The following is a 72,089-nucleotide window of genomic DNA, read 5'->3' on the forward strand; positions in this document are numbered from 1 at the left end:
TTGCTCCTCTGACACGTTCTTCTTCCTTACTATCGCGTGATGATGACTTCGAAGGAAGGTCAGTAAGTTCCTGCCGCAGTCCAAACTTTGCAGCAATCCTCTGAAAGTCTCGATCACAATTGTCCGAGCGTGAGAAACTTCCATAGACTGTAATGTTAGTCCCGGTGCTCCCGGGCATTTTCAGCTTGAGGTATGCGTAGTGCGGTACAGCCATGAACTTGGCATAAGCTGGCCTCCCGAGTATAGCGTGATACTGCGACTCCCAGTTCACGACTTCAAACTCGATCTTTTCCTTCCTGAAATTATCGGATTTGCCAAAGACGATGTTCAGGTAAACTTTGCCAAGAGAGTACGCTGGTGAAGTAGGGAGAATCCCATGAAAGCGGGTGTCCGATTCTTCTAGCATTCTCATGGTGATCCCCATACTCTTGATCGTGTCGAGAAATATCAGGTTTAGTCCGCTTCCACCATCCATGAAGACTTTGCTCATCTTGAATCCCCCGACCTGCGCCTCGACTACTAAGGCCGCGTGTCCTGGTTTCGGTATGGTCATCGGGTGGTCTCGCTCGGCTGAATGTAATATTCGAGACGACCACTCGATGTATTCGAGAATATTCGCCATGATGCTTTACGCCGGGTTGATTTCTCGAGTGAGCTTCTTCATTTCTCTTCTTGAAACTCATGTCCTGTGGATCATACTCATCTGCCCACGTGGTGGTGGGAATGCCTCGTTGGGTTGGTGAGGTTGAGCCTGCTGGACCTAATGCTGTGGTGGAGGTGGTGGTGGTGGTAGCGGTTGCTGTCCTCCCTGCTGGATGAGTTTGTGCATGTCAATGAACTGCCGGTAGTCCCTGAGCAAATGGCTTGACTTCGATTTGCCGTCCTTAGAATTGGTATACGAGTGCAAGTAACAGGGAGCGTTGATCTGTTCAGCATAGGGCAGTTCGGGAGTCCTCTGCTGCCGCGGTTTATAATTGCCACGGTTCCCAGAGTTGTTCCGATTGCCGTCCTGTCGATCGTCTCTTCTATCGTCATATCGGTCGTCCTGCCGATCGGAGTATCCTGCAGCCACCAGGTTGTTGTCGTCATAGCTGCGGTTCTTCCTTCTCTTGTGACGATCCCTTCGACCACCCGAATCGTGCTTCGGCTGGTCGTCGTCCTCGTCGTCACTGCGCTGTCGCGGCTTTCGCACGTTGTCCTCGCCATCAGCCTAGCTGTTGGCGATTTCCATTAACTTGGTTATGGTTTTTGGCTTTTTGCGTCCGAGTTCTTCTATGTAGCTTTCACGTCGGATGCCATCGCTGAAGGCGTCGATTGCTCTGTCGACAGATACATCTTCGACAGCGTTTACGAGTTTGGTGAATCTCCCGATGTATGCGCGCATTGATTCCTTCCGCTTTTGCTGGCAATGCCGTAACTCTTCGATCCCGACGGGCCTTTTGTACGTTGCTTGGAAATTGGCAACGAAAGCGTCTACTAGGTCGTCCCATGATTTGATGGAACCCTTCGGCAGACCCCTTAACCAGGCTCGCGCTGAATCCTTTAGGTAGAGCTGCAAGCACCGCATTGTCTGCTATCTCGGTTCCCCTATGCGGAATCACGATCCGCGGATAGTCGTCTATCCGGGACCTTGGCTCCGCTGCCCATCGTATTTGGCAGGCGTCGATAGGGGTGGGTTTGAACTTCCTGGGTGGCATCGCCTCACGGATTTTGTAGCTTAAACAATCGGCTCCCCTGAGCTCGCCGTCGTTCTCCTGACTCCCATCCGAAGAATCACTGTCATACTCTTCCCTGGCGGCGCGTCGTCGCCTTGCTTTGTCGATCCTGCTCTGAGTGATTTCGTCCCGAGCATCTCTCGCATGATGCTTTGAGCCACTAGCCTACAATGTGGCCTTTTCCTTCCGCGGAACTAGATTATCTCCCAATATTGCGAGACTTTATAGGGCACCTCGGTGGGCTTGAGCCATAGAACCTTCAGGGCGCTGATTGATGAGGTATGCAGCGAGGTTGGCGGTTGCTCCTGCGACGGTTTTTGGCCGTGGCATGCCCGCGGTGTTCGTGGTCATAAAGGACGTGGTCAGGTTCGATGTTATTTCTCTAGCATCGTCTTCCGATAGCCTAGATAGTCTTGATCGATGCTTGCCTGCCCCTTGAGTAGGGTTGAAAACGAAAGCGAAATTTCCATCCGTTTCCGAGGAAAAAGGAAATGGAGGACCAAATACGAAAAAGGAAGCGGCATTCTGAGGAAACGAAACGGAAACGGCAAAAGCATAAACGGAAACGGAAAAGAAAACAAGGGAGCCCTTTCCGACGGAAACGGAAACGGCAGAGGAAATTCCGGAAAAATAAATACGGAAAGTTTCCGGAAATATAACCTAGAAAGGCCCGTGCATTTAGCAGACCTACATTTACACATGAAACCAGGCTTGGCCACGTATCAAGTCCACTAAGTACTCTAACCCTAATCACTCTGTATAATTGCGTGTGCATGCAATGTGAGTTACTTTATGTGAATTGCCGCTTGTCGAAGATAAGTGTTATATGTTATTTTATTGTCTTTTTCTTTATGTGTGTCTTTTGGTCTACAGACCAAGGTATCATGCCGCATTGTGTTGTGGCAAATATTCATTTTCGTAACATATCCGCTACGTATCCGTTCGTATTCATATCCGATGATTTCCATTTTCATATTCGTTTCCGGGGATTTCGATTCCATTTTCGATTTCGACAAGATAGAGGGAAACAAAAACGATAAAGCATGTTTCCGTCCGTTTCCGTTTCGTTTTCAACCCTACCCTTGAGTACTTCGAGAGGCGCTTCCTTGAGAGCCTCTTCGTCGTTCGCTGGATCGGTCTGCCGCAGATAGGCGTCTCTCGAGCGTGGTTTGTTCCTAGAATAATCGTTCCCGGTTTTTCTCCAAAATAGAGCGGTAAGCATTGAGGGTGCCAATCGTGGTTCCTGCCGGGAGCGATGTGTTGTTAAGCACGGCTGCTTTGGCTGTTGCCCACTCCTCCTCTGCGATGGTGTGGTCGCTATTGTTGTTGCTGGCGCTGTTCTCAAAACTAGCTCGCCTCGTCGGAACGGGGGTGCGATCTCCGTCTCCCTCGTTAGCAACATAAACTTGATGGTGCGCCGCTCCTCGGGTGACACCTCGGACGATGCTGTCGACGTTGTCCTCTCCCGATGAATACTGGGCATTGCAGATGAACGGTGTGTCGCTCGATCCCAGCCCGTGCCTGGTGTCGCAGTTCAAGCAGTAGTACGAGGTTAATTCCGAAGATGCGGAATTGTCGGATCCAACCGACATGGACGACGTCGAACGGGGAGTCGAGGGCGCGGGCGAACTCGTCGAGCCGGTCAGACCAGCCGAAAGGTCGAGTGATGATGACGCGCTTGGACTCGTTGATCCGGAGATGGGCGACTCCACCAGCCGAAGGATTCCTTCTGAGTTGACGTTGTAGTGGACGCTCCCGAAGGTCATCTCCATGTTGCCTTGTAGATCGGAGAAGGTCGAGCGAGACAAATCGCTGTGCGGGGTGAATTCATAGGAGCCGAAGCGAATCCGGCTCCCCGATTTTGGTGATGATGGTGTTGACGAAGTTGCCGATGACATGACGGGCTCTGCCGATGTCCGATCTTGTGCCGACAGGGTTCCCACAGACGGCGCCAATTGTCGAGGATACTCCTCGGCAATGCCCTCCGATTGGGGCTTAGGGTTGACGGAATCCTGCAAGCTGACACGAGACATCGGTTCACAGACAAGCGGGGAGAGCGATTTACCTAGGTTCGGGGCCCTCGATGAGGTAAAACCCTTACGTCCTGCCTGTCTATTCTTGATTATGATGATATTGGGTTACAATGGGGTGCCGAATAGTTCGGCTGAGATCTCGTGGAGAGGCTAAGTGCTATGATGACCTAGCTCTAGACTTTTTGGTGGCCTAGATTGCTAAGATTGATTGTCCCCCTCGGCAGCCCCTCTCCTGGCCTTTATATAGGAGGCCAGGTCTCAAGAGGTCTAACCGAGTACGACTAGGTTTACAGTAGCTTTAGATCTAATCTTTTCCTTGTTCGGCCGCCTCGTTATCTTGCCCGCCAAGGAATCTTCTGGTGCGCCATCCAAGTGGCCCATCTTGCCTCCAAGTGCCTTCATGGGCCTCCAACTAGACAATACGGGATAGGGCAATGTCGGTTACCCGAAGGGTAATGCCCACGTCAAACGCGGCTTACGATCTAGCAGATGCAAACTCGCCCGAAGAACAAGCAAACCCTTCTCGGCGAGAGGAATTACTTGAACGGTTCTAGATGAACCACGCAACAAGTAGAAGCACGACACCTCTAATCCAACACACGAAAACAACCACGATGGGTCTGAACGGATACACACAAGGATTTTCACCCTCGGCGCGACGGCCGAAACACACACGTGTTTTAACTCATAAAATTCAACCTCCTGAATGTGAGTATCATCTGTAAATATATTAGAAGACAACGTATCACATGGGGTTATCCCTCTCCCACATGGCCCTTGCACGACTCCAACGACACTCCGCGCGCCGCAGGCAGAAACGGCTCGATGTCGGCCATGGCGCACACAGGGAAGGGTCCACTCCCCTATGACGCAACCCTCTGCCCCTTCATCTGCCCAACCAGGTCGTATGTGGTGACGACAGAGGTTGGAGGCACGCGGAAGCAGCGGTGCTCTGCCACATGCCTTATTATTTTATTTTCGGGAGCGTTTGGTTATCAGGCTAGAACAAGTTTAGCCTAGCCTGGTTAGGCCGTGTTCGGAAGCTCCATAAGACTACTCATAATGAGAATTATCATGCACATGATATTAGTTTATGATATCACCCACATAATACATAGTGTGATACAAGAAGTGAGTCTAACTGACTTAGTTAGGAAAATGGATGTACAAACCAGGCAAGCTGACAAGCAGTATCTAACTTTTTCAACAAATAGCAGTGTCTAACTGACTGCCACATAAGTAAATAAGGAATTCTACCGGCTCCGTTGACCTATGATGAAGCACTGGGCCTACTAAGTAACCGTAATTTGCGTATTCGCAAGTACAGAGCGACGGTAATCCATAGCGAGTTACCGAAAGTTATGTGAATGTTGATATATTTTACACCTTAATGTATTTAGTGAATAGTAGTATTTAGCGAATATATTTTACTCCTTAATGTATTTTAGATAAATCCATGACATCCTCTTGGGAATTGTGTGAGCACCACCACCCACCTTCAAAAATCGTTAATGCGTAAGAAATTTCATTTGAATATCGCGTAATCGCTCATCGGTTTGATCACATCTGTTTACGTACCCCGACAAGCCAATAATATGTGTGCGCAACGGCAATGGTGCATTCAGTGCCTACTTGTCCAATTGCGAACCACCCTGCAAAACAAAATACATGCCCGTCCAAAGGATCCGACCTGCATTATTGGTCCGGTACGCGCTGGTGGAACCCATATAAAACCGAGCGGGTCCTGCGCAACGAGAGCGCATGCACCAGGTGAGATGTGACGACGACGCTACGTACCGGACCACCCATGCTCTTCCCCGCGACGTGGCCGGGTGCTTGGAGTGCATGCACGGTGCCACGTACGTCTAAAAATGCAGCGTACGTAGCCAACTCATGCCTCATACAGATGCACGATCGACACTATTTGTGCGGAGTAATAATTTTCCTGATCAATCATTCCTTCATTCACCTCCACGATACAGTGCGACGCTGGCCCGGACCAACAGCGATTTGGTTCTTGGATCTGGTTGCACTAGCTGGTGGACCAAGTTGAAACAGTGATTTTGTCGCTGTGCGTGTCCAACTATCAAATGTCATCTCGGCACATGTTTTCCATTCTCCTGAACCTGAATGTTCTCGACACCCACAACATGGAACAAGTACTGCATATACTATGTCATACACACCGTCAGGCTCCTCACAGCTACTGAGTATGTACCCTTGCCGTCTTGTGACCCAACTAGAGACACGTCGTTCCTCGGCTGCTGTGGGTCGTCGGCTAGCGTTACTGTACTACTACACACTACGTGGCGGGCCAAATTAAAGAAACGTAGGCCACCTATGTTTGTGGGTACGCTGGTGTCCATTTGGATGCATCTGGGTAACAATGAACTTTTTATTTGCTTGAACTATAATATTTCAGCTATGTCGGTTACCAGACATACACACACCATCCGTCAATCTTATATATGCGCCTATGTTTTCTTCAAGTACCAGTATAGGATTTCAATTACTTATGCGGAAAGTGGTTTTGTCTCTTGAGATCCAGTGTCTGATTATTTTTAAAAAAATTGTAAGGTATTTTTAAAAAATTATTAAAAAATCTGGAAATTGTTAGTGAGACATCTCACAATCATGCAAAATCTTAACCTTGAATTCTTTTTCTTTTATGCTAGAAAAAATAACAAAATCTAATATGCTTCGGAGATTTGAAAATGTACAGATCTACACTTTTGTCATTTGTCTAGCTCAGAATGTAAAGTATTTAAAATTGAAATTTTACATGTTTGTGGGATATATTATTGACAATAAGCGGATCTTTTTTCCAGAATTATTCAAACTCAAAAATATAATTTCTTTATTTTTTAAAAACGAGACCATTGATGCCCGTGTGCACCAAATCTCCATTCTTACTTATGACACTATTGTTTCCGTGCTTCTATCTCCATTCATTATTTATAACATGCTTTAGGCTTTTTTCTTTAGAAAATGCATACACGTCCAGACACCTAGTTTTAATTTTAGTGTTACATTTACTCCTCTCGTTCGGAAATACAAGAGTACTTTGTTTTTGAGACAAATTTTAACTAATAACTTAGTCAATTAAATATGAGTTACATGTCATCCTAAAATATATGACTGGATGCACATTTTAAAGATCTTTCGGATGATATACTTTTGAATAACTTACAACTTATATCTGGCAAACAAAATTATTGTTCAATGTTTGACACAAAAAAGTAGTGGTCTTGTATTCACAAACAGATGGAGTACCATATACTAAGAAAATATGGTTAGTTCTTTTAAAATAAAATCACAATGAGTTTAAATTGCTTTGCAATAATGTTGGTCAAAATCCATATAACTCATGGTTTACTCCGAAAACATTTATAGAAACTTATTTAGATTTGCGTACTGATTTCATTTTGCTCCAAAAACATTTATACCATTATTGTTTTAGGTTTTTTTTTTGTTGGATTTGTCTTTCTCGCTTCTATGCGTGTATTTAAATTTGGTTATGCAAATTCTACGAATTGTAAACACACGTTTTGCCAATTTCACAAAGTTATTTCAGTTTTTTTAAATTTAAATTTTAAGAAATGATATCAGGTATCATATAAGGTGCGCTAGATATTTTTCCTATAAAATTAGTTGCATGCATATATATTTCGATGAAAAAAAATATATCTACATCGTACAAAAAACACTAAACTTCTGCAAGTTGCATGCATAGATGGAAGGTGAAATGTATGTATAGCGGCTACCGGACTAGCCACCATGAGACCACATGAGATCTCCGTCACGGTCCTCGCACGCACGCCACTACACACGTCTCCTCCCTCGCCATGCACAACGAGAAGGTGCCCTTGAGATGGCACTACCTTTGGGTGACCTCGCCGTGTTGCTGTCCTGAGGAAAGAAACCATTACCGAACGTAGTACTCCCTCCATCCATATAATTTTTTTGGAGATTTAACTAAAGTCGAATATAAATATCACTCTTTATTGCATAGATATATTAACTTAAATAAATGCGTCGCCCGCTGGAGGCACCCCAGACGCAAACGGGCACGCGAACAAAAACGAATATTTTAGCGTCCACGGCGCGACGCAAACGGACGCTCGTGGATAATAAAATACGTCGCGCCACGGGAGATGCCCTAACGGAGAAAACGCGTAAACATGGCCAAAAATAGGAACGGGCGGCACGTAGAGCATAAGGGCATCTCCAACGGGGCAGACCCAAATGCAAAAAAACGTCCGTTTGGGTCTTTCCGGACAAAACCTGCTCCCAACGGGGCGACCCAACTTAAAAACGGACAGGTGCAGCGTCCGGTCTGACCCAAAACTGGCGCAAATTTTGGATACTTTTGGGGCGAGCCGGACGCACGCGGATGTCCACTGTATCCGCCTATGTCCGCGTCCCGGCCCATCTCACGGTGACCCAAAATACAACCACATGCGCCCCCACCCTTCTCTCTCCTCCGGTTGCTTTTTTCCATGGAAAAGACCATTGCTCCACGCCGGAATCGATGTCGACTAGCCAAGCTCCGCCGCCACCCTCGCTCGGAGGCCGCCGCCGCCGCCTCCTCCTTTTTCCAGCCCTCGCCGGAAGTCGCCGGAGCAAAAACGGGCGCCGTCGGCCTCGACGCCGCCGAGCAAGACGAAGTCGGGGCGGAGCTCGCCGGGCCGGGACGGGGACGGGGACGGAGCTCGCCATGCGTGCTTCGCGAGGGCGCGACGGGGTGGAGCTCGCCGTGGCTAGCTGCAGCTCCTCGGGGCCGCCGCCGGCCGCGCTCGCCACGACGCGAGCGGGCGCCTCGCCGCCGGGCCGAGCCCCGCCCGCGCCGCGCGGCCGACCCGCCATGGCCGAGCTCCGCGCCGCGCCATGGCCGCCCGCGCAGGCCGAGCCCCGCGCCGCCCTCACCCGCCCGCGCCGCGCCGAGCCCCGCGCCGCCCGCGCCATGGCCGCCCGCGTCGCCCCGCGCCGCCCTCACCCGCCCCGCGCCGCGCCGTGCGGGCCGAGCCCCGCGCCGCGCCATGGCCGCCCGCGCCGCGCGGGCCGAGCCCCGCGCCGCGCCGTGCCGAGCCCCGCGCCGCGCCGTGCCGCGCAGGCCGAGCCCGCGCCGCGCCGTGCAGGCCGAGCCCCGCGCCATGGCCGCCCCGCGCCGCCCTCACCCGCCCCGCGCCGCCCTCACCCGCCCCGCGCCGTGCCGCGCAGGCCGAGCCCCGCGCCGCGCCGTGCGAGCCGAGCCCCGCGCCGCGCCATGGCCGCCCGCGCCGCGCGGGCCGAGCCCCGCGCCGCCCTCACCCGCCCCGCGGCGCGCCATGGCCGCCCGCGCGCGCGCCGCGCCGTGCCGCGCGAGCCGAGCTCCGCGCCGCGCCATGGCCGCCCCGCGCCGCCCTCGCCCGCCCCGCGCCGCGCCATGGCCGCCCGCGCCGCGCCGCGCCGTGCCGCGCGAGCCGAGCTCCGCGCCGCGCCATGGCCGCCCGCGCCGCCCTCACCCGCCCCGCGCCGCGCCATGGCCGCCCCGCGCCGCGCAGGCCGAGCCCCCGGCCGCCCTCACCCGCCCCGCGCCGCGCGGGACGAGCCCCCGGCCGCGCCGTGCCGCGCCTCGACGCCGCCCGTGCCGCCTCTCCATGGCCGCGCCTCCGGCTCCCGCCGGCCGCGCCTGCCGCCGCCCCCATCGCCGGAGCAGAGGCTCGCGCGCCGCGCCACATAGTTGCGTAGGTGCAGTTTGCTTGTCCGGTTTGGGTCGTGCGTGCGGTTGGGAAATGAAAATAGGGACGGACGTCTGTGCGCGTCCGCGCGACATCCGCGTGTCCGCGGGACGACCCAAACGGACGAAATGCACTGTCCGTTTGGGTCAGCCGGTTGGAGATGCCCTAACGGGCAACCGGGCCGGGCAGTGTGGTGGCGTGTGAGTATCTCCGTCACGCAACCACACGCGTCTGGTTATTCCTCGGGTGGACGTTGCAGCACGTACGAGATCAGGTGTGCGCGCTTGCGATTGCAGTGCTTTTCGGTGTTGCCGTCCCGAGGAAACAAACCAAGTGGAGTAGCATTCTACTGTAGCTGAAACGCACACGAGTTTCTGCAAAAACCATTTGATCCTCCTCGTCGCTTTTGACTTTGCACTAGCGACACGGAATACGCCCGCTGCTTCTCGCTTTTCCTTTCTTGCTACGCTGCATTCATCATGCCAAAGATGGCTACGTTGTCCCGGCCTATATGTAGAAGTACGTTCCCAAAGATATGCAGTGACACTACAGGAATGGGAGCTTACGTCGAGGGTTAGGCTATACGCCGCCGGCCAAAAGTCGGGGCCGTCGGCGTATGGCCCGACTAGGCCAGCCTTCCCTTTCGACCCTCGGCGTAGCGCGGCCGTCGGCGTAGTGAGGTCTACACCGAGGGCAGCCCTCGGCATATCTTTAGTCCTAGGCGTAGATAGGGCTACGCCGACGGCCACCCTCGGCGTAGGTAATTTTTTAAATTTGTCTAATTTTGTAAAAATCATAACTAATTCATATGATGTCAGAAAAATGCGTATGGGGTATCAAAATATTCAGAAAAATATCCTATATCCGTTTATGTCAAAATCATGCATATTTGAATCATGTACAGTACCATGTTAACATAGAAAACAATTCAATCACTTTCTTATATGTCCTCAGGTTCCCGTTCTAGCCAGATGGCAATTTAAACGAAGTTAAAAAATCTCGTAGAGCCGCATGGCATCATTTTATGTGTCCTAGTAACCACTCCAAAAGATGGAATTGAGATACGGTAATTATTTTGGAAAACCCTTCACAAACAGAGCAATCACGTCCGAAGTTCTATGGCTTTTAGGGAAATGAGTAGGAAACGGCCCTTGACACCGCATAGTTTGTCGAAACAAGGCCATATTTGGCACGTTGTGGTCCCTGGGATGGGAAGCAAGGCCCCGGAAGCGGATTTCCAATCCGACCCGTGGGCGTCGGTTTTTTCGTTTTCGGGGCGCCAAAACGGTTTTTTTTTTGTGAAGCAGCTACATGAGCGCATTTTAGTATTGCGCGCGACCTCCGCGTAGTGGTAGGACACCGCCTTCGCACCACATACACATGCCATATGTGCGTGTGATACGTCTCCAACGTATCGATAATTTCTTGTGTTCCATGCCACATTATTGATGTTATCTACATGTTTTATGCACACTTTATGTCATATTCGTGCATTTTCTGGAACTAACCTATTAACAAGATGCCGAAGTGCCGCTTGTCGTTTTCTGCTGTTTTTGGTTTCAGAAATCCTAGTAAAGAAATATTCTCGGAATTGGACGAAATAAAAGCCCGGAGGCCTATTTTCTCACGAAGCTTCCGGAAGACCGAAGACGAGACGAAGAGGGGCCACGGGGAACCAAACCCTAGGGCGGCGCGGCCCCCCTTGGCCGCGCGGCCCGTGGTGTGGGCCCCCGTGCCGCCTCTTGACTTGCCCTTCCGCCTACAAATAGCCTCCGTGACGAAACCCCCAGCACCGAGAGCCACGATACGGAAAACATTACCGAGACGCCGTCGCCGCCGATCCCATCTCGGGGGATCCCGGAGATCGCCTCCCGCACCCTCGCCGGAGAGGGGAATCATCTCCCGGAGGACTCTACACCGCCATGGTCGCCTCCGGAGTGATGAGTGAGTAGTCTACCCCTGGACTATGGGTCCATAGCAGTAGCTAGATGGTTGTCTTCTCCCCATTGTGCTATCATTGTCGGATCTTGTGAGCTGCCTATCATGATCAAGATCATCTATATGTAATTCTATATGTTGCGTTTGTTGGGATCCGATGAATAGAGAATACTTGTTATGTTGATTATCAAAGTTATACATGTGTTGTTTATGATCTTGCATGCTCTCCGTTTCTAGTAGAGGCTCCGGCCAAGTTTTTACTTTTAACTCCAAGAGGGAGTACTTATGCTCGATAGTGGGTTCATGCCTCGCATTGACACCGGGACAAGTGATGTAAAGTTCTAAGGTTGTGTTGTGCTATTGCCACTAGGGATAAAACATTGATGCTATGTCTAAGGATGTAGTTGTTGATTACATTACGCACCATACTTAATGCAATTGTATGTTGCTTTGCAACTTAATACCGGAGGGGTTCGGATGATAACCTCGAAGGTGGACTTTTTAGGCATAGATGCAGTTGGATGGCGGTCTATGTACTTTGTCGTAATGCCCAATTAAATCTCACTATACTCATCATGATATGTATGTGCATGGTCATGCTCTCTTTATTTGTCAATTGCCCAACTCGTAATTTGTTCACCCAACATGCTGTTCGTCTTATGGGAGAGACACCTCTAGTGAACTGTGGACCCCGGTCCAATTCTCTTTACTCGAAATACAATCTACTCGCAATACTTGTTTTTACTCGTTTTCTCTCGCAAACAATCATGATCCACACAATACGGTTAATCCTTTGTTACAGCAAGCCGGTGAGATTGACAACCTCACTGTTTCGTTGGGGCAAAGTACTTTGGTTGTGTTGTGCAGGTTCCACGTTGGCGCCGGAATCTCTGGTGTTGCGCCGCACTACATCCCGCCGCCATCAACCTTCAACGTGCTTCTTGGCTCCTCCCGGTTCGATAAACCTTGGTTTCTTTCCGAGGGAAAACTTGCTGCCGTGCGCATCATACCTTCCTCTTGGGGTTGCCCAACGAACGTGTGAAATACACGCCATCAAGCTCTTTTCCGGCGCCGTTGTCGGGGAGATCAAGACACGCTGCAAGGGGAGTCTCCACTTCTCAATCTCTTTACTTTGTTTTTGTCTTGCTTTATTTTATTTACTACTTTGTTTGCTGCACTAAATCAAAATACAAAAAAATTAGTTGCTAGTTTTATTTTATTTACGGTCTTGTTTGCTATATCAAAAACACAAAAAAAATTAGTTTACTTGCATTTACTTTATCTAGTTTGCTTTATTTACTATTGCTAAAATGGCCAACCCTGAAAATACTAAGTTGTGTGACTTCACTAGCACAAATAATAATGATTTCTTATGCACACCTATTGCTCCACCTGCTACTACAACAGAATTCTTTGAAATTAAACCTGCTTTATCGAATCTTGTCATGAACCATCAATTTTCTCGGTGTTAGTTCCGATGATGCTGCTGCCCATCTCAATAATTTTGTTGAACTATGTGAAATGCAAAAATATAAAGATGTAGATGGTGATATTATTAAACTAAAATTGTTCCCTTTCTCATTAAGAGGAAGAGCTAAAGATTGGTTGCTATCTCTCGCCTAAGAATAGTATTGATTCATGGACTAAATGCAAGGATGCTTTTATTGGTAGATATTATCCCCTCGCTAAAATTATATCTTTGAGGAGTAGCATAATGAATTTTAAACAATTAGATACTGAACATGTTGCTCAAGCTTGGGAAAGAATGAAATCTCTCGGTTAAAAATTGCCCAACCCATGGACTCGACTACTTGGATGATCATCCAAACCTTCTATGCAGGACTAAATTTTTCTTCGCGGAATTTATTGGATTCAGCTGCTGGAGGTACCTTTATGTCCATCACTCTTGGTGAAGCAACAAAGCTTCTTGATAATATGATGATCAACTACTCTGAATGGCACACGGAAAGAGCTCCACAAGGTAAGAAGGTAAATTCTGTTGAAGAATCCTCTTCCTTGAATGATAAGGTTGATGCTATTATGTCTATGCTTGCGAATGATAGGACTAATGTTGATCCTAATAATGTTCCGTTAGCTTCATTGGTTGCACAAGAAGAACATGTTGATGTAAACTTCATTAAAAATAATAATTTCAACAACAATGCTTATCGGAACAATTCTAGTAATAACTATAGGCCATATCCTTATAATAATGGTAACGGTTATGCTAATTCTTATGGGAATTCTTACAACAATAATAGGAATTCACCCCCTGGACTTGAAGCCATGCTTAAAGAATTTATTAGTACACAAACTGCCTTTAACAAATCTGTTGAGGAAAAGCTCAATAAAATTGATATTCTTGTTTCTAGAGTTGATAGTCTTGTTTCCGATGTTGATCTTTTGAAATCGAAAGTTATGCCTAATGAGAATCATCATAATAAAATTGTTACTACAGCAAATGCCATTCAAGTTAGAATTAATGAGAATATAAGATTAATGGCTGAACTGCGTGCTAGGTGGGATAGAGAAGAAAATGAAAAACTAGCTAAAGAGAAGAATATAGCTAAAGTTTGGACTATTACCACCACTAGTAATGCTAATGCTACACATGTTGCTGCACCTCCTACTCATACTAATAAAAGAATTGGTGTTAGCAATGTTTCCACTTCTAATGCAAAGCGCGAAAACCGCTCGAAACTGCTAAAATCGCTGAAACTCGCCTCGTGATAAAGCTCGCTGAAATTTTTTCCAACATTGGGGATGATGATCCCATTGCTTTAGATTATAATGGTTTGAATTTTGATGATTGCCACATCTCTGAAGTTATAAAGTTCTTGCAAAAACTTGCTAAAAGTCCTAATGCTAGTGCTATAAATTTGGCTTTCACGCATCATATTACAAATGCTCTCATAAAAGCTAGAGAAGAGAAACTAGAGCGCGAAGCCTCTATTCCTAAAAAGCTAGAAGATGGTTGGGAGCCCATCATTAAGATGAAGGTTAAAGATTTTGATTGTAATGCTTTATGTGATCTTGGTGCAAGTATTTCTGTTATGCCGAAGAAAATTTATAATATGCTTGACTTGCCACCGCTGAAAAATTGTTATTTGGATGTTAATCTTGCTGATCATTCTACAAAGAAACCTTTGGGTAAAGTTGATAATGTTCGCATTACCGTTAACAATAATCTTGTTCCCGTTGATTTTGTTGTCTTGGATATTGAATGCAATGCATCTTGTCCAATTATATTGGGAAGACCTTTTCTTCGAACCGTTGGTGCTATTATTGATATGAGGGAAGGTAATATAAAATATCAATTTCCTCTCAAGAAAGGTATGGAACACTTCCCTAGAAAGAGAATGAAGGTACCTTATGATTCTATTATTAGAACAAATTATGATGTTGATGCTTCATCTCTCGATGTTACTTGATACACACTTTCTGCGCCTAGCTGAAAGGCGTTAAAGAAAAGCGCTTATGGGAGACAACCCATGTTTTTACCTACAGTACTTTGTTTTTATTTTGTGTCTTGGAAGTTGTTTACTACTGTAGCAACCTCTCCTTATCTTAGTTTTGAGTTTTGTTGTGCCAAGTTAAGCCGTTGATAGAAAAGTAAGTACTAGATTTGGATTACTGCGCAGTTCCAGATTTCTTTGCTGTCACGAATCTGAGCCCACTGCCCTGCAGGAAGCTCAGAAAATTATGCCAATTTACGTGCATGATCCACAGATATGTACGCAACTTTCATTCAATTTGAGCATTTTCATTTGAGCAAGTCTGGTGCCATTTTAAAATTCGTCAATACGAACTGTTCTGTTTTGACAGATTCTGCCTTTTATTTCGCATTGCCTCTTTCGCTATGTTGGATGAATTTCTTTGATCCACTAATGTCCAGTAGCATTATGCAATGTCCAGAAGTGTTAAGAATGATTGTGTCACCTCTGAATATGTCAATTTATATTGTGCACTAACCCTCTAATGAGTTGTTTCGAGTTTGGTGTGGAGGAAATTTTCAAGGATCAAGAGAGGAGTATGATGCAACATGATCAAGGAGAGTGAAAGCTCTAAGCTTGGGGATGCACCCGGTGGTTCACCCCTGCATATATCAAGAATACTCAAGCGTCTAAGCTTGGGGATGCCCAAGGCATCCCCTTCTTCATCAACAAATTATCAGGTTCCTCCCCCGAAACTACATTTTTATTCGGCCACATCTTATGTGCTTTTTCTTGGAGCGTCGGTTTGTTTTTATTTTTGTTTTGTTTGAATAAAATGGATCCTAGCATTCACTTTATGGGAGAGATACACACTCCGCTGTAGCATATGGACAAATATGTCCTTGGTTTCTACTCATAGTATTCATGGCGAAGTTTCTCCTTCGTTAAATTGTTATATGGTTGGAATTGGAAAATGATACATGTAGTAATTGCTATAAATGTTTTGAGTAATGTGATACTTGGCAATTGTTGTGCTCATGTTTAAGCTCTTGCATCATATACTTTGCACCTATTAATGAAGAAATACATAGAGCATGCTAAAATTTGGTTTGCATATTTGGTTTCTCTAAGGTCTAGATAATTTCTAGTTTTGAGTTTGAACAACAAGGAAGACGGTGTAGAGTCTTATAATGCTTTCAATATGTCTTTTATGTGAGTTTTGCTGCACCGGTTCATCCTTGTGTTTGTTTCAAATAAGCCTTGCTAGCCTAAACCTTGTATCGAGAGGGAATACTTCTCATGCATCCAAAATACTTGAGCCAACCACTATGCCATTTGTGTCCACCATACCTACCTATACTACATGGTATTTTCCCGCCATTCCAAAGTAAATTGCTTGAGTGCTACCTTTAAAATTCCATCATTCACCTTCGCAATATATAGCTCATGGGACAAATAGCTTAAAAACTATTGTGGTATTGAATATGTAATTATGCACTTTATCTCTTATTAAGTTGCTTGTTGTGCGATAACCATGTTTACTCGGGGAACGCCATCAACTCTTTGTTGAATTTCATGTGAGTTGCTATGCATGTTCGTCTTGTCCGAAGTAAGGGCGATCTACACCGAGTTGAATGGTTAGAGCATGCATATTGTGAGAGAAGAACATTGGGCCGCTAACTAAAGCCATGATTCATGGTGGAAGTTTCAGTTTTGGACAAATATCCTCAAATCTCTAATGAGAAAAGAATTAATTGTTGTCAAATGCTTAAAGCATTAAAAGAGGAGTCCATTATCTCGTTGTCTATGTTGTCCCGGTATGGATGTCTAAGTTGAGAATAATCAAAAGCGAGAAATCCAAATGCGAGCTTTCTCCTTAGACCTTTGTACAGAGCGGCATAGAGGTACCCCTTTGTGAAACTTGGTTAAAGCATATGTATTGCGGTGATAATCCAGGTAGTCCAAGCTAATTAGGACAAGGTGCGAGCACTATTAGTACACTATGCATGAGGCTTGCAACTTATAAGATATAATTTACATGATGCATATGCTTTATTACTACCGTTGACAAAATTGTTTCATGTTTTCAAAATCAAAGCTCTAGCACAAATATACCAATCGATGCTTTTCCTCTATGAGGACCATTCTTTTACTTTCAATGTTGAGTCAGTTCACCTATTTCTCTCTACCTCAAGAAGCAAACACTTGTGTGAACTGTGCATTGATTCCTACATACTTGCTTATTGCACTTATTATATTACTCTATGTTGACAATATCCATGAGATATACATGTTACAAGTTGAAAGCAACCGCTGAAACTTAATCTTCTTTTGTGTTGCTTCAATACCTTTACTTTGAATTATTGCTTTATGAGTTAACTCTTATGCAAGACTTATTGATGCTTGTCTTGAAGTGCTATTCATGAAAAGTCTTTGCTTTATGATTCACTTGTTTACTCATGTCATACACATTGTTTTGATCGCTGCATTCACTACATATGCTTTACAAATAATATGATCAAGTTTATGATGGCATGTCACTCCAGAAATTATCTTTGTTATCGTTTTACCTGCTCGGGACGAGCAGAACTAAGCTTGGGGATGCTGATACGTCTCCAACGTGTCGATAATTTCTTGTGTTCCATGCCACATTATTGATGTTATCTACATGTTTTATGCACACTTTATGTCATATTCGTGCATTTTCTGGAACTAACCTATTAACAAGATGCCGAAGTGCCGCTGTCGTTTTCTCGCTGTTTTTGGTTTCAGAAATCCTAGTAAAGAAATATTCTCGGAATTGGACGAAATAAAAGCCCGGAGGCCTATTTTCTCACGAAGCTTCCGAAGACCGAAGACGAGACGAAGAGGGGCCACGGGGGAGCCAAACCCTAGGGCGGCGCGGCCCCCCTTGGCCGCGCGGCCCCGTGGTGTGGGCCCCCGTGCCGCCTCTTGACTTGCCCTTCCGCCTACAAATAGCCTCCGTGACGAAACCCCCAGCACCGAGAGCCACGATACGGAAAACATTACCGAGACGCCGTCGCCGCCGATCCCATCTCGGGGATCCCGGAGATCGCCTCCGGCACCCTCGCCGGAGAGGGGAATCATCTCCCGGAGGACTCTACACCGCCATGGTCGCCTCCGGAGTGATGAGTGAGTAGTCTACCCCTGGACTATGGGTCCATAGCAGTAGCTAGATGGTTGTCTTCTCCCCATTGTGCTATCATTGTCGGATCTTGTGAGCTGCCTATCATGATCAAGATCATCTATATGTAATTCTATATGTTGCGTTTGTTGGGATCCGATGAATAGAGAATACTTGTTATGTTGATTATCAAAGTTATACTATGTGTTGTTTATGATCTTGCATGCTCTCCGTTTCTAGTAGAGGCTCTGGCCAAGTTTTTACTTTTAACTCCAAGAGGGAGTACTTATGCTCGATAGTGGGTTCATGCCTCGCATTGACACCGGGACAGTTGACGTAAAGTTCTAAGGTTGTGTTGTGCTCGTTGCCACTAGGGATAAAACATTGATGCTATGTCTAAGGATGTAGTTGTTGATTACATTACGCACCATACTTAATGCAATTGTCTCGTTGCTTTGCAACTTAATACCGGAGGGGGTTCGGATGATAACCTCGAAGGTGGACTTTTTAGGCATAGATGCAGTTGGATGGCGGTCTATGTACTTTGTCGTAATGCCCAATTAAATCTCACTATACTCATCATGATATGTATGTGCATGGTCATGCTCTCTTTATTTGTCAATTGCCCAACTGTAATTTGTTCACCCAACATGCTGTTCGTCTTATGGGAGAGACACCTCTAGTGAACTCGTGGACCTCGGTCCAATTCTCTTTACTCGAAATACAATCTACCGCAATACTTGTTCTTTACTGTTTTCTCTGCAAACAATCATCATCCACACAATACGGTTAATCCTTTGTTACAGCAAGCCGGTGAGATTGACAACCTCACCGTTTCGTTGGGGCAAAGTACTTTGGTTGTGTTGTGCAGGTTCCACGTTGGCGCCGGAATCCCCGGTGTTGCGCCGCACTACATCCCGCCGCCATCAACCTTCAACGTGCTTCTTGGCTCCTCCTGGTTCGATAAACCTTGGTTTCTTTCTGAGGGAAAACTTGCTGCTGTGCGCATCATACCTTCCTCTTGGGGTTGCCCAACGAACGTGTGAAATACACGCCATCAGCGTGCTAGCTATCTGGGAATCCATGCGGTTTCCTGCGGTGTCCCGCCGAATCCGCTGAAAAATGACCGGATTTGAACTAGGGCTACACTTTTCGTCGCTCAATAAATTCCGGGAAAAATGTTTTTAGGTCTATGACATATCACTTTATGTGCGAATTTTTTTTCCGTTTAGCGCGATGATAAACGGGTGCACCAGCGTGCCCGGTACGGCCATACCGCATCTCCGTGGGGGCCCGTTTTGGCCAAATGGCAATTTAAACGAAGTCAGAAAATCCCGCGGAGCCACATGGCGTCATTTTATGTGTCCTAGTAACCACTCCAAAAGTCGGAATTAGGATACGGCAATTATTTTGGAAAACCCTTCACAAACAGGGCTATCACGTCCGGAGTTCTATGGCTTTTATGGCATATGAGTAGGAAACGGTCCGTGACACCGCATAGTTTGTCAGAACGAGGCCATATTTGGCACATGCGTGGTACCAGGGATAGGAAGCAAGGCCCCGGGAGCGGATTTCCAATCCGACCCATGGGTGATGGTTTTTTCATTTTCGGGGTGCCAAAACGGGTTTTTTTTTTGTGAAGCAGCTACATGGGACGCATTTTAGTATTGCGCAAGACCTCCGCGTAGTGGTAGGACACCGTCTTCGCACCACATATCACATGCCATATGTGCGCGCTAGCTATCTGAGAATCCATGCGGCTTCCTGCGGTGTCCCGCCGAATCCGCTGGAAACTGTCCGGATTTGAACTAGGGGTACACTTTCCACCGCTCAATAAATTCCGCAAAAAATGTTTTTAGGTCTATAACACATCACTTTATGTGCTAATTTTTTCCGTTTAGCGTGTTGGCGAACGGTGCGCCAGCCCGCCCGATACAGCCATGTCGCATCTCCCGAGGGGGCCGTTTTGGCCACATGGCAAATTGGGCGTCATATTTGGATTCCTCTAATTTTTAGGTTCAAATGATGATGTGGATGTTATATTTAGATTCCTCTCATTTTTCTGATCGATTTAGACATATTATTTGTGGAATTTCGATTTTCCGATTTAAAGATATTAATTATTCCATATTAAATGGAAAAAAGACCAAAAAATAAAATCATTTTATTGTTATTTGAATTCAATATTATTATAACTTATATATTCATTGTTGTCTACATAAGTAATTGTTTGGGATTCAAAAATAAAGAGGTGTGCATCACGATTCAAGGGTTAATAGGGTTGATATGCTATTATTATTTGCAAGAGGTGTCAATTCTATAATGGAAGCTCATCCGAATGGAACCAAGAAGTTAAGCGTGCTGAGGCTGGAGTAGTGTGAGGATGGGTGACCGACTAAGTTTAACCATGATTGTAGTTAGAGTTAAAAGTGTTTTTTTTAGACGAGTTAAAAGTGTATTGGGTGAAAAATAAAAAAGTAATAAAAAGAAAAAAATTGTGTAAAAAAATTAAAATTTTAAAAAATTTAAAAGTCTATGCCGAGGGTTTTGCCGTCGGCATATAGAAAAAAATATATTTTTTTATTTTTTTGGGAAAGGGATATTTGAATTTTTTAAAAGTCTATACCGAGGGTTTTACCGTCGGCGTAGCGTGCTACGCCGAGGGCCGGGCTACGCCGATGGCGATAGTGGCTTTGCCGAGGGAGTTATACGCCGAGGAGCTATGCCGAACGTGGCCTTCGGCGTAGCCTACGCCGACGATCAAAGCAGGCCACGCCGAGGGTTCCCGGCCCTCGGCATATAGCCCCATTCCTGTAGTGATATTTTCCCCTGCCGGTCAATGTAAAATGAGCACATATGTCAATCTATTGGCCGAACAATGAGCACATGTGTGAAATGAGTGCAATATGTAAAATGAGTACGTATATACTGGCCAACAAAAACACTACGACCAGACGTCAAACGGAGGACACGAGTAGAGATGCTCCTACAGGAATGTAAATCTCAGAGTCTTTTCCGCCTCTGACGAGTCTGTACGCACGTATTCAGCACCTACACGCACCTTCCATTCCCAGACCAGATAGTAGCAGTAAATCTAAGAGCATCCCAGCCGTTAGGCTCCCCAGACCGAAATCCAGCGCTATTTACCGTTGGGTGGATGTATTTTTTGATCTGGGGGGGCCCATTTTCCCAGTGACGAGCTCATGGTCGCCTTCTGACGCGCACCCACCGCGTGCATAGCGACGGTGTAGTCGCTGGGAAGGGCAACCATCAGAGTGCCCTCGACGCATTTGAACCGCCGTAATGGTCCGCGAAGTGGTCTGGCGAGCCCAATCGCCTCATCGGGAACGGTCGAAGTGGCCTCGACGCGAGAACCGCCGTAATGGAGCACGAACTCCGCGGAAGAGCAACCGCCGCTCTCTTCGTCGGGAGACCTACATATACGGTTTCTGACGGCCGACGGCATTCATCTATTCTCTCCTCACCATCCTCTGTCAACCATGAGCGGTCTCTCTTGTCCATCGGACACCGACAGCGAGGGGAAGCCGCCTGGATGGCGCCATTGGTGGGATCAAGCTGCATCATCCAGCAGCGACGATCCCCCCCCCGGCTGGCGAGGACGAATGGGATGACGAGGAGGAGGAGGATGAAGAGGCCGAGGAGCAGGCCGAGGAAGAGGCCGAGGAAGAGGAGGAGGAGGAGGAGGACGAAGAGCTGAGGACGAGGAGGACTCAACTTCCTCCGACGAGAAGGTGACGAGCCGGAAGCGTCGCCGCCACGACGATGAGGCGGGGCCATCTAGAAAGAAGTAGTTTAAGTTTGTTTTAAAGTTTTTATATGTAATTTTTATGTTTATTTGAATTATATATAATTTGTCTATGTTGCACCACTTGAGAGTTCAAAGCTTTCGTTCGACGAGCGTATTGCCGTATATCGGGAAGACGAGGGTAGTGCTGTAGATCGGGAAGACAAGGGTATTGCCGTAGAAACCCAGGCCATTGTCATCGACAGGTCGGGGCCACCAGACGGTTCCCGCGATTTTCTCTCGTCCGGAGTCCCCGAGCGCTCCCCAGGAAAGCTGGGGATAGCCTATGCTCTCCAGACAGATGAAAAGACCTAATCCGAATGAAAACGAGAAACCGAGGGCGCGATTCCTCTTTCGTTCATACGGATAACAAAACTCCATGCTGGTGGCCTTCGTCGGGGAGACAGAGAAAGGATAGGTATAATTAAACAACGAAGGAAATATCCCGAGTCCATCACGCAAGCACGCTGTCGTGGCCCCAGCCAAACGCCAGCCTCCTCCTCCTATATATAACTGCCCCCCAAACTTTCACCTCCATCGCCATCTCACTCATCACTACTTCTTCCTCCTCCTTCAAACAGCTTGACACAATTTCACAACAGAAACAGCCGCTAGAAGCTCAAATCAGATCGGAGAAAATGGGGCTATGCATGTCTAGCGGCGCGGCAGCTGTGGCCGCGGTGCAGGCCGATGGCCTGGCCGCGTCGACGGCGATGGTTCTGCTTCCGACGGGAGAACTGCGGGAGTACCCACCCACGGCTACAGCCGCGCGGGTTCTCAAGGACTCCGTCGACGCAGGAGCCGGCTGGTTCCTGTGCGACGCCGACGCGATGGGGTTCGACGGCGCCGTGTCCGCCGTGGGCGCAGGGGAGGAGCTCCGCCCGGGCCAGATCTACTTCGTGCTCCCCGCCGAGGCCCGCCGCAACGGGCTCCGGCGGGAGGACATCGCCGCGCTCGCCGTCAGGGCGTCCGCCGCGCTCGCCAGGACGTCCCGCTCGTCGCCGCTCCTGTTCGCCCCGCCGGCGGAGAAGGCCTACCAGGCCGCCGCCTACAAGACCGTGCCGGCGCTGGCGGCCAAGAGGCGGCAGGTGGCGCGCGCCAAGAGCGCCGGGTGGATGCAGACGCGGTTCGCGCCGGATCTGAGCGCCATTTCCGAGTGCGACACGAGTGAGTGAACGGGCACGGATCGAATCAAGAACAGATATTTGGGGAATGATTCCAATCTCCGTCGAACATGGAGGAGTCCGCTCCGACCATTCTGGAGAAAGGACGCGCGGACGGCCGGAATTGATGTCGCCAGGCTGGCGGAGGCAGCATCGGCGGCTGACAAAGCGGAGGGCCGTCAGATCTGTATCGAACGGACGTTTCTGGCTTGGAGCGGATGTGATACCATAACGTCGATTCAGATGGGTCTGTTGAGGGGGATGACATGATGGATTAGTCGCGTGTAATTTGTAGGAACAAAATTTTGATCGTGTTAGATGATTTGGTTCTCTAAAAATGTAGGATGGAGAGATTTTTTTGTGTGAACATAAACTATTGAGCCTAAACATGGTGTTTACATGTACAATGCTCTGTTTTCCTGTTTTTTCTTTGACCCAACGATCGAATGATTTTTTTCCTATTCATAAAATAGAACTTAATTTCATATTTTCCTAAACACAATACATAAGGATATACACATTTCTCAATAAACACGGACTTCGGCATAAGCCTATGCTTTGTGTATCTGTATGAGTTGTGGATGTGCCTCGTCAGAGGGAATTCTGCGGCCTCCCGAGCTTGCCACGTGGCGAATCTAGCAACCCTAGGGTATTAAGGATTAAAAAATGCCCTTTTTCTAAAAACAATTTTTTTTGAGAAAACACAGCACAACGTAGACGCTCATATACACACGCATACACTCACCATATGAACGCACACACGCATACCCTACATCCATGAGCACCTTCGAAATACTAAGCTAGTGGATTGGATCTTGAAATTGATGAATTCACCACAGGCTCTTCGCTGTCGACGGGAACGTCGCCTACCACTGAACTATGGTGGGCTGGGGTGCAACCACCCACCTAACCACCCAACCTTAAGTTGGTTCTCAAAAAATATATTTCTTTTATCCTTTTGCATTGAAATAACAAAACAAATTGTAATCAAAACAATATGATTCAACCTCAGACCCTTTTGATTCTAGCAGATAATAGCGGAGCTCGGAAATTGGTGTGTATTCGAGTAATAGGAGCTGCTAGTAATCAGGGAGATGCTCTTCAAAGGAAACTTTTCTCAAATTACCTATAGGCGGAAGATATCACGTTATCGATATGGAATGGATCCAGAGGGATCCCCTCGACATAATGGTTCATGTATATATTTTACGGAAACATGAAATCAAAGTTGGGGATAAAATAGTTGGAAGACTTGGGTCCGATTGAGGACCAACCCGACATCATGGCGATGTAGCTCGCCCGGATCTATCATTGCCGCTCACGGCACCAGAACAGAGGTGAACGGTGTGGTGTAGCAGGGGAAAAGGATGCGGCAGCAGTGGACTAGAGATTTTGACCTGCATCGATCTCTCCGACCGCAATATATACCAACTGATGCAGTCTCAAGGCAGAGCCCTCTAAAATATTTACGGGCGAGATCATAAGGGTGCTATGGCCCCAAAAAAGAGTAGAAACCGCATGCCGGCTCTTTTTTGTTTTTGCTTTATGACCGATATACGGTGTCTGCTAGAGATCCTCTAAGGGCTCGAGGCCGGCCATGGTGCACATGGTGATAAGGGTTAAAGTGATCTAAAGGGCTTTAGCCCAATCTTTCACAGCGATTAGTAGCAACAACGATAAGTAACGAGGCTTACGATCTAGCAAATGCAAACTCGCGCGAACAACAAGCAAACCCTTCTCGGCGAGAGGAATTACTTGAACGGTTCTAGATGAACCACGCAACAATTAGAAGCATGACACCTCCAATCCAACACACGAAAACAACGACGATGGGTCTGAACGGATACACACAAGGATTTTCACCCTCGGTGCGACGGCCGAAACACACACGTGTTTTAACTCATAAAATTCAACCTCGTGAATGTGAGTATCATCTGTAAATATATTAGAAGACACTATATCACATGGGGATAGCCCTCTCCCACATGGCCCTTGCACGCCTCCGATGACACTCCGCGCGCCGCAAGCAGAAAGGGCTCGATGTCGGTCATGGCACACAGAGGGAAGGGTCCACTCCCCTATGACGCAACCCTCTGCCCCTTCATCTGCCCAACCAGGTCGTATGTGGTGACGGTAGAGGTTGGAGGCACGCGAAAGCAGCGGTGCTCTGCCACATGCATTTTTATTTTATTTTCGGGAGCGTTTGGTTATCAGGCTAGAACAAGTTTAGCCTAGCCTAGTTAGGACGTGTTCGGAGGCTCCATAAGACTACTCATAATGAGAATTATCATGCACATGATACTAGTTTATGATACCACTCGCACAATGCATAGTATCATAAAAGAAGTGAGTCTAACTCACTTAGTTAGGGAAGTGGATTACCTAACTTTTTCAACAAATAGCAGTGTCTAACTGAGTGCCACATAAGTAAATATGGAGTTCTACCGGCTCCGTTGACCTATGATGAAGCACTGGTCCTATTAAGTAACCGTAATTTGCGTATTCGTAAGTACAGAGCGACGGTAATCCGTAGCGAGTTACCGAAAGTTAAGTGACTGTTGATATATTTTACACCTTAATGTATTTAATGAATAGCGAATATATTTTACTCATTAATGTATTTTAGATAAATCCATGAGACATCCTCTTGGGAATTGTGTGAGTACCACCATCCACCTTCAAAAATCGTTAATGCGTACTCCCTCCGTCCATAAATAAGTGGACATCTAGCTCAAAACTTTGTCCATAAAAAAATATACTCCTATCTTTTCAATGCACGTTAATTGCTTCTCTCTCATCGCACGGAAATCAAACCCAATAATATATATTAAGCGTATGTTCTTTTTTATTTCTACATGCACTTAGCTTATTGAAGATGAAAGAATTAAAGAGAAAAGATACATGTTCTTGATGTATTTTCACTCTACTTCATAATTTGTCTTAAAAATCTTGCATGTACAGTTATTTGTGCACGGAGGGAGTAAGAAATTTCATTTGAATATCGCGTAACCGTTCATCGGTTTGATCACATCTGTTTACGTACCCCGACAAGCCAATAATATGTGTGCGCAACGGCAACGGTGCGTGCAATTCCTACTTGTCCAATTGCAAACCACCCTGCAAAACAAAATACATGCCCGTCCAAAGGATCCGACCTGCATTATTGGTCCGGTACGCGCTGGTCGGACCCATACAAAGCCGAGCGGGACCTGCGCAACGAGAGCGCATGCACCAGGTGAGATGTGACGACGACGCTACCGGACCACCCATCCTCTTCCCCGCGACGTGGCCGGGTGCTTGGACTTGGAGCGCATGCACGGTGCCACGTACGTCTAGAAATGCAGCGTACGTAGCCAACTCATGGCGCATACAGATGCACGATCGACACTGTTTGTGTCGAGTAATAATTTTCCTGATCAACCATTCCTTCATTCACCTCCACGATACAGTACGACGCTGGCCCGGACCAACAGCGATTTGGCCCTTGGATCTGGTTGCACTAGCTGGCAGGCCCACACTACGGGAACCAGTCAAGGTGCCGACGGCCAGATCCTGTGCCGACAGCAAAATATCGGGACCGTCGGCACAGGACTCGCTTCCGCCAGTGCCAGCAGGTCGCCTGTCAGCATGCAGTAAACCGTCAGGACATGAAGGTCGCATGCCGACGGCAACTGCGTCGGCGATGCCGGCCGTTTCGGCATAGTCTCTCCGTTGTGACGGCGAGCTAACAGCGTTAGGCTTGTGCCGACGGCAAAGCCGTCGGCATAGCTATTTTCCATATTACGACATTAATCTTAAAAAAATCATAACTAAATCATTATAATTCAGAAAAATACAAATAATATATCAAAATTTTCAGAAAAATAAGTTCTATCTTGGAAAAATATCAAACTTGAAATATTTAAAATGAAAAAGATCTTCATGCCCACCGTTTTGAATATAGTTTGAAACGGGCATAAAATATTCGAAAACGATCCAAACAATGTGAAACCTTCGCATGGTGTCATATTATGTGTCATAGTTGCAAGGAAAAATTTTAAAGTTGAAAAATTGCGAACATCACAAAAAATCCTTCACAAAATGAGCTATCATGTTCGAGGTTTCATGACATTTAGGTCAAACGACCATGTTATGGATAGAATCGCGGCATAGTTTGTGATAATGTGCCCATATTGTGCACACATGTGCATCTTGGGATGTCTTACGATATTGCAGGAGGAAGTTTTCCATTTTATCGCACGAAAAAACAATTTTCCATTTTTGAGGTGCCGAAAACGGGGTGTTTTGTGAAGCAACCACCAAATTAAAGATTGACATTGGTACCAACACATTTTTAAAAAATACTAGACCAACTAAGATGCAAAATTTCTCAACCGGTGTATCTGAAACCTTTCTGTCCACCCCTCATGAAAAAGACAAATTCTCGCCGAATCTACAGGAGGCCGACCGCATTTGAACTCCGTGTACATGAAATATTGCTCAAGATTTTTTGTAAAAATCATTTTTAGATTCACAACATGCTATTTCATCAGAGATCCAGTGCAAGTTTGGCGAGCCTCAGGCCCGGGCAAAGGATCTTCTTGCCCGCCGTTTTGAATATAGTTTGAAACAGGCATAAAAAAATCGAAAACGATCCAAACAATGTGAAACCTTCGCGTGGTGTCATATTATGTGTCATAGTTGCAATGAAAAATTTTAAAGTTGGAACATTGCGAACATCACAAAAAATCCTTCACAAAATGAGCTATCATGTTCGAGGTTTCATGACATTTAGGTCAAACGACCATGTTATGGATAGAATCGCGGCATAGTTTGTGATAATGTGCCCATATTGTGCACACATGTGCATCTTGGGATGTCTTACGATATTGCAGGAGGAAGTTTTCCATTTTATCGCACGAAAAAACCATTTTCCATTTTTGAGGTGCCGAAAACGGGTGTTTTGTGAAGCAACCACCAAATTAAAGATTGACATTGGTACCAACACATTTTTTAAAAATACTAGACCAACTAAGATGCAAAATTTCTCAACCGGTGTATTTGAAACCTTTCCGTCCACCCCTCATGAAAAAGACAAATTCCGCCGAATCGGTAGGGAGGCCGACGATTTGAAATACTCGGTACATGATCTAATGCTCAAGATTTTTTGGAAAAAATATTTTTAGATTCAAAATATGATATAGATGTCATATTTGGATTCCTCTCATTTTTCTAATCGATTTAGACATATTATTTGTCAAATTTTGATTTACAGATTTAAAGATATTAATTATTCCATATTAAATAAAAAAGAAAAAATAAATCATTTTATTGTCCATTTGAATTCAAGATTAATATACTTATTCTTGTAGTTTATGTAGGTAATTGTTTGGAATTCAAAAAATAATGATGTGCAACATCAAGTAATAAGGGTTAATAGTATTGATATGGTATTATTGTCAACAAGGTGTCATTTTCTTTCATGGAATCTAGTCTAAATGGAACCAAGAAGTTAAGCGTGCTAGGAGTGGAGTAGTGTGAGGATGGGTGACTGATCGGGAAGTTTGACCATGAGTGGAATTTGACCTAACATTAAGTGTAGTTAGAGTTAAAATGGTGCATGTGAGAGATTAAAAAAATTGGGACAAAAAATTTGAAAAAAAAAATTGAAAAAATTTTAAATTTTTTTTTTTTGAAAAAAATCGAGCCAGAATTACCAAACGGCGTTATTTCTATGCCGACGGCTTTGCCGTCAGCACAGGATGTTGTGCCGACGGCCAGCCTGTGCCGACGTCAACCTTGACTGTGCCGAGGCGTTATTGTGCCGACGGCAAGGTGCCGACGGCTGCCGTCGGCACAAGTCTGTGCCGAAGGCAAAGCAAGCTGTGCCGACCGACGGCCGCCGGCCGTCGGCACCTTGACTGGTTCCCGTAATGCCAGTTGAAACTGTGATTTGTCGCTGTGCGTGTCCAACTATATATCAAATGTCACCGGCACATGTTTTTCATTCTCCCGAACCTGATTGTTCTCCACGGCCACAGCCTGGAAGTACTGCATATACTATGTCATACACACCGTCAGGTTCAGCTACTGAGTATATGTACCCGGCGATTTACACAGAAATAACCCAAAACTGAAAGAAAAGCACAGACTGACCCTCTGGCGAAACTATTTCACGAATCTAACCCTTTTGTGTGGCGCCCCTCTCAAGGGCGCCACACGTGCCCATGTGGCGCCTCTCGCTCTGGCGCCACACACCCATCCGACGTGGCCCGTCGACGCCGAGCCGGTGACCCCGATCCGACGTGGCGAGCACGAGTGGCGCCGCTCCGGCCGGCGCCACACTTTGAAGTGTGGCGCCCTTGGGAAGGGCGCCACACATTGACTTAAGTTTGGGCGCGCGCGCGCCCAGCCCGACCCTCTTCTTTCTTTCTTTCTCTGTTCTTCTTCTCTCCTCCAAAGGCGCCCGGTTTTCTCTCTCCCCCTCTCCCCCCCCCACCAAATCAACCACCAAATCAACCACCAAATCGTCAGATCTGTCCGTGGAGATCGTTCCCAACTCGTTGCTTGAGGTAATCTCCTCCGTTTCCCCTCTTTTCATCCATTGATTTTGTGTATTTGGTCCAATCTATATGTGAAACCCTAGATGTGGATTTGGTTGATTTGAGGGTGGAGATGGATTTGGTTGGATGTTAGGGTTGTTGAAGTAGAAGAAATGGTAGTGTGCTAGTTTGTATGGGTAGATTATGTTGATTATGGTATCTAATGAACACATGTGTGTATGTGTTGTTCCCATTATGCTAGGGGGATGGAAAGAATTGTTCATGTTCATCATGTGGACAAGGATGCTTACTTGAAGGGAAACATAGAGCCGGACCCGGAAGAGGTTGACTTGGTGTTTGACGTTAGCCCTAGCTTTGCGGAGGTGGTAGCACAAGTTAGGGTTGAGTTGAATTGGAATGAGCCAAATGATGGTATTGAGCTAGAGGGAAGGCATAATGTGGGGTTTGGAATGCACACCCGTTGGAAGATAATGCGTATCAACTCCGAGCAACGTTGGTCCATTTACAAGGAGACGGTGGCCGGGTCACAAGATAAGGCTTTGGATGAAAGAACATCTCTTGCATTATGTTTTGTGTGTTTGATGTCAATATATGTGATACACTAATGTTTGATTAAGTGGTGCAGGGATTACATAGTTTCATATTTGCGTGTGTTGGATTTGGTCGGTCTGTCAAAAGTTAACAGGAAAAGCATGGCCAGGCCGGATAATCCGGGCCGGATATTCTTGAAATATCCGGCCCCCTGATTTTGGCTAAGTCTTCGAGGAAAAGCAGCGCAGTAGGGGGGCCGGACATTTGCCCGGATAATGTCCCGGTTTTGTACCGGGGCCGGATTATCCGGGCCGGATATTTTGGAAATATCCGGCCCCCCCCCCGATTTTGGCTAAGGACTGGAAGAAATGTGTCTCTGGACAAGGGCCGGATAATTGGCCGGACAATGTCACGCTTTTGTTCGAAGGCCGGATTATCCGGGGGCCGGATTATCCGGCCCCTACTTAGACCGGATTATCCGGCCCCTGGAAGCAGACAACGGCTCATTTTTGAGAGGGGTATAAATACCCCCTTCTTCTACCTTGGTTGCTTGCTCAATCATTACACAAGAAATCCGCCAAGCCACCTCCATTAGAGCCACCTCAAGAAAGTCAAGATTTGCAAGATCTCCTTCCTCCCCCAACCAAAGCTCTTGATCTTTGGAGATTCGAAGGAGAAGACACCGATCTACATCCTCACCGAAGCGTTCTTCATTTCCCCTCTCTTGTTTGAGGGATCTCATGCTAGTGTTCCTATTTGGTTCCCTAGTTGATTTGTTGTTGATGTGTTGTTGTTGATTGTTGTATTGTTACAGATTTGGGAGCCTCCAATTTGGTTGTGGATGTGTGCCCCAAGAACTTTGTAAAGGCCCGGTTTCCGCCTCGAGGAAATCCCTTAGTGGAAGTGGGCTAGGCCTTTGTGGCGTTGCTCACGGAGAGATCCGAGTGAAGCCTTCGTGGCTGTTGGTTTGGCTTGCGTAGCAACCACACTCCTCCAAACGTAGACGTACCTTCTTGCAAAGGAAGGGAACTACGGGAATCATCTCCGTGTCATCGCGTGCTCCACTCTCGGTTACCTCTATCCCACTCTATCTACTATTGCGTAGCTATACCTTGCTTAGTTGATATCCTTGTCATATAGGTAAATTCACTTAGTTGCATATCTAGAGAATTTACCTTTCGTGTCAAGCCTAAATTGAAAAAGAACTAAAAATTGGTTAGCACCTATTCACCCCCCTCTAGGTGCGGCATACGATCCTTTCAATTGGTATCGAGCCTCGGCTCTTATTTCGGGCTTAACCGCCTAAGAGTATGCCGGACGAGGAGCCCTCGGTAGGGGCCGCCAAGTCGGTCTCCGTGGAAGACTTCAATTTATTGAAGTCCTCCATGGAAGCCCAAATGGAAAGCATGAAAAAGATGATTGCCGAGCTTTTGGCTCCGGCCCTTCCCAAGGCTCCTATTGTAGAGGTAAAAGACACGGTGCGTTAGATGATGGAGAGGCTTCGGACTTACCCTCATCTACCAAACCCGTGGATGGTGATAACTTAAACACTATCAAATCTACAAGTGCATCTCCTAGGGGAACTAGTGGAGGTGAAAGCTACAATCGAGTAGCTCCACCTTTCCTATCTCCCGATATACCGGTTCCCCTTCCACATTTAAACATTCGGGGTGACCCACCTAAGTTTTCCGTTGATAATTTCGATACTTGGCAATTTGAGTTCCGCTCTCATGTTTGTAGTGCCTCCAATGAACTATGGAGAATCATCTTGGAGGGCTTCAAGCCATACAACCCCGACAAGTTGACTAGAAGAGAAGCAGTTGATAGTCAACTCAACAACACCGCCCTTCACATGATTCAAACTAGTGTGGGGACTCCGGAATTGCATCGTGTCCGGAACTACACCACCGCCAAGGAAGCTTGGGATGGCTTGGACGCTAGTTGCATTGGAAGTGAGAGCACAAGGAGGAACAAGTATAATGCTCTTAAGAATAAAGCCGAAGGATTCTTGAGGCTACCGGATGAAGATCATGAACTCATGTATGGAAGACTTGTCACGGTTGCCGATGCCTTCCGGCTTATTGGTGCCACCCACATCAATGACTCTTGGATCAAGGAGAAGTACATTGAATGCATGATGCCATTTGCTCCCATTGATGTCAAGACTCTTGTGGGAAGGGAATGCTATTCCTCTCTCACCTCTCAACAAGTCGTGCACGAGATGCAAGCTCTCAAGGTGCTTGAAGAAACCTCTCATGATTCTCGCAATCGTGCTCTTGGAATGGCAAAAGGTTCCAATCTTGCCTTGGTGGTCAACTCCGGTGAAGAAGTGATTCCTCAAGAATCTTATAGGGCATCTTGGAGTATGTCCTATCCGGAAGATTTGCAATGCCACTACCATGATCACATGGCCTTCCATGCAAAATCCTTTTGGGTTGATCCCTCCAAGGCCAAGGAAGACAACATCAAGAGGAACAACAAAAGTGGTTTCACTAGCTTTGGTCCAAAGACAAGATCTTGCTACAATTGTGATGACAAGCGCCACTTCATTGCCGAATGCCCCTATGAAAATAGAGAGCTTCATAATGGAAGGCTCATTTCCAAGGACAAGAGCAAGGACACCAAGGGCAAGTATTCAAAAGCCCCCAACAAGAAGTTCTACAACAACAAGACCAAGAAGGGCAAGAGGCCCTCAAGAGTTGTGCTAGTAACAAGGGAAGAATATTCTTCCGATGAAGTTGAAAGTTCTAGTGGTGATGAAGATGAAGAAAGCTCAAAGGAATTGGCCGCCATCGTCACCACCAACATACCCTCTTCATCTCTCTTTGAATCTCCCAATGAGAACCCTCCTATCAAGAATGCACATTGCTTCATGGCAAGGTCCTCCTTGGACACATCTATCGTGCTATCAACTCAAGAAGAGTATACCTCCGGAGATGATGATGTTGATGATGAAGAAGATGCCTCCTCCAATGGATTGGTTGCTCTTGCCTCCCTCTCCACTAACTCTTCATCACCAAGTGAATCCCCCAATGAGGTCATCCTTGTGGAGGAAGAAAGTTGCCTCATGGCTAAATCCTCCGAGGTATCATCTCCTAACCCCTCTATTCCTAACATATCTAGTGAACTAGGGGTTGATGATGCTAGTCTAAAAGTGAAACAAGAAATGCTAGATTTTGATGATTTCATTCTCAACCTACAAGGTAACACTAAAAAGCATGTTTCAAACCTCATGATTCGTTTAGCTCAACAAAGTGCTATGCTCGAGAAAAAGGGTCAAATAGAGAGAGAAGACTCTCTCGAAATCCATGCTCTTAAAAATGCTCTTGAGGAATGTCAAGAAACCATAGCTTCTCTTGAAGAGAGGTTAGAAAATATTGAAGAGCCTCAAGATAAAATTAACAAGCTCACTAAAGCTAGAGATCTTGCTAGGGCTAAGAATAAAGTGTTTACAAAGGAAAAGGCCCAATTTGGGGTTGATCATGAGAAACTTGTGAAGGATCTAGATGAACTAGACAAAGCTCACAAAGCTTTGAAGAGTGAATACACTCTCCTATCCAAGTCGTTTGAGCAACTTCAAATTAGGCTTGCTACATATGATGTGCCTAGTTCCTCTACTCCTCTATGTGATCATGCAAACATTGTTGAGGAAAATGCTAGGTTGAAGGATGAACTTGCTAAGGCCTCCTCTCCCCAAAGTAACCTTTCTTTGGATGATCTTTTGAGTAAGCAAAGATCAAACAATGGGAAGGAGGGCCTTGGTTTTAAAGCCAAGCCAAAGAAGGCAAACAAGCAAAAGGCCAAGCCCGCACAAGAAAAGAAGAAAGAAGTCACTAATGGTGAAGCCTCCAAGGGCAACACCATGAATGATGATGATGCGGGAATTGCTAACCCTCACTATGTTTTATTTAAAGATTATTATGGTGATGTTTATGCTAAATATGTTGGCCCATATGATGGTTATATTGCTTGGTCTATTTGGGTCCCAAAGACCCTTGTTGCTAACAAAAGAGGACCCATTGCAAAATGGGTACCTAAATCCAAGAATTGATCTCATGTAGGACTATGCCGCCGGAGGTTCAAAATGGGTACTTGACAGTGGATGTACAAGTCATATGACCGGCGGCAAGAACCTCGTCAAGGAGTTGAGGCCTAACATTAATGATATCACCGTCTCCTTTGGCGATAATTCTACATCCGAGGTATTGGGTTTTGGCAAGGTTGTGGTTGCACACAACATTACTCTTGTGGATGTCATGCTTGTCAAAACCGTTGGTTACAATTTGCTTTCCGTTTCCGCCCTTGGCAAGATGGGTTTCGCCGTCTTTATTGATAATGATATTGTGGTCCTCTTGTGGAGCAAGACTCTAAAAGTCGCATTCGTTGGGTATCGCGAACACAACTTGTATGTGGTGGACTTTTCGGGGACCACCACGTCAAGTGCGATGTGCCTATTCGGAAAGGCGGACGTGGGTTGGTTGTGGCATCGCCGCCTAGCCCATGTCAACATGAGAACTTTGCAAAGTCTTCACAAGGGGAACCATATTGTGGGACTAATGGAAAATGTGTCTTTTGCCAAAGATCGTGTTTGTAGGGCTTGTGTTGAAGGCAAAATGCATGACTCTCCGCATCCAAGCAAGACCATTATCTCTTCCAAGAGGATCTTGGAGCTCCTTCATGTGGATCTCTTTGGTCCCGTTACTCATGCAAGTCTTGGTGCGAAGAAACATTGCTTGGTGATTGTCGATGACTACTCAAGATACACTTGGGTCTACTTTCTCAAGACGAAAGATGAGACTCAACAAATATTCATTGACTTTGCTACCGAGGTGCAACGCCAACACAACCTCCTCATTATGGCAATAAGAAGTGACAACGGCTCCGAGTTCAAGAACTACACACTCAATGATTTTCTTAGTGATGAGGGGATTCGTCATCAATATTCCGCTGCCTACACCCCTCAACAAAATGGTGTTGCGGAGAGGAAGAACCGGACTCTTATGGATATGGCAAGGTCTATGATGGCGGAGTATAAATCCCGCTATAACTTTTGGGCCGAAGCCATCTCCACCGCTTGTCACTCCTCCAACCGGCTCTATCTCCGCAAGGGCTTGAACAAGACTCCATATGAAATACTCACCGGGAACAAGCCTAATATCTCATACTTCAAGGTGTTCGGGTGTAAGTGTTTCTACAAAATCAAAGGAGTTCGTTTATCTAAATTCGCTCCTAAAGCTTTGGAGGGTATATTTGTTGGTTACTGGTGCCGAATCTCACACTTATAGAATCTTTGATGTATCCTCCAGGATTATCATTGAATCTTGTAGTGTGAAGTTCGAAGAAAATGATGGCTCCCAAGTGGGGCAAGTTGATGTTTGTGCGGGTGATGAAATACCTCAAGATGCCATAGTAAGAATGGGTGTGGGATTTTTCCGCCCCATTGAGGGACACGGTGTGGCGTCTCGGGAAGAACTATGCTCTACCACGGTGGAGCCCTCATCTTCTCAACATCAACAAACCTTACCTAGTGAAGCAAATGATGCACCAACCCAAGAACAAGAACAAGACTCTCCCTCTTATGTGCAAGATCAAGGACAAGATCAAGGTCAAGATCAACCTATCACTCACAATGCCTCCAATGAGGAACCAATCAACTCTTGCCCTTCTCCGAACATTGTTCAAGATCAAGCACATGAGATTGGGCAACCCCAAGCAATTGAGGAAGCTCAAGTTCAAGGTCAAGACGGGGACCCAAATGATCAAGTTGATCAAGTGACACCTCCAAGGCCTAGAAAGACCAAGGAGGAGATCGAGGCCCGTCGTCTAGCAAGAAGAGAAAGGAACCTCGAGCTTCGTGGACACACTCATGACAAGGTTCTTGGTGATGTAAGGGCAAAGGTTTCCACAAGAAGGCAATTGGCGAACTTTAGCCATCATCATGCTTATATCTCCTTAGTGGAACCCAAGAAAGTATTTGAAGCCCTTGAAGATTCGGATTGGTTGGAAGCTATGCATGAAGAACTCAACAACTTCAAGCGCAACAAAGTGTGGACTTTAGTAAAGAAGCCAAAGGAGTGCCGCAATGTTATAGGCACTAAATGGATTTTCAAGAACAAGCAAGATGAGTTTGGAAATGTTGTGAGGAACAAGGCAAGATTGGTGGCTCAAGGGTTCTCTCAAGTTGAGGGTATTGACTTTGGAGAAACCTATGCTCCCGTGGCTCGCCTTGAGTCCATCCGTATCCTTCTTGCTTATGCTTCGCATCATAACTTTAAGTTACAACAAATGGATGTGAAAAGTGCTTTTCTTAATGGTCCTTTGCATGAAGAGGTTTATGTTAAGCAACCCCCGGGGTTCGAGGATCTCAACTTTCCTAACCATGTCTACAAGCTTGATAAAGCACTTTATGGTCTCAAACAAGCTCCTAGAGCTTGGTACGAGCACCTTAAGGAATTGTTGGTAGACCGTGGGTTTGATGTTGGGCTAATCGACCCCACTCTTTTTACTAAGAGGGTCAATGGGGAGCTTTTCGTTTGCCAATTATATGTTGATGATATTATATTTGGATCTACTAACAAAGCTTTCAATGATGAATTCTCAAAGCTTATGACCGATAGGTTTGAGATGTCTATGATGGGAGAGATGAAGTTCTTCCTTGGTTTTGAGATCAAGCAATTGAGGGAAGGAACCTTCATCAACCAAGCAAAATATCTCCAAGACATGCTCAAGAGGTTCAAGATGACCGAGATGAAGGGTGTGGCCACTCCTATGGTTACCAAATGTCATCTTGCACTAGATCCCAATGGTAAAGAGGTGGATCAAAAGGTATATCGCTCCATGATTGGATCCTTGCTTTACCTTTGTGCATCTAGACCGGACATAGTGTTGAGTGTTGGTGTGTGTGCAAGGTATCAAGCTTCTCCTAAAGAGAGCCACATGATGGCTCTCAAAAGAATCTTTCGATATTTGGTTGATACCCCAAGATATGGTATTTGGTACCCCAAAGGCTCAAGTTTTATTCTCAATGGTTATACCGATGCGGATTGGGCGGGAGACAAGGATGATAGGAAATCAACTTCCGGGGCTTGCCAATTCCTTGGTAGGTCCTTGGTGTGTTGGTCTTCTAAGAAGCAAAATTGTATATCTCTCTCCACCGCCGAAGCCGAATATGTTGCCGCCGCAAGTGGATGCACTCAATTGTTATGGATGAGGCAAACTTTAAAGGAATACGGTGTCATTTGTGACGAAGTGCCTCTATTATGTGACAATGAAAGTGCCATCAAGATTGCCTATAATCCGGTGCAACATTCAAGAACGAAGCATATTGAGATCCGGAATCATTTCATTAGGGATCATGTTGCCCGGGGTGATATTGAGCTTATCTATGTTCCTACCAAAGATCAACTTGCCGATATATTCACGAAGCCTCTTGATGAAGCAAGGTTCTCTTATTTGAGGAATGAGCTAAATATCATTGATTCAAGGAGTATAGCTTGACCATCTTGCAAACACACTTTCGTCTCAAAACTTTATTTGGTTTAGATGTGGGCATGGAAATAGGGGAGTGCGGTTTAAATTATTGAGCTATCCCTCCCCCATAATGCCAACATTAAGAAATCATTCTCTTTATATCATATGTTGATATGTGAGCTTCAATGATGAGTAGTGGCTTGGACCCAAGATATATCTTCGCGGTGCCATGCCACAACACTCATATATGGTGGCCTAGGCCACCACACTCTTCTTTGTGAAGAGTTGGAGTTATTTGGATCTTATTGCCTCTTATTTGACAACTCCATGTTCTTATGGGAAATCACTCAAGTTTGGCCTTATTTGCTCATATCTTGCAAACTTGAGTGATCATGTACCATTAACAGTTTGAACCCTCTAAACCTAAGCCTACTCTCTCCAATAAGCCACTTCCATCTTGCTCATTTGTCATGTTTGGTAAAAACTTGGAGTTTGAGGTTTCTCGGTCGGATGATCTAGGTTGCCCCATCTTATTGGTAAATATGCATCACATATGTGACGTGATAGTTCATTACATCACATATGGTTTCGCAAATATCCAACTAAAGATAGGCTGGATTTACGGTATTCGGAATCCTCCGAACACCGGATAATCCGCCCCCGTGCACCCCGGAATATCCGGCCGGGCCGGATTATCCGCCCTCACTTTGGGCCGGATTATCCGGCCTGGGCGTTTTGCGGGAAGACTAAGGGAGGCCGCGGGGTGAACGGTTGGCACACCAATCAGTTCCCCCACGCGCCCCCCTTCTTCCTCCTCAAGCCGCCGGAGCTCCTCCTCCTCGCCGGAGCCACTCCGTCCGCCCCCTCTCGGAGTTCTTGGGTGGATCAGGTGGATCTCCTCCCTAGCTATCTTCTCCTCCAAGCGGTTTCCACAATGGATGTGGGTATGATTCAAAATCTCTAACCCTAGATGTTGTGTTTTATATGTGCTATTTTCTTGGTGGAATTGGTGTCTAGTTGTTCCAAATCGTGTGTAGTGTACTCCTCTTGCATGCTATAAGGCCGATCTAGTCGTAGACAAGTTTTTGATTGGAAAACTGCACATCTCGCAGGGCCGGATTATCCGCCCCCCGAGCCGGCCGGATTATCCGGCCCTAGGGGACCCCGGATTATCCGGCCTGGAGCTTCATCGCCGCTGCAGTTTGCTTCAATCTATCATGTCTAGATTTGTACCGACTTATTTGCATGCTTCTCGAGTATATTACCATATCTTTCATGACTCATGAGCATTACCTTTCCTTTGCTACCCGCCTTTGCTTCTCACATGTGGTGCTTCTCGGGGTGGTCGGAGACGCTCGAGGCATGATCGATCAAGTGACGAGTTTGCAACCAATGCACCTCGCAAGTCCGTCTCCTCAAGGCGGAAGAACAAGGAAGTGAGGGAGAACTACAAGACAATGGACCCAGTCTCCTATTCCGCTATTCGCATGAACAACTGGTATGAAGATGTCCCAAGGGATGAAGAGATTGAGGGCAGGAGATACTGGTGCATTGAGCAGGAATTCATCTACAAGGACATATATGAGCCCATGAAGAAGCTGAGACCCATGCAAGCTATTGATGTGGACATTCTGGCTGAAAACAATCACTTTGAAGATGCCATTTGGGTAGCTGGAAGGTTGGGTTTGCATGATATCATGAAGATTCAATGTGACTATAGCCCAGATTTGGTGAAGCAATTCTTTGCCACTTTGGCGATCAAGAAAGATGAGGAACACACTATGGAATGGATGACTGGCTCCTCTCACCTGCAGTGCCACTCTTCGCCAGTTCGCTGGTTTTCTTGGAGTTCCTATTGAGGGGGTCGTCGTCTTCATGGACCACAACCGATAGATAAGAATGCTCTTACGCAGCTCTATACCTCAGCTGGGAAAATTGGTTATACTAAGGGGCTGCTTCCCATATACAATCAGTGCTTCGCTTCTTTCGGGCAACCATTTGCCCAAGTGGTGGTAACAATGATGCTATCCGAGGAGTCCTTGTGAACCTTATGCACCTCAGCTATAAGTGTGCTCGTGATGGAAATGAGGAACGGAACTTCACTCTTGATATCATGGATTTTATCTTCCATGAGATCCATGATGCCATGGTCTCCCGGACCTCCATACCCTATGCTCCCTACATCCGAGCTTCTCATCAACAACTCTGTGGCTGTGGTTGGTGAAGATTTGAGTGGGTACCGTTGGTGACGCACCATGTCAAGAAGGCCTACAAGGTTAAGCCGGTCTCTTCGACTGCTCCTGCTCCCGACTCCTTCATGGGTGATGCTCGTTCTAGTGGTTTTGCTCCTGCTCGTCATCATGATGTCCCAGCTATGAGGAAGCAAGTGACCCGGCTTAGTTGGTTCCAGCGCTATATCCTTTGCATGAATATTGAGATCCATAAGGAGAACTATGCAGCTAGCCGAGAGCGTTCTGAGATTAAGCATACTCAGGCGGTTATTCTTCACAAGCTTAGTGGTGATCAAGGACCCCCGCCTCAGCCTCCAGCTCACCAGGGTTACAGTAGGTTGGCACTCAGCACAGGTTCCATGGAGTGATCTTGATGATTTCCTTCAAAGGTCCAACACCTCTCGCCGCTCTCCGGATGCACCTGACACTGATGAGGAAGAAGAAGAAGAGGAAGTGCCATACGAGTCCGATGATGATGATGCCTCCGAGTGATTCTCATGGGACGTGTAGCATCGCGCTTGTCCCCTTTTGGCGTCTCGATGCCAAAGGGGAGAAGTGTTCTATTAGGATTCTCGGGATTTGCATGGTTTGGGCACAAGCATATGCGTTTATCATTCTTATATTGCTTGTGTTCCCCTTTTAGTTGAACTATTTGGTTTGTTTGTGTGCCGTTCAAAACTATGTGCTATGTGGTGTGAGACATTGTTATGGTTTTCGGATTTCTATTTGTTGAGATCAAGGATATTACATTGTGTGTGATGCTATATCTCCGCATTATATATCTACACATGGGTATGATTTCTTGCTTCCTACCTCAACTTCATATGTGTCAATGTCTTTTGTTAGAGCTCATGTTGGATATCTCTTATGTTGAGGCACCATACTCCTATGTGTTGTGTATTTGTATTCAAATGCAAATTACTTATATGCACACATGTAGGGGGAGTGCCTCTATGTCTCGCCATCATGCTTGTCTCTATTGTGATTCCTTGGCAAATCCGTATATTGTCATCAAACACCAAAAAGGGGAGATTGAAAGAACATCTCTTGCATTATGTTTTGTGTGTTTGATGTCAATATATGTGATACACTAATGTTTGATTAAGTGGTACAGGGATTACATAGTTTCCTATTTGCGTGTGTTGGATTTGGTCGGTCTGTCAAAAGTTAACAGGAAAAGCATGGCCAGGCCGGATAATCCGGGCCGGATATTCTTGAAATATCCGGCCCCCTGATTTTGGCTAAGTCTTCGAGGAAAAGCAGCGCAGTAGGGGGGCCGGACATTTGCCCGGATAATGTCCCGGTATTGTACCGGGGCCGGATTATCCGGGCCGGATATTTTGGAAATATCCGGCCCCCCCGATTTTGGCTAAGGACTGGAAGAAATGTGTCTCTGGACAAGGGCCGGATAATTGGCCGGACAATGTCACGCTTTTGTTCTGAAGGCCGGATTATCCGGGGGGGCCGGATTATCCGGCCCCTACTTAGACCGGATTATCCGGCCCCCCGGAAGCAGCAACGGCTCATTTTTGAGAGGGGGTATAAATACCCCCCTTCTTCTACCTTGGTTGCTTGCTCAATCATTACACAAGAAATCTGCCAAGCCACCTCCATTAGAGCCACCTCAAGAAAGTCAAGATTTGCAAGATCTCCTTCCTCCCCAACCAAAGCTCTTGATCTTTGGAGATTCGAAGGAGAAGACACCGATCTACATCCTCACCGAAGCGTTCTTCATTTCCCCCTCTCTTGTTTGAGGGATCTCATGCTAGTGTTCCTATTTGGTTCCCTAGTTGATTTGTTGTTGATGTGTTGTTGTTGATTGTTGTATTGTTACAGATTTGGGAGCCTCCAATTTGGTTGTGGATGTGTGCCCCAAGAACTTTGTAAAGGCCCGGTTTCCGCCTCGAGGAAATCCCTTAGTGGAAGTGGGCTAGGCCTTTGTGGCGTTGCTCACAGGAGATCCGAGTGAAGCCTTCGTGGCTGTTGGTTTGGCTTGCGTAGCAACCACACTCCTCCAAACGTAGACGTACCTTCTTGCAAAGGAAGGGAACTACGGGAATCATCTCCGTGTCATCGCGTGCTCCACTCTCGGTTACCTCTATCCCACTCTATCTACTATTGCGTAGCTATACCTTGCTTAGTTGATATCCTTGTCATATAGGTAAATTCACTTAGTTGCATATCTAGAGAATTTACCTTTCGTGTCAAGCCTAAATTGAAAAAGAACTAAAAATTGGTTAGCACCTATTCACCCCCCCCCCCTCTAGGTGCGGCATACGATCATTTCATTGGAGTTGTTTGCAACCAAGACGGTTGAGGCTCGTATCGAGCTTGACCTTAACCGGCCCTCCTCCCCCGTTCGAGAGAGGACTCCTCCACCCATGAGCCAAGAAGAGGCCACCCAATCTCCCATTGTCCAATCTCCCATTGCCCAACAACCTCCGTTGGATAATGAGTATGATGAGCACGAAGATGGTGATGATTGTTTCGAGATGAATGGCAACAATGTGGGTGATTTGGATAAATATTGGACGCAAGAGGAGATGGACCACTCCATTCCTTATTCCCGATGCTATGCGTCGGACTCGGATGATGATGGACCCGAAGAGGAGGTTGACGAGGATGGCTTCACGGCTAAGGAAGCCGAAAGAGCCGAGATCTTCAAGAAGGTAACCGGACGGGATATCCGGGTACCATTGTTCCGTGATGTTAGTCTTGCGGATGGAGCCGTGGTTGATGGTGGTAAAAGTTTACTTCTTGGAGCTAGGCCACTATCCAAGAGAGATGTGGATGGTAGGACGGCTATGATCTCTAAAGGGCTAACGTTTGATACATTCTTGGAATTGAAGATATGGTTGAAGGAGTTCTCCATTAAGCATCATCGCCCTTACATCGTTGTTCACTCGGACTTGAAGAAGCGGTACACGCTAAAATGTGTGGATAAAAGGTGCCCATGGGTTGTCCGTGCACGACCTTTCAAAAAGGGCCCTCTTGGCACATAACAAGTTGTGTAGCCACTCACATGTGCCGGGGACCGAAGCTTGATGGCAAGGATGCACAGCCGGACCACCGTCAACTCACATCCGAGTTCATTGCATACAAGCTCTCGGCGGAGATATCATCACTTCCTATCATGAGCATTAGGTCCGTGCAAGATACGGTCAAATCCCGGTTTGCCTACGACGTCAAGTACGGGAAGGCATGGAAGGCCAAACAAGCCGCATTCAAGATGTTGTACGGTGATTGGGAGGAAGCATACAACCGTATCCCTAGGTTGTTGTTAGCGATGGCCGCAACTAACCCGGGCATGGTGCATGTGGTCGAGCCTTCCGCAACCAAAATGACATTGCATGATGGTAAAAGAGTGAGGGTATTTCACCGTGCATTTTGGTCATTCCAGCAATGCACGAGGGCATTCGAACATTGTAGGCCCGTCATAGCCGTGGATGGTACCTTCTTGACCGGTCAATACAAGGGCACACTATTGGTGGCAATAGCAAGTGATGCAAGCAACCGTTTAGTACCATTGGCTTTTGCATTGGTAGAGATTGAGAACAATGATAACTGGCAATGGTTTTTCCATATATTGAGGACGAGGGTCATACCACCCTCAAAGGAAGTGTGTGTCATCTCCGATCGTCATCAAGGAATTCTCAATGCGGTGGAGGTTCCAATTCCCGGGCATGCTCCCTTGCATCACCGATGGTGCATGAGGCATTTTTGTGCGAACTTCTACCGGGCATGCAAGAGCAAAGAGTTGTCTGACCTTCTTCAAGATTGTTGCCTCGCTTATTCGGAGCGCCGCTTCGCAAACCTATACAACGGCTTGTCTGAAGCACAAAGACCTCAACGCGGGTGGTCAAGAGTTTCTTCATAGACACCTCGTATTTAACTCAAAGTGGGCAAGAGCTTATGATGAGGATGGGAGGAGATATGGCCAAATGACAAGCAACATGGCCGAGTGCTTCAACAATGTTTTGAAGGGTGTCCGTGCATTGCCCGTGACGGCAATCATTCAATACACATTCGAGAAGTTGAATGTCTATTTCGCGAACTACACCGATGAAACGGAGAAGGAAATTGCTTTGAATGCCGAGTTCCCAAAGAAGGTTCAAGAGTTCATGGATTTTCGGGCGAGGAAGGCCGACTCCCAAACGGCTACATGTTATGATAATGTTGATTGGGTTTACCAAGTGAATGAGCCGGGAGGCACCACACAAGGTGGTGTCCAACACGGAGGCCGGGCTTTCCGTGTGTCCCTAAAGACATGTGAATGCACATGTAGGAGGCCCTCTTTGCTTCATTTGGCTTGCTCCCACTTGCTAACGAGCGGCACGCACTAGACGTGTCGACTACAATAACCCGCTCACCGTTCGGGAGTCCGAGTTCTCAATCGAAGCCACAAAGAGGACATGGGCTCCAAGGTTTTGTCCTTACTTGGATCAATCACAATGGCCGGAGTATCATGGAGTGCAAGTTTGGCCAGATCCGGAATGGAAGGTTGTGAAACGTGGAAGAAGAAAGACAAAGAGGTATCACGGAGATATGGATAGATGGGGTCATTCCGGAAACGAGGTTATTCCAAGAAGCTCGCGAGCCAACTAATTGTGGATCCTGCAATAGTAAGGGCCACAATAAAAGGAAGTGCACATCCGGCAAAAAATCAAAGGGCAATGATGCTAGCACAAGTCAAGCATCAAGTAGCCAACAAGCTTCAAATCAACCTCCAAGCCAACAAACCCCAAGCCAACAAGCTCCAAGCCAACAAGCTCCAAGCCAACCGCGTCAAACTCCTCCAAGCCAAACGCGTCAACCTCCTCCTGCCCAAACGCGTCAACCTCCTCCAAGCCAAACGCGTCAACCTCCTCCAAGCCAAACGCGTCAACCTCCTCCAAGCCAAACGCATCAACAAGCTCCAAGCACACAAGCCCAACGGCAACAAGCTCCTACGCAACAAGCTCCAAGGCAACAAGCCTCAAGGCATCAACCAAAATGGCGACAAGCTCCAAGGCAACAAAGGATTCACTTAGGGCTTAGTAGAGGTGGCCGTCGCGGTGCTAGTATGCTACGATACCTAGCGGGGCCTTATCCGTATGTGTCTCGAAGTTACTACTTGCATTGTACTTTCTATTTTCATATTCCATGACTAACTTTGGTTTTTCAATTTGGTTTACGGGTATGGCAACTCAACCCACCAAGGGGAAGGGAGCATGGGAGGGCAATGAGAAGGAGGAGTCCGTTTGGGAGGAGGCGGTAAGGACGGTGCGGAAGAAGGAGAAGGAAGCACTAGAGAGGAAGAAGAAGGAGGAGGAAGACAAGAAGATGGCGGAGAGTGCCCGTATGCAAAAACAGTATGAGGAATACATATTGTTCCACAAGAGGAGGAATGCCAAGTCGAAGGCCGAACGGGACCGCGAGGCACGGATAAAATTCCGAGGAGCTGCCAACTTGAGCAAATTGCGAGGGAGAGGGCCAATAGGATGCACCTAGAGGAGGTGGCAAGGGAGGCTGAACGCATCAAGGAGGAGAGAGCTCAAGCGGAAGCTGCAAAGACGGAGGAGCGCCACCACTTCTTCGATTCGGTCGTTCAGTTGGCTCGTGACTTAAGGGAGAAGGAAGAATTGGCTGAAGAAGCTAAGAAGAAGAAGGCAAGGGGGGAGGGAGCATTTGCGACGCAGTGAACCTTGGCTATGTTCTTGTTGTCGAACCATTATGTTGTCTGAACCTTGATCTTCTCGAACCTTCGTGTCGTTGAACCTTATTGTAATTGAAACCTTGATGTCGTCGAACCTTATTTGTCATTTGAACCATTATGCTGTGTCTATGTATGGTACATATTCAGTGCAATGTTCTTGTTGTCAAAACTGTTGGAATATGGTAGGATTTTTCATGGTTTTATCACAAGTCCATGTGTGGCGCCCTTCCCACTGGCGCCACAAGTGCTTGTGTGGCGCCCGTGGCATCGGCGCCACACATGCCAACTTATATGAGCTATTTGGTCGAAAACATCCAGGGGCTCCGGACGATAAGTCCTTAGCCGTTTTGGCGACCCTCTTTGTGTGGCGCCCGTGCCATCGGCGCCACACAAGCTTGTGTGGCGCCCGTGGCCTCGGCGCCACACATGCCAACTTATATGAACTATTGGACCCAAAACATGTCGTAAGACAAATCGTCACGGGACTTAGCCGTTTTGGCGACCCTCTCTGTGTGGCGCCCGTGGCACGGGCGCCACAGAAGCATGTGTGGCGCCCGTGCCACGGGCGCCACACAAAGAGGGTCGCCAAAACGGCTAAGTCCCAGACGATTTGTCTTACAGTATGTTTTGTGCAATTAGACATGCATCTGTGGCGCCGATGCCACGGGCGCCACACTGTGCAATGTGGCGCCAGTGGGAAGGGCGCCACTCATTGACATGTGTTAAAACCATGAAAAATCCTACCATATTCCAACAAAACTGCCATCATGTCAAAAGCTATATCATACACACATCATATCAACAGCCATTTCGTACACACATCATCGACATAACATCATCATACCTAACATCGTAGCACATAGTTTCATACAATTTAAGATAGAATTCAAACAACACGAAGCAACGAAGATAGAGTTGACAACACTCGACGTTCTAACTATCGGTGTCGGAGCCGGATTCGCCGGTGTGGGGGTAGTGCACACGGCGGGCGGTGTCGTCGAACACCTTGACGATCATCTCGCCGTCCCCCTCGTACGGGAAGGTGAGCTGGCAGCCGGGCTCGAGGTGGAGGTCACGGGCGAACTTGTCCCACCCCGTGTGCAGGTACATCTTGCCCTGCCCGTCGAACGGGACCTCCACGGGCCAGCGGCAGAAGTTGCGGCTAGCCTCCCGTAGGCTGCAAGTGCGCCGGCTCGGCGCCGTCGACGAACTCGGCGAACTTGTCCGGTAGCCGCTTGATGCCGAGTGGGTCGTCGTCGATGCGGAGGAGGAACTCGAAGCGGCGTTCGTCATGCGAAGACGAGGAGGATGCAGGTGACGGTGATCGTGGGGCCCTTGCTGCTCCACCGCGGCGGCCCCTTCCCCGGCCCGGGGCGCCCAGGACCGCGGCGGCCGCCCTTCCCCGTCCCGACCGGCCATCCTACATGTTTACATTTTTGAACCATATTACGATCCATTCAACTAACAAATATGAGTTACTCCATCACAAATACTAGGCATACATGTGGGTTCATACACATACATACACATACATACATAGAGTTCATACACATACATGTGAAATTTCATATGTAGATTTCTACACATCTATGGTTCAAACACATGCATACATGAGGCTACCATCTCCAACACAAACAATACAATATAGAGTGCACAAAAGAAAAAAAACATGTCTAGGGTTCATGTCCAAATCTAGCCCGATCTATGAAATTAGTGAATGAATGGAGAAGATTTGAAGGAGATTACCTTGACAAATGGATGGGGAACGATCTCCACGGACAGATCTGACGATTTGGTGGTGGATTTGGTGGGGGGAGAGGGAGGAGAGAGAGAACCGGGTTGGGGAGGAGGAAGAGAAGAAGAGAAAGAAAGAAGAAGGGTCGGGCTGGGCGCGCGCGGCGCCCAAACTTAAGTCAATGTGTGGGTGTGGCGCCGGCCGGAGCGGCGCCACTCGTGCTGCCACGTCGGATCGGGGTCACCAGCTCAGCGTCGACGGGCCACGTCGGATGGGTGTGTGGCGCCAGAGCGAGAGGCGCCACATGGGCACGTGTGGCGCCCTTGAGAGGGACGCCACACAAAAGGGTTAGATTCGTGAAATAGTTTCGCCAGAGGGTCAGTCTGTGTTTTTCTTTCAGTTTTGGGTTATTTCTGTGTAAATCGCAACTAGAGACACGTCGTTCCTCGCCTGCTGTGGGTCGTCGGCTAGCGTTACTGTACTACTACACACTACGTGCCGGGCCAAATTAAAGAAACGTAGGCCATCTATATATGTTTGTGGGTACGCTGGTGTCCATTTGGATGCATCTGGGTAACAAGCAACTTTTTATTTGCTTCAACTACTTGGAGTATAATATTTCAGCTATGTCGGTTACCAGACATACACACACCATCCGTCAATCTTATATGGACTATGCGCCTATGTTGCTTCAAGTACTCCTATAATAGTTGAATTATTTACTCAGAAAGTGGGTTTTGCTGTCGAGTTTCAGTGCTTTCGTCATTTAAAAAAATCAAAAGGTATTTTTACAAGTTATCAAAAAATATGTAAATAATTCTGGAGATAATTAGTGAGCCACAATCATAAAAAATCTTAACTAGAATTCTTTTTATTTTGTGCTAGACAAAAATAACAAAATCTAATATGCTTCGGAGATTTGAAAATGTACTAGTCAGATCTACACTTTTGTCATTTGTGTAGCTCAGAAACAAAGTATTTCAAATTGATGTTATACACGTTTGTGGGATATATTATTGACAATAAGCGGATTTTTTTTCCAGAATTTTAAAATTCAAAAAAATTCTTTATGTTTTAAAAAACGAGATCATGCCAATGTGCACCAAAAAAATCTCCATTCTTACTTATGACACTATATTGTTTTGGTGCTTCTCCCTCCATTCATCATTTATAACATGATGTAGGATTTTTTTTCTTTAGAAAAGGCATACGTCCAGGCAACTAGTTTTAATTTTAGTGTTAACTTTACTCCTCTTTTCCGAATTTAGACCACATTATTAGAGTATTTAAAGATAAGAGAGATGATGGGTGGTACATTTTCTGGTACAATTTCTACTCCACTCCATAAACCGTTTTAAAATCCTTATATGTCCACTTATTTCTGGACGGATGGACAATGGAGTATCTTGTAATAGTGAATGAAAGGATTATTTTTGGTCTGAGTTAGTACAAATCCTTTTAGAATTTTGTGCACTCCTTTCGTTTGGAAATACAAGGCTACTTTTTTTTGAGATTTTTTTTAACTAATAACTTAGTCAATTAAATATGAGTTACATGTCATCTAAAAATTTATTGTTGGATGCACATTTCAAAAAAATTTCGGATGATATACTTTTGAATGACTTACAAATTATATCTGGCTAACAAAATTATCACTCAAAGTTTGACACGAAAAACTAGTGGTCTTGTATTCATGAACGGATGGAGTACCATATACTAAGTAAAGAAAGTTATTTTTTTTAAATAAAGTCACAATGAGATTAAATTGCTTTGCAATAATGTTGGTGAAAATCCATAAAACTCATGGTTTACTCCGAAAACATTTATAGAAATTTATTTAGATTTACGTACTGATCTGGTTCTGCTCCAAAAACATTGATGGCATTATTTTTTAATTTTTTTGTTGGATTTGTCTTTATTGTTTCTATGCGTGTATTTTGAATTTGGTTATGTAAATTCTAGAAATTGTAAACACACATTTTGCCAATTTTCACAAAGTTATTTTAGTTTTTTTAAATTTAAATTTTAAGAAATGATATCAGGTATCATATAAGGTGCGCTATATAATTTTCCTATAAAACTAGTTGCATGCATATATATTTCGATGAAACGCAAGATATTTACATCGTACAAAATACACCAAACTTCTGAAAGTTGCATGCATAGATGGAAGGTGAAATGTATGTATAGCGGCTACCGGACTGGACAGCATGAGACCACGTGAGATCTCCGTCACGGTCCTCGCACGCACGCCACCACACGCGCGCGTCTCCTCCCTCGCCATGCACAATAAGAAGGTGCCCTTGAGATGGCACTACTTTTGGGTGACCTCGCCGCGTTGCTGTCCTGAGGAAACAAACTGTTACCGAACGTAGCCCTCCCTCCAGATAAAAAGATTAGAGATTTAACTAAAGTCCAATGTAAATATCACTCTTATTGCATAGACATATTTGGGAGAATTTGTAGCCGACGAAGACACGTGAGGAACAGAGGAAGTGAGGAGAAAACGCGTAAACATGGCCAAAAATAGGAACGGGCGGCGAGTAGAGCATAACGGGCAACCGGGCCGGGCAGTGTGGTGGCGTGTGAGTATCTCCTCCACGCGACCACACGCGTCTGGTTTTTCCTCGGGTGGACGTTGCACCACGTACGAGATCAGGTGTGCGCGCTTGCGATTGCACTGCTTTTTTTTTTTTTTTTTTTTTTTTTGAGAAACACAGTACAAACGTAGGCGCTCACATATACGCGCATACACTCACCCCTATGAACGCACACACGCACACCCTACCCCTATGAGCACCTCCGAAAGACTGAGGCGGCGGATTGGATCTTGAAATTGACGAAGTCACCACAGGCGCCTCGCTGTCGACGGGAACGTCGCCTCCCACTGAATGAATATTTCGCCTTTTATGAGCTTTTCGGTGTTGCCATCCCGAGGAAACAAACCAAGTGGAGAGTAGCATTCTTCTACTGTAGCAGAAACTCACGCGAGTTTCTGCAAAAACCATTTGATACTCCTCGTCGCTTTTGACTTTGCACAAGCGACACGGAATACGCCCGCTGCTTCTCGCTTTTCCGTTCTCGCTACGCTGCATTCATCATGCCAAAGATGGCTAGGTTGTCCCTATATGTAGAAGTACGTTCCCAAAAGATGTGCAGTGATATTTTCCCCTGCCGGTCAATGTAAAATGAGCATATATGTAAATCTATTGGCCAAATAATGAGCACATATGTAGAATGAGTACAATACGTAAAATGAGTACATATATATCTATCTATCTATTATATACTAAAAGCAAAATAAGAGTGTTTTTCTAGGCACCAGGTTAATCCACATATGCTAAAATAATATAAACCAATCATTTTACTATTAACGTCTGAGATTAAAAGATAAAAGGTGTTACGTACAACATAATATGTGTACAAAAGTAAGATATAGCACGTAAAAGCTCTTTTGGTCCACACGTGAACATATCAAAGAAAAAAGGTTACGTACCAGACTTAAACGTTCAATGGGGCAGAGATATAGAAAAGATTCACATGAAAATAGGAAACCAATAGCATCCATATGAAAAAAAAAATGGCCCACGTGAAAACAGGAATCGATCAGCTCCCATGTAAAAAAGGAAGCGATTTCTATAAAGGAGTCCTACAGTTATACGTCAGATATATATTAGAAAATTGGATTATTTATGGACCACGTAAACATACTTTTTTAGTTTAGATTCTTATGCTGGACCTGCAGCCCTAGCCTGGGACACCACTGTGCGACATAAAGATCGGATCAAGTTATGATTTTCTCATTAAGAAAGAGTACCCGAGAAGAATAGATATGATCCGGAAACACTCTTATTCGACGAGGCGTAGAGCGTTTGACTTTCTTCTTTACAATTAATTTCCTTAATGCGCATGAATGAGAGATTACAGCACTTAGTATGAGCATATCGGCCTATGGAAGAAAGTTCGTATCGTATTAGTGCGCTTTAACTCGAAAGCCGTTAGCTACAACCTTTGATCGTGGTTTGGTATCCAAATAGGAAATTCTATCCAGTCCCTCGCTACACTATTTAGACGGATTGAAGCTTAAGCCAGATCGAACCTGTCTGAGTATATGCATTGATCCTAGAATAGATTCACAAGCTGAAGGGAGCCTCCTAAGAAGAATATGACTAAATACTCGGGTCAATCCCCCATTGGGGAGGGTATCACGTTTGGTGGAGTTCGCTATCAGCCAAACTTGAGCTCTTTTGACAGTCCTAAGAAAATCACTCACCCCGGCGGATCCGGAATTCCATTATCAGGGCAATCTTCTTATGCTCACCGCAGACGCACCTCTCCTAACTATGGAGTTAGCAAAGGGGTATATCAATCCATCCTCTCTTTTTACGAGGATCATAGGAATTGGGATAACCTTGGGCTCTTCCCGCGCCCTTTCAGGGTTCTTGGTTATCACTTGGCTATTCGCTCCATTCCTCTTCAATCCATCAGGATTTGAGTGGCAGAAAATAGTAGATGACTGGGATGACTTCTTTTCTTTCTTCTGAAGTCAGTGTGCTTCTTTACCAGGCATAACATGATAATTCCTCTATGGCGTGTGCTCCTTTCCTATGTAATGACTTTCCTCCTTTTTCATGCCTCGTGCGCGTGCATAAGCTACGAGTTCCCTGGCCCACCCTAGTTCATCGAATAGTGAGACTGTTCATTTCTTTTTTTTTAATGAGTTTACCGAATTGACAACTCTTCTTTTTTTTACTTTATAGAGATCTAATTTTTCAGCATTTACAATTCATATTACGCAATAAAATAAGAAGAGACAGCTACATGAGTAGGCGAGCATTCATTTGAGCTGCCTTAGTTCTTCACAAGAAGCAAGCCCCTAAGATAATAAGTTGTAGTGGGTGTCCTCTTTCCAGATGCGAAAGGCTTCTTTCTCTCTACTCTTTATAGTGGAGATGCTAAAAACAAATGATTGAAACCTGCTTGCCCTTCTGATTTATTCCTTGCTGGCACTACGCTGACCGAGGGAGGGTTCTGATGAATATTGGTCATCACGCGTGGACTTCTCTTCAGGCCTCGTTTTCCGCGACTTCCTTAGCCTGACCAGAAACGCAAGACCTGTGATACGAAAGACAGGCCATTCTCCAGACTAGAGATCCGAGTTTCGATACCGAGTAGAAAGACTGCAAAGAAAGAGTTCTCACTTCCCGCTACCAATCTTATTCCCACTTCTGCTTATTGCTTATTGTCGAGTAAACACTTCTGTTTACCAAATCTAACTTTCCGATGGCAACTGCTTGCTTCCAACAATACCCGAGCTTCCTTCTCCTAACCCGGATTCCGATACCAATCGTATCAATCTGGAAGTCAGTATTCTATCTTTCAGGCAGGCGCGGAGTTCATCCCACTATACTAGGTTCGCGAGCCCTGTCCGATTGGACGAGAAATCTTCTTTTTTCATAGTTTCTTTCGAAACAGGCACGCACAGGACTTGAAGCAGAATCAGAGAGTGATCCCTTTCCAACAGACTGATCGAATTCCAGTGATACACTACGCCTGGCACTATTCGTCACATTAGTAGTTAAGTTACTCATTTGTTACGAACAAAGAGACGCTAGAGATTCTATGAACTTCAGATCGATGCCATTCACTAATCTCAATCGTCTTTCTATGGATTTCTGGGCCGATGGATAGCCCTTTCGACTCATATGTGAAGGATCTTTATGCACGACGAATGAAAGCAAAGTTAGCAGGGAATACAGTCTCCGCATATATTTTAAAGTTATTATTAAATTCTTTATATGGTCGCTTGGCCATCTCACCAGATAGTGACATCACCATAATTCTCAATGATGAAGATTCTCATTCGTTCATGAAGCATACGAAACATAAAGATGTCATTCAACTCGGGAAAGATATCAATATCATTAACTATACGAGGAATATATTTGATAACCGGGGACCGTGGCAACCGCCCATGAATACATGCCCTCAAATGTCAGCCGCCATTACAGCATACGCGAGGATGAAAATGTATCCATTTATATCACGTGAAGACTGTCACTATACAGACACCGATTCAGTTATCTTGAGTCAACCTCTCCCTGAAGAGTGTGTTTCTGAGACAGAGCTGGGGATGTTTAAGCAAGAGTATGGTGGTCTAATCAGAAAGGGGTACTTTATGGCACCTAAGTGCTATTTACTGATTCTAGATAGGAAAAAGATGGATGCAGATGGGAGAGAGGTACCAGTTCAAATCGTCAAGTACAAAGGCGCCCCAAAAGGGCTGGTGAGCCCTGACTTCTTTATCAAACAAATAGATGATTTCACGCATAGCGAAGAGTTAACCTATGAAAGTTGCTTTCGAATTAATTTCAAAAAGTTTACTATTCATAAAATCGATAGTAAACTATTACTAAGGATGAACAGTAAAAAAAGAAGGCCTATATTTAATGATAAAAATAAATGGGTTGGAACCAAAGCTATTCGATTTCGAGGAAAAGTGCTAACTGCACAGTTAGCTGAAAGTACTCGATCTGGGATTATCCTTGAGGAACTGGCAATGGAAAATGTTGAACTTCAAAAAAGGTTGAATGGTGTTATTGATAAATCGGATTCTGATTTAGATGAGGATGACTGAGCCTGCTGGTCCCTTTTCTGAAGTGTGTTCACTTCATTTCCATATGTCAATAATAAATAACATATATGAATGTATAGTGTTAATGATGTCGTATCTACTATATGTCCACAAAGTCAAAGCTCCGTAACCCACCTTAAACCATTTATTTAGGATCTTCCACTATTCCCCCGTTATCTGCCTTAAACCATTTATTTAGGATCTCCTTCCATCCGTCTAGTCACCATACTTCCCAATATCTTCCTATATGTCAATAGTTCTCTTCCTATATGTCAAATACATAGTAATAGTATAGTGTGGGCAGGTACCGAGTCCTAAAAGTGTTGCATCTGGTTCCGAAAGAGCTATTGAACGGGAATTCAGAGGGATGAGAGGACTGTTGTGGTTTTGTTGCAATAGAAAGAGAATGGATGTGATTTCATAAGTTGGGTCATGAAAATGCCATGGAATTAGCTACCGAGAATTGGACCACCCCTTGCCTGCCTCATCCATATCCCATCACTGAAGAGGGAAACGCATACCAATTATGCTGTTACAGCTTACGTCAGGATCAACATGCACATGATTCTATCACTTACACTTAGATCATTGATCAATCGACTTGCCAGCTTCCTTTCATCAGGCCAACGGTTCCTGTATTGTATCATTAGCTAGATCAGTTATGTCAACCTCAGAGACAGATGCATATGTAAGAAGATGGTATCCCGAGGGGGAACATGTCAAGTATCTGCTAGGCATCGAAGTCTATTTTCTGTATGTCAATGAAAGGTTTAGACTAAAGTGGAGTAGATGAATTGGTCAACTCAACTACCCTCATGACTTTCCATTCCGGATGCTTCCTTGAGTACTCGTTACTTCGAGGTCTAATGTAGCTATGGTATTCACCCCTTAGACTCACAAATTGGAAACAGGATGCGACTTGAATCAATGGATTGTAGAGGCATTAGATCCTCCTGTTCTCTTCACCAGGGTGACCAATGAATCCATTTGGTTATCAGTACAAGGTGTTTTGATTACGTGCCTGCATTAGGCTGAGATTGGAGACAGGATCATCTTTCCAGCGACTGATCATCGTGTACCAGTGCACTGTTCTTTAGAGAACTATGTTCCGGGTGATGAAACTTGAGTGTTATTCACACATCGCTAATAGTGGACGCTACTGATAATGTATCTCTTTTGATTTGATTTCAGTCTATCCTCATTGCTTTATTACCCAATACTGATCGGTTAATTCCAAAATACCAGGCAAGATTATGCTATATCTTTATTTATCCGAAGATAAACAAGTAAATATGATTTGCCACTATAGCACGTGGATCATTATCACCTATGGTGATACTGCGGGCGGTATCTATATCACGCATGCTGAGGAATAAGTACATTAGTGCTTATAAAGGTAGCTACCATTATTGCTGTTCCAATACATGTTACTTGATCTTTGTGTAACCATCCATGCCCCCAAAATTGATTCAGATTGATTATGTCTACAAAGGGTTTTTCATGCGTGAATGTATGTTTCACTAATGGTTGGATATCTTTAGTCGTCCAGTAAGTCACTTTCTCGTATCCTTCAACCACTGCAGTAGGGTTCTTGAAAGATTCTACCGATTCAGGAATAAAAGGAGGCACGGCGGTATTAATTAATTGAAACTTATACCAAACTACAACACCTACCCCTGTTATAACTAGTATATTAAAAAGACCATAAAGTGATTGCCTATGTAGCTGTGAATAGAATTTCGTTGTTATTTGTACGAGAATCGATGAGAATTTCTCACTAAGAAGACATTTTAACCCAGCGCCTGCATATGAATGATGCACTGTTTCCAACGCTAGATTTAACCTATTCGCGCGGACAAGACCTAATCGTTTTTTTAATTCTCTTAATCGGAAATAAGCTGGAATATTATACTTCGTATAGTTTGACCATCGAGGCTTAGGTTCACATTCGGCTAGACGATGAGCCACGTCCCTGATGAAATCATTCGAAGTGATGATACGTGTTGTTTCTAAGAAATCCGCAAAAGAAACAAAGTGGAAAGGCGCTTTGAACTGCAAAAGAAATGTATACAGCTTGTTGTAAAATACAAAGTATTTATGTATGATATACAATATAGGTATGATGCAGGCATAATAGGATAAAAAGAAATGAGAAATCTGTTCGTATAAGTATAAGCTGAAAATGGAATTAGTGAAGCTGTGTTCCCAACCACTGAATGGATTATTCTGGAAGAAACTTAACAGTCTGATTAAATCGCTTGCTAGACTTTTGATATAGCGGATTGGTGAAGAACCACCACCACCACCATTATTTTTGAGCCCTAATATCAATATCAACCAATGATCCTTCTTCCTATCTCCTGATATAGGAGAAGTGTTCTCACTACTGCTCGATGAATCAGTTGATAACGAATCATTTACTAAATTATCTTCCATATTCACATCTAAATCATCATCTATATTAGAACCTTCACCTAGACCAAGGTAGTTCACAACTATCATATTGATTTCTTCCTTGTGATATTTATACAGGGCAAGTACAACTTTGAATTTGAACATTTGATTTGATATCTTTTCTTTTAAAATAGTTTGTGTTGGGATTTTATTGTATTAGTTTTCTCATAAGATAAATAAAGTATCTGTATGTCTTCACTACTGTAGTTGTCATTGACCCTAATGTGGCTAACACTTATTTCAGTGTGTCGCCCTCGACAACATGATTTTGGGTATAATGGTAAGTATACCCTACTCGATAAAACGTGTTACATAAGTATAGGTGATTTGACATATGTTAGATTGTTTGAATCCCTCGATGGGTGTCATTGGTAACATCTCTAACCGTATATAAAACGTGTTCCTACATATATGTAGGTGGGTTCCGATCCCTATTGCAATCAGTGTTTTTTGGAACTGATTGAATGTTGAGTACGCGTAAATTGACCCCAGTTTCAGATTTTACCTCTGTATCGTTGAGACTTGGTCTCATCGCCGTTGGGGCCTACTGTGTTGACTCATGTCTGTGACATGAGCCGGGCCAACATCATAGTCGATCAATTCCGATCGGTATCGGTACCGCTCTGAGTACCTTGTAAAGTGTGCTGGTGTTGGCTGCGCCTTAGCCATAAGCGCTCTGTACACAGGAAGTGCCAGGATCTTTCGTTTCGATTCCTCCAATTCAGTAGGTAATCCCATCCCTCTAGTCCTATCTCAGAAGGGCGGCTTGGGTTTCCGTTTCGTTAAGAAGAGAAGGGCCTTCGAGAGTTGATTGTTCGTTACGAGCAGAAGACATACAAAAACGATTGCTACTTTGAATGTCTATCCTTAGCGGTCTATCCACGAAACTACATCTGTAGACTTCTCTCGCACAAAAGAAAGAATTGATCTCAAAGAGGCTTCTCCCGCTTAAACAGCTTTCTCAAGCCGATCTTGTGACGGGAGCAAAGAGATCCGTGGTTATCGTTCGATGAGGTATTAGATAGTTCACCTGATCTGGGTGTGTTTTTGGGCGTCCGCTTTTGACCAAGTCAACTGAAGTCACCCCAGAGTGAGAATGCTTTGATTACCGCGGTGGTATGGCTGCTTGAAGGGACCTGTTGCCGACAACTCCGTAAACCAACTGATGGACTTTATAGGTAAGTCAGTCAAGATGATAGGTCTGAAATGAAGAGTACCTTATTTCTTAGCCTTAAGGAAATGCTTGTCTTATTGTTTTTTCTTGGTTGGTACGCTCCCCCTTGTGAAATAAGTCTTCTATCTGCACACGTTCCTGGGAGACTTTCACCCATCCCTTGAGGCTTCGTTCCCGCTTTGAATTGGCCTGTGCCCGTTGATGAATCATCAATCCATTCAGCCGTCACGCCGAGAAGACGGACTTGCTGGTATCGTGAAATAGAAGATGGCAGTTCTCTTTTTCAACTAACCCAACCCGCCTTTCACCGCATCGGGCGAGGACCCAAGGCCCCTTTACCTGGCTAGGGTACAATAGCAGTTCCTTAGCGGGAATGAAGAATTCCATCCTCTGGAGCCTCTGGAGATACTAGAAGCAAGAGAGAGGAATAACTTACTTTGTTGGTAGTAGAGCTGGTTCTCTAATTCAACCTGAAAGAAACCTAGGGCAGATTGGCCTACTCTATCTCTTCTAACAAGACAAGGGCAAGGGCGCTAGCAGTGTGAAACATGCCGCTATATCTGGCACTTCTTTGCTTGTAACAAACAGAGCTATCTAAAGCTTGAAAGTAAGCAGCTATATATTCCAACGTACCATAAGCCATCCTTGATCCAAGGCAAGCAGCTCCCTCATCTCGAATAGGCTGATCGGTGATACGTGATTGAGCTTCGAGGAAGAAAAGCTAGACGACTCTGTCCTCCAAAAGGACCTTCCATTCATCCTATACTCAGATTCTGAGTGCCAAAGACAAGATATCCGTCCACTTGACAACGGCACTATGGGTCCTACTATCAACCAGGGGAAGAAATGGCTTCTAGAGAAGACAAAGCTATAGTGCATGTGAAGAAGCAGAAGCAGCAGCCACTAGGAATGGTAAAGAGTGCCGGGAATTCGAAAGCTCAAGGGAAGGGAAGTTCTGATCCGGTTCCAGCACCTTCCTACTTCTTGACCTTGCTTCTCACCATTAGGGGATAGAGTCTAGTAGTTCCTCCCATGCCAAGGAAACTTCTATCGATTGGCGCCGTTGGTTGGAAATTTTCATAGCATTCCCACGCCTTGTTCTTCATCAGCTTGGTGCCGCTTCAATTACGAGGTCTGTCAGCTTCCATCTCCCGATGTTGCTACTCGTATCCATTCCTCCCTGGAACCTGTTGCGAAGAGCTTGCAAAGGTGCCAAGGTTGCCTGAATCGAATCAAATAAGAGCTCTGCCTTCTTGACTAGCTATTCGTGCTGCTCCGCTAGCTGGTGACTTGCCTGTCCCCTCATACATACTTACTTAGGTCTAGACCCCTATTCGCTGACCACCGGGCTCCATCTTTCTAGTAGCAAGAAAAAGCCTATACTACTTCTGATTCCATACGCAACGCATACCTCTAGAGTGTAGCAGTGACTTCTTTCTCTCTCGGTGATCCCTTGGTTGGATACTATTTGCATGTTGACTAGTGGGAATTCCAGCTATCCCTTTCCAACAACTAGACAAGTTCGGTGCATCTAGACTTTCTTTTTGACCGATATACTGAACCTATTCCTTTCAAGCCAACCGATTCAAACTCGTAGAATGACTTGACTTTCGAACAAGACTACGGCACTCCTTCCTCGAGAACTGCTTTCGCTTCCAGCTATTTAAGGCAAGACAAGAGCGGATCGGCTTTTCCTTGCTACAGAGGATTGAAGCTCTTTCCACACTGAAGATCGGATCCATTCCAGCTTCACTTCAACCTTGCCAGCTCTATTGCTGGGATTCCAGAAGTTATATTAATGGATTTGCCACCTGGCTCGCTTCAATGGATGAGTCGGGCTAGGGTGATGACTCGGGCTCGGGAGTTTCCAGTGAAGGAAAAGTCTCGTATTTCTTGATCTAGTTCCTACCATTTCTGATCCGGATCTAGCTAGATGAGTAGTTAGTTTGGGAAACAAGGGTGCCGAGCTGATGTGTTATCATATCATATTTGAAAGGAAGTCAGCTATTGAATCAGCAACTAGTCTGGTGTTGATACGCCGCGATGCCTTTGCTTCACAAAAGACACCGTGAAAGAAGCCCACATGCCCACTCTTCTTTCCCCCCCTCACCTCAACCGTATAGTGGATGGGTTTGGGGGGCCTCGGTTTCCCTACACCAGTGAATTTCTTTTTCGTAGGTGATCCCGCTCCCAATCGCAGATTTGAACAATCAAGTCGATATGGGGCTTATCCCTTTGGTTACTCAAAAAATATTGGCTGCGCCTGTAGATATCTTCGAGGATCTGGGCGATTTTGACCCGCTTTTCGGCGCTCGCCGTTTCAAGGTGAAGATCCTCGTAAATTGATTCCAACAGGGTTTCGTGCAGCTTACGATTTCGACAGGATCTCAGAACAGATTGAATTCTTTTCCTTAAGAAAGAAATGGAGGGTATTCCAGGTTGCGCCCCATTTATGGGCGGCTCTGACCGAAACCCATCTTTGCCATCGGCGTCTTGACGTCTAACTTTTTTTTTTCGAGGATCCTCATCTCCTGGCGTAGCGGAAGCACTCGACGAGGCCTCTACGACAGAAGAGATTCTTCCCCGTTTCTGCCCGGAGGACGATTCCATCAAATAAATCAAAATCAAAGTGAAGCATAACAAGAAGAAAAAGAGATCGTGGTGTAAGTCAATGATTCCTTGTATCATAGGGTATACGTTTTTTTCGGACCGCTATTTCCTGCACAGAGCCTGTGCTTTTTGTGGTTTTCCGCTCATTAAACCACGCTGCCGGGGCGATCCAGTTACCCGGAGAAGAGAAGATTTCTTTTCTTTGCTGATTCCTCTCAATGAAATTTGCCATGTTGCACTAAGTTACTTACGGATGTATGCATGCAGTCCGGGAACACTTTGGGGTGAACACCCATCCGAACAAGTAGGGTCAATAGTTCAGCATTTAGGCCGTAACATTTAGCAAAAAACGAATCTTAAACCCAACAAGTGCTCTCCGAACCAAGCTAGATAGTCTCCTATCACTAGGCTCACCAACCAACCTGGACTTTGATTCTTTCTTATTATTCTAACCGGATATAAAAACCATAAGGATTGTTTCCAGCCAAGAGTTCCCATATGACATAAGCGCTCTTGGGTGAGGTGGGCCCTCATTCGCCAGGTCTTTGAGTGCCCGTCGTACCACGTGGTTGGTACACTAGGCTGATAGATACTTTACTTTCAGGATCTGGCACCTGCGCCCGACTCGGTCTGCCAGTGAATTTTGGCTCTACGTCCGGTCGTGCGTGGTATGTTCGCGATTCGTACAAATGGAAGGCATCGCGTACGTTAACCCTCCTTTATTGGGCTGGGCCATTCCATCTTTGAGAAGGGGCCCAATCTCGTATTTGATGGTCGGCGTGGCAATAGGCTTCGCTTCGTAGACTGGTTTCCCAGCCGTTGCAAAGACTTCGCGAGAACGGTCAGGGGCGCGGATTCGCCAAGCTAGGGCAAACAAAGCCGTCCGGCCCTACCAGATTAAGAATGCGAAGGCCTTTCCTTCGAAAGAAAAAAAGAGCTATGCTATAGAAATCACTGTGTTCATTGTGTGTGTCACTTTAAGCACACAAAAGACTACATATGTGATATACGTAAGAAAAATTGTATTACTCTGGAGTTTGTACATGTAACGGTGTACTAAATTCATCTACAAAACACATACTAAATATGTACTATTAAGATAACGTTCGCAGTATTTCATCGGACCGGTCGTTAGGAAAGAGAAATTTCCAAGAAAATGTCACTCCAAGAAACAATAGGAACAAATTAAGAAGTTTGTACATGTTACCGATGTCTAAATTAAACTATAGAAAAACATATTAAATTATGGATTATTATGATAAGGTTCGCATAATTCCCTCAGAGCGGCCGTGAGGAAGCATAAATTTCCAAGAAAGTATTACTATGAGGAACGATAGGAACAGAGTAAGGATTTTGTACATGTCACGATGTCTAAATCCAGCTATAAAAATGTAAATTCCATATTATGATAAGGTTCGCAGAATTTCATCGAACCAGTCGTGAGGAAACAAAATTTCCGAAGAAAATAATATTCTCAATTATTTTCAATTAGCTAGAAGCGAAAAAAGGCAACTTACAGCCGGAAATATACATGATCCCAAGCGTGGAGAGAACATTGGCTAGACGATTGAGTTAGACACAAGTAAAATAAACATAACTTGGAACATTGCCACCTACATGACTACGACTGTAGTCGCAAAAATGGATGGTTCAAAAAAGATCGTTTGGACATAGAAACTCCAAGAAGCAATACAATTGCATAACTATAATACAAAGGTGTGAAAAAATTAATTATGCCCTTATTGTTGCGTAATACTTGAATTGTTATTTATTTTAAAATATTAAATTAGTAATTTGTTTTGTAATATATATTAGATGAGGAGTTTTCTCTAGAATGATGTAAGTCACACATATGTGCCAATTATGCGAACACAAATAGAATCTAACAAGAACATCACCAGATTTATGGCATGGCCTTTAATAGTTGAGCCAGGTAACTTTTTGTATTTGATAAAATTCATTGAACATTAGGTTTCGTAGTTTCCATCATTATATAACATTACTATTACAAAGTTACAACATATAAAACATTATAGAAAACTGAACAATTAGAAGTAAATAGAATTTTGAGATGTTGCCCTCGCATTTGCAAGGGCCAACTTGCTAGTTCGCCAAAAAAAACATTAGGGCATCTCCAGCGGCGCGACGCAAATGGTCGCTGAGCGATCGTTTTCGTCCGCCGTGACCGGAAATGCGTCCGGGCCCTGCTCCAGCGGGGCGACGCAAAGTGACCGGCCCGTCCGCGGAGACGCAAACCTGGCCCAAATATGCGCCAGGTTTGCGTCTCCGCGGACGCTCGGCGGTCGCGGAAAATGTCCGCGTTGGGTACATCCGGGCCCGGTCAGCGGTGACTAGATAAGCAAAATATTTTTTCATTACTATTGATTGGCCAAAAGGACCATCTTTACGAGAGATGGTTAGTCGAGTTAACCTAAAACTACAACGGCCGCACCTACTCGCCGTCGCGCGGCCTACACCGGCCTCGGTTACTCGCAGTCGCGCGCCCTACTACTGGCCGCCGGATGGGCCGGCGCCGTCGTCAAAGCGGGAGCGCTTCTTGCACTCCGCGCGCCGCGCACGGCGGCGAACGGACATCTCGTCCTGCCACAGGGCCGTCACCGTCGCAAAGGCCACCTTCCTAGCCGCCGCCTCCGCTGTCGCCCGGGCCTCCTCCTCTGCCGCCGCCTGGACCGCTGCCGCCGCCCGGGCCTCCTCCTCCCGCCGCCGCCGCGTCCTCCCTCCGCCGGACCGCCGCACGGATCGCCGCCACGTCGGCGACGAGCGAGCCTGTCCCTAGCCGCCGCCGCCACGGCTTCGTCCCGGCGGCGATGGCGACCTCCGGCCTCCGGTTCTCTGCTCGACCCGCGCGGGAGAACGGCCCCTACTGCTGGAGCGAGTCCGGGTCGGAGCACATTAACCCCTAGCCATGGCCGTCGCATAGGCGGCGGCTTCCTCCTCCGCCACCAAAGCACGGCGGCGGCTGGGTGTCCCCTGCTAGGGACTCGAAGGACAGCGACGAGAACCCGCTGGTCACCGGCGCACTCGAAGCGCACGGGCACGGGGGTCGTCGTCCGCGATGTCGTGGATGACGGCGTCGGCCGGAGGGGCCGCGAGGGCCGCCCGCGCCTCGCGAGCTCGGCCCCGGCGTCGGCGAGCTCGGCCATGGCGTTGGCGATCTCCGCCACGGTCGCCGCGAGCGCCTTCCGCGCGCGCTGCCGCCTCCGCCTGCTGCCTCCGCCTCCGCGACCTCCGGAGTCCGAGCTGGCTGGGCCTCAACGCCGGCGGCGGCTACCTCGTCCTCCTCCTCCTCCGGGTGGAGCTGGCGGCAAATGTCAACAACTTGCTCCCAACTCATGTGGCCCGCCATGGATGGATGGTAGTGTGAGGTGTGCGCGTCGCACCCGGCGGTGTCCACCGTATATAGCCACGGCGGGGCGGGAAACGGCGTTGGCGCGCAGGGCGTTTCCCGCGCGCGCGAACGCCGGCGAAGCTTGCGAATGTATTGGGCGCGCGCGGAACGATCGTCGTCGCGCGGGAACGGACTGTCGCCGGTGGCAGTCCTCGACGGGACGTAAAACGCCATTAGCGACCTTGACGATGTCCCCGGATAAAATATGTGTCCGCACCGCTGGAGCTACCCCCGACGCAAATGGTCGTCCTGGGCCACAACGCGTCCGCGGGCCGACGCAAACGGATTTCGGACGTCCGAAATGTGTCGCACCGCTGGAGATGCCCTTAGGACCAGACAAGCGTATGTAGGACACGAGTAGAGATGCTCCTACACGAACGTAAATGTCAGAGTCTTTTGCACGTATTTAGCACGTACACGCAGCTTCCATTCCCAGACCAGATAGTACAGCAGCAAATCGAAATACTGAGACAAGGCTAGGCAAACAAGAAAATATCCCGAGTCCAAGCACGCTGTCGTGGCCCCAGCGAAACGCCAGCCCGTCACGCTCCTCGCCTCCTTCTCCTATATATAAGTGGCCTTCCCAAACTTTCACCTCCATCCCCATCTCACTCATCACTGCTTCTTCCTCCTCCAACCATAGCTACACACAACTTCACAACAGAAACAGCCGCTAGAAGCTCAAATCAGATCGAAGAAAATGGGGCTCTGCATGTCTAGCGGCGCGGCAGCTGTGGCGGCGGTGCAGGCCGATGGTCTGGCCGCGTCGACGGCGATGGTTCTGCTTCCGACGGGAGAACTGCGGGAGTACCCACCCACGGCTACAGCCGCGCGGGTTCTCAAGGACTCCGTCGACGCGGGAACCGGCTGGTTCATGTGCGACGCCGACGCGATGGGGTTCGACGGCGCCGTGGCTGCCGTGGGCGGGGCCGAGGAGCTCCGCCCGGGCCAGATCTACTTCGTGCTCCCCACGGAGGCGCGCCGCAACGGGCTCCGGCGGGAGGACATCGCCGCGCTCGCCGTCAGGGCGTCCGCCGCGCTCGCCAGGACGTCCAGCGCGTTGCCGCTCGTGTTCGCGCCTCCACCGGAGAAGGCCTGCCAGGCCGCCGCATACAAGACCGTGCCGGCGCTGGCGGCCAAGAGGCGGCAGGTGGCGCGCGCCAAGAGCGCCGGGAGGATGCAGCCGCGGTTCGCGCCGGATCTGAGCGCCATTCTCGAGTGCGACACGAGTGAGTGATTTTACTGAACGGCGATTCGCGGATCGAAGCAAGAACAGATATTTTGGGGATCGATTGATTCCAGTATCCGTCCATCGTCGAACATGGAGGACCTCCGACCATTCTGGAGTAAAAGGACGCGGACGGGCGGAATTGATGTCGCCAGTCTGGCGGAGGCTGCATCAGCGGCTGACAAAGCGGAGGTCCGTCGGATCTGTATCGGACGGACGTTGCTAGCTTGGATCGGAAGATACCATAAGGGCATCTCCAACCGGGCGACCCAAACGAACGCGCTGGGCCGTCCGTTTTGGGCCGTTTGCGTCTTCGGCGGACGCTGCGAGCGCAGCGTCCGTAGCGTCCGTTTGGGTCGCGCGTCTGCGCCCAACGCGGCAGATTTGGGTCGCGGCGCCCTATGGTATGTTTTTCTTGTAAATTCACTAGAAAAACGCAAAAAAATATTATATAAAATATATAAAATAGTACAAATGCTCAAAATGTATTACACATTACATAGTCCATGTAATCAAGGATAAAGTATTATTCAAATAAAATGAAAAAACGATACAAATGCTCTAGGCTTCGGGATTTCCTTCATCATTGTTGTTTGCGGCATTGTTGCCTACGTCTTTGCCACATGTGCTTCGACCAAATCAGACTGAAGCTTGGTTGTGTACAGACTAAATCTTGAATTTCATGGTGCGCATGAAGAATGTCCTGGAATGATGCCGGAGCACCTTGGCGAGGAGTAACCAACTCTCCTTGGCCTTCCCGGTCATTATCAAAGAGTGAATCATCCGCTCTACCTCAACAATCATGTTATGCATGATTACACAAGCGGTCATCACCTCCCACGAGTTTGCACATCCCGGGCTGCGCGGGGTGTCGACGATAGCCCAACGAGCTTGGAGGATGCCAAACGCCCGCTCGACATCTTTCCGGGCTGCCTCTGCTCTTTGGCAAACCTTGCCTCCTGCTCACGAGTTGGGGTTTCGGATTGTCTTCACGAGTGTAGCCCAAGGTGGATAGATACCATCAGCAAGGTAGTACCCCTTCGTGTAGTGGTGGCCATTGATCTCAAAATCCACATCGGGGAGCGACCAGTGCGCTAGCCTATCAAACACGGAGAGCGTTGCGGCACATTGTTGTCATTGTGCGAGCCAGACCATTCAGAAGAATGAGTGCCAAATCCATGTGTCATGGGAAGCAACGGCTTCAAGAATGACTGTGCACCCCTCGGAATGGCCGTGTATACCCCTTGCCAACCAAAGGGCGGTTCTTCCACTCCCGGTGCATGCAGTCTATGTTGCCAAGCATCCCGGAAAACCCCTGGAAGCGTTGATCGACAACGGACGAGCTGTGTCCTCTGCATTAGGTTGCCGGAGGTACTTGTTCTCCGAACAGAACCGATCAACTGCCTGCGAGAACACCGTACATCGATTCCAAGCCGGTTGACTCACTCATGCGCGTGTACTCATCTACGAAATCACCGGCAACGCCATATGCGAGCATCCTAATCGCTGCCGTGCATTTCGAGTACGAAGAGAGGCCTACCTTGCCAATTGCATCCACTTTCGCACAGAAGTAGTCGTCGTAGATCTTCACGCCATCCATTATCCGGCGGAACAGCGGCCTGGTCATCCAAAAACGACGGCGAAACAAGGACGACACGCACAATGGATTGGGTTTGTAGTAGTCGTTGTAGAGCTGGTCGTGGCCGCGTTCTCTTTTGCGGTCCAAGGCGGCCGCGCGCCCCGGCAAGGACCCCCGGTGCACGGGGATTTGCGAGACGATGTGCTCGTGGATGAGCGGCGCAGCATCCGTGAAAAATTCGTCGTCGGACTCCTCTTCGACGACGTGTCGATGAAGTTCTTGAAGAAGTATTCGTCGTCGCTTGTCCACCATGATGCGAAAAGGAACACATTTTAGTTCGAGCATTTGAACGAACACCTCGCAGGCGGAGGCGATCCAAATGCTTCGTAGGGACTCGCGAAGCGGCCGTCTCGAACGACGTGCGGTGCAGAAGCACGGTGCGGGAGAGCTCACCTCCGGCGGAAACGGCGCAGCTGCGAACGGCGGGAGGTGTCGCGGCGGTGAGAGGACAACAGCGCCGGCGGCGGCGTCCTCCGACTTCTGCTACGACGCGGCGAAAGCAGCGCGGGACCTCGACCTATGCTTCCGCCCCGCTTGCCGGCGTCTCGGCGACGATGGCCGGTGTCGACGCGCTCCCCAATCGCCGGTCCGTGGGTGGCGGCGGAGCGGTGGGGAGATGTGTGCGACGGGCTTGTGTTTTGGGAGGCGGACAGGCGGGCCGGGGGCGGACAAGGGAGGACGCGAGCGACCAGCCTTTCGCGTCCGCGGCCACGCAAACTCGTCCAAGATTTGGGCCGGGTTTGGGTCGTCCCGAACGCCGCGGCCATCCGTTTTAGGGATGGATCCGCGCGCTGGGCCGCGGTTTTGTCCGTTTCGTCCCATCCGGACGCGCGGGCGCGGGATGGGTCACCCGGTTGGAGATGCCCTAACGTCGGTGTAGATATGGCTTGTGGGGTGACGTGATGGATTAGCATGTGCATAATTTGTAGGAACAAAATTTTGATCGTGTTGTTTCGCAGAACAAAAAAAAAAATTGATCGTGGTATTACCTGAGTTTGGTTCCCTGAAAACGAAGGATGGACTGTGGAGAAAGGATTTTTGTGTGAATGCGAACTATTGAATTTTGCGTGAACATGCACTTCACATGTGTACTACCCTGTTTTCGTCGGTTAGCGTGTATGTTCGACACCAGCAATTTAAAAGAAGTTCATGCTGCAATTAAATGGCTAATTTCACCGTACTTTTCAAAAGAAAAAAAGAACAATGTGGGCTCACCACAACCTCTTGCCTTTTCGACCTGAACAATGCACGGTTGGACCGGATAAGGACATCACTTCTATAGGTTCACTTTAGCCATAAGCTAGGATCCACATAACTTTTTAAAAATTATAAGATGTTATTTGTTATAAGATGGGACCCACGTCATTGAAATTACAAACTATGCAAGAGTGAGTAGGATAGAGAAATAATTTTTTAAACCTTATGAACAAGACACAAACATGTGGTAGATCTTAAGATTAAAATGAATCTTATAGATAGCCACTATGTATAAGGTGAATCTTAAGGGTTGGCATATAGGCCTTGTAGTGTGCATTTTTACACATAGTGGATGCCCTAATACTACTCCCTCCCGTCTGTCCTATTAAACATGTCCCAACTTTATCTAGATTTAGATGTATTTAAGTACTAAATACCGTCTAGATATAACTAAATTTGAACAGAGTTGACCCACATAAGAATGTTATGTTCGGTTCAAAATGTAGACTGAGCTACACATACTCAATTTTTAGAAAAATCAAAATCGGCCATTGAAAGTTTTCGAAAAAATAAATAGTATGAATCTAGACGTAGACAATGTTGTGTTTTCCCACCTTATGAAAGTTCAACTCGAAATAAGTTATGTTCATGGACATGCAAAAAAGACAAAATCTGACATGCATACTTGTAAACAGTAAAAATCTGACAAATATAGTAAACACTATATAACTTGTCCAATTTCGATATTTTGTGCGGTCCTGAATATAAGGTCTTTTGAGTTAAAATTTTGCACCTAGGTAGATCACACCATTCTCTACATCAAGATTTATTGTCAACTTTTTTGCATTATTAAAATATTGTTTTCGAAGTTTACAAAAAAATGTAGGCTGAGCTAAAAAAATCCACACTCCCTCTAGCCGTGTTAAAAAAAATTCAAATTATGTGGACAGCTAAATCTAAAATTAACGTTTGAGATAATAAAATAAAAAACTTTTACGTAACACCAGTCATGTAACAAAAGTGTCAAAAACTGACACGTATAAGGCAAGTAAGAAAGAAGAGTGTAGCTTGTCGATAGCAGATCGAATATGTTTAGGTGGCTCTAAACTCGGCGGCTATATGGGTATACTGGGTTTAGACACTTAGAATGGGTCATAATTAATTGATTAGTTAATTAATTATTCGAGAGACTAAACTGAGCTTTAAGGGAGGGGTTGTATTGGAGCAAACATCATGTCATGATCCTAGACTCCTTTTCTCTGAGGAAGACCTGAACTTTAAAAAGAGAGATTCTAAAAGGTGAGTGCATGTCATAGCCTAATCCTCAACTGAGAGTTCTACAACTTATGGTGAAGATCATGTCGTCAACATTTTTGCTTATCGGGCGGCACAAAGCATTTGAGATGACGTGGTACTCTTTCAAATCTTCTTCTGCGGTTGGCTTTGTAAGAAAAGGAAGACAAGATTGAGAAAAGTGTGTAAAGTAATGATCTTTTAATCCAAAAATATTTTTTCCCAAAATACACCAAAAGTGTAATTAGGTTAATCCTTCGTTTGCAGTTGCCAGTAGCCAAGCATGTGAAAGGTAGTAGCGGTTAATCAACCAATTAGATTAAACCTAGAAACTACTGTGGATTAGAACGATTCTAGAGCCACATGTTCTCTTAAGCCAAACAATCCTTTCCATTCACCACAAAGTACATAAAGCACACATATAATAGATGCTAATCAGATCCGTATCACAAGATTTAAGTATGGTTATCTGATCAATCCTATTCGATCAGGCCATGAAAGCTCTACGTAGTTGTGGCCCTAAGGGATACTAAAGCGACAATATATATACTGAATAAGAATTTGTGTGAAAAGTTATATGAAACTATAACTCTAGTGGAAGTAGGTACTATCACCATCACTAATCTACGCATGATTCTGCTGTGCGGTGCCAAGTGGAGAGGAAGAAATGCGTCACGAGGTTGCTGCGTCCAATGGATCCAACACACTTAGTTAACAATATCACTCCTGATCCAACAAATGTAATTAACCATATCAACCCCTTGTCAATTGTCAAGCCCATCTCTCTATCAGATGCGTATCGGACGGACGTTGTTGGCTTCGAGCGAAAGATATCACCGTGTCAATTTAGATGTGGCTGATAGGGGGTGACGTGATGGATTAGCATGTGTAATTCGTAGGAACAACTTTTTCACCGTGTTAGCTGAGCTGTATTAGATTGATGCACTAGCCAAGTTTTTCAAAAGTCCAAACTGTTGGAAAGAGCTATGCTATATATTTTCACACTCCCCCTCACGTCTAGGCTGGACAAATGGGAAGACACTAGACGTGGGTAATTGGGGGCCGCAACTATTTGGAGTAAATTAAATAGTGCTTTGGGTAGGATTTGATCCTGAGACCTTTTGGCTCTAATACCATATTAGATTGATGCACTAGCCAAATTTTCCAAAAGTCTGAACTGTTGGAAAGGGCTATGCTATATATTTTAGCAAGCTGGCTCTCTGAAAATAAAAGATGGAGACAGAATTTCTATGCGGATACAAACTATTGAATTTTGCCTAAGCATGCACTTTTTTTTTGAAACGTAAATCACACTATATTAAGCAAAGCAAACTCTTCGTTAAAAATCTTCCAGTCCCCTTCGGTGTCCTGGAAGGAAAATAGTACTTCTGAAAACTTACTCGCAAACATCACAAAGAATGGTTACAAAGTAAAGTCGTGTGCAACAGCAGTCGATGCGCAGATCGGAGTTACACCATATAAAGTACCAATGTCACCCGATTTACGTAATTGGGCTAGACTATGCGCAACTCTATTGCCTAAACATGGGCTTTACCTGTGCATTGCTCTAATTTTGTCTGTTAGTTAACCTAAGATCGTCGAGGCCTGCAATTTTAAAAATAATAGTTCTGCAATTTAAACAGTAATATTTCTTTGCCTTTGAAAACAAGAGAACAATAGGATCACCCCAATCTGGTTCGAAAAAGAACAAACTTTAAAAAACGATGATTTCATTGAGAAATAGTTTATTTTGTGGAACTAAAGAGAGTAAGGATTACAATAATGTGCCACAACCACTACTAGGTATGCCATAAGCGTATTATCTTGTCAGACGACATAAAGATTTGCGATGGCGTGATATAATTCTTTTGAATCTTCTTTTGTGGTTGGATTCATAAGAAGATGAAGATAAGCTCCTTGAAAGGGCACCAAGCAAACGATACTTTGCGCTAAAAGTGTAATTAGATTAGTCATTCTTTTGCATTTGCCTGCACCCAAGCATGTGAAACCTAGTAGTGGTTGATCAACCTACTAGGTTAATCCTCCAAACTATCATGGATTCGGGGGAAGATAGAACCACATATTCTTTTAATGCCAACAATCTTGTCCATTAGGCGCATAGTGCATGAAGCACGTATGTCATACTATATGCTAATTATAATTCTGATCCATATCAGAAGATTCAAATCTGGTTGTCAGGATCCGATATAGACCATGGATGCTTTACGTATTTGCGGCCCTAAGCGATACTAATGCGACGATACATGTATACGAACCCTGTTGCTAGTTCTAAATTGACGAATAATTTATCTAGTTGTATGACGACTCTAGCATCGCTAGATTTTGTATAGTGATTCGCACACATGATAATTGCACATGGGTGTGTAATTACACATTTCCCCCCAATTACATATGAAATCGAGTGGCATCATCTCACCAAGAATTATGTTAGTTTTAGGTCAACCGAGAACTAATCGCGTCCTTATATGAAAAAAAGTTCAAGTGCGTCCCTGAAAACTACATGAAACTAATTATTCTACTGCCGGTAGGTACTCTCACTATGGGTGATCTACTTAGTGATGTGTTGTGCGGTGCGAGAATTGCTGATGTAGGATTGTGGCAATGAGGATTTGAATGGCATTATATAACTAAGATTTCTTAGGTTTCCTAGGTTTAGCCAAAGCTTAGCTTAGGAACCCACTACTCGTAGGATTATTGATAACATCATTTCAAAAGTCACAATGGTATGGCTGAAGAACGTCTTTGTCAGAATATTTTCTGCCTCTCACTTTGATCAGTTAGCAATAATCTTTCTAAGGATGTACAGAAATCAGTTTCGTGTAACTTGGAAAGGAAATTTTGAATCATGGATATATGATCCTTTACACGTAAGCCTATCATTCATGCGATTTGGGGATGTGGAGAGGAACAAACGTGTCGCCAGTTTTGCCGCGCTCGATTGATCCAATACATTTAGTTAACGATATCAACACCTGATCCAACACACTTAATTGACAATATTAACGTCTGACCAATCTACCTATAGTTTATCTATTCTTTTCGATCTATGGGTAACTGCCCCGGTTGCACGACATACGTTGATCTCACTGTCTCTAGCGCAATCTGACGAGTCTGCAGGGAGTACGTATTCACCACGTACACGCAGCTCCCACTCCCAGACCAGGTAGCAGTCACCAGCAACAACGAAATATATGGAGAAAGGGATGGATAATTGAGAAACAGAAAAATATCACGAGTCCTATGAACGCTGTCGTAGCCCAGCCAAACGTAAGC

General features: G+C 46.1%; 2 protein-coding genes across 2 annotated transcripts; both read left to right on the forward strand.

The window, feature by feature from the left end:
• Positions 1-22,428: 22,428 nt before the first annotated feature.
• LOC124670361 lies at positions 22,429-22,965 on the forward strand. The gene has a single exon (XM_047206871.1). The coding sequence runs from the start codon at positions 22,429-22,431 to the stop codon at positions 22,963-22,965; it is 537 nt and encodes a 178-aa protein (XP_047062827.1).
• Positions 22,966-64,055: 41,090 nt separating this feature from the next.
• On the forward strand, positions 64,056-64,675 carry LOC124670662. Its single transcript, XM_047207135.1, has one exon. It carries the CDS (start codon positions 64,139-64,141, stop codon positions 64,673-64,675), a length of 537 nt encoding a protein of 178 aa, XP_047063091.1. The 5' UTR covers positions 64,056-64,138.
• The last annotated feature ends 7,414 nt before the right edge of the window (positions 64,676-72,089 follow it).

This window comes from Lolium rigidum, chromosome 7, assembly GCF_022539505.1.
Source record: "Lolium rigidum isolate FL_2022 chromosome 7, APGP_CSIRO_Lrig_0.1, whole genome shotgun sequence".
NCBI lineage: Eukaryota > Viridiplantae > Streptophyta > Magnoliopsida > Poales > Poaceae > Lolium > Lolium rigidum.

Bases quoted from the DNA above. Each gene is read 5' to 3' on its own strand.
- LOC124670361 (XM_047206871.1), top strand. From the start codon at position 22,429: ATGGGGCTATGCATGTCTAGCGGCGCGGCAGCTGTGGCCGCGGTGCAG.
- LOC124670662 (XM_047207135.1), top strand. From the start codon at position 64,139: ATGGGGCTCTGCATGTCTAGCGGCGCGGCAGCTGTGGCGGCGGTGCAG.